Genomic DNA, 72089 nt, shown 5'->3' with positions numbered 1-72089 from the left:
TTTTTTTTTGTTTTCCTTTTGTTTTTAATTTTTTTGATTGTTTAAAGTAGTTTTAACGTTCGTTTTTCTGTTTTCTTTTATGTTTTTTTTTTTTGTTTTTTTTTTTTTAATTTTTTTGATTTTTTTAAAGTAGTTTTAACGTTCGTTTTTCTGTTTTCTTTTTTTTTTTTTTTTTTGTTTTTTATTTTTTTGATTTTTTAAAGTAGTTTTAACGTTCGTTTTTCTGTTTTCTTTTATGTTTTTGTTTTTTTTTGTTTTTTTTTGTTTTTTTTTATTTTTTAAAGTAGTTTTAACGTTCGTTTTTCTGTTTTCTTTTCTTTTTTTATTTTTTTTAATTTTTTTGATTTTTTAAAGTAGTTTTAACGTTCGTTTTTCTGTTTTCTTTTTAGTTTTTGTTTTTCCGATTTTTACATTTAAGATCGTTCGTTTGCCTTACGTTAGTTTTTTTGTGTTTTATTCTTGTTTTGATTACCCTCCCCCCGCTTTATTTTTCAGATAAGTTGTAACGTTCGTTTTTCTGTTTTTTTTTTTTTTTACCTCGCTTATTCTTTGGTTTTTATTAACACTCCCACCCCTTATTTTCTCTGCTCATCCCCCTTACATTTTCATAATTTTCCATCCGATTTTTTAAATTTGAAATTGTCATTTTTATTTTAAAAATTGATCTTTATTTTATTTGACGTTCGGTTTTTAAAATCTGATGCTCAGCTTTTTAAATTTTGAAGGTATCTTTTTATTTTGACGTTGATCTTTTTTTATTTCGCGTTTCACTTTATTAAATTGAAAGTTGCGTTTTTAAATTAAATGTGAACTTCTAGTTTCAAAATTGACCTTTTTATCTTTTAAATTTAGAGTCGAGTTTTAAATTTGCAATTTAACTTTTTATTTTAAAGTTGATTTTTTTTTATTAGTTTGAACTTCAATTTCAAATGAACTTTTTATATTAAAAATAATTTTTATAATACTTCGTTCGGATTTTTAAATTAAAAATTCAGTTTTTAATTAAAAAGTAAACCTTTTCTTTTTTAGTTGATGTTTTGAAGTTCAAGGTTTTTTTTAAATTAATGCTGAGCATTTAATTTTTAAAATGCACTTTTTATATTAAAGTTGATTTTTTTTACGTAAAGTTCCACTTTTAACATTTGAAATAGAACTTTGAAAAAAATACTTTTGATTATTACCGGTTTGCACTGCGATTATGTTGCTAGGTAGGTGCGTTTATTATAAATTGTGATGCAACAATATTAAGACCTAAATGTGTTTTCTTTCTATGCGATGGTAATTATTAATGTCCTTTGACAGTTCATATCTTTGTAGACAAAAGCCATTTCCCGAGAAAGAATCAGAGAAAACTACTTTGGTTCATAAACAATTAATCTTACAATCAAACGACATTCGCTATCGCGCGGATTTTACCAAATTTCGATTCACCCGCAAACTAACCGGCATCAAGCAATGATACCTATATATAGAAAAACAATTTTTTATATTCTTTCAAAAAGTGTATGATTGGATGGGTATAGCAATGTGTTTAACTGGTAGGGCCATATTGGATGCTATTAGAAGAACTCGTTGGGGTAAAAGGTTATAAAAGGCGGATCTTCAACCGGAATAGACTAATGGGCTGACAAGACCTGGGATCAGAACGTAGGCAGTCACAATTCTACTAGCAGACCGCTGGACGTTTTTCGGTCGTAAAATACGCTTAAATATACTTTAATTCATGCAGATTTTGTATTTAATTATTATTATTATTATAGAGTCAATTCTCTATTTCTTATTACCTAAAAACAGACTCTTTTAGTCTTTGACAGACTATGGATACCCATGAAGTGGTGCTTGCGCGTGAACTTTTCGTGGCAGGAGGTGTGCAATCTCCAACCTACTTATCCTGTGTGTCAATGCGATTATGTTGTATATATATATATATATATATATATATATATATATATATATATATATATATAGACAAAAAATTGATAGAGTAATTTGATAGAGACCGTTTCTCACACACAGAGACAAGATCACTCAAGTCGATTGATTGCCTGCTTTAGTTTGGGACCCACTGCGGCGCACCGAGAGGAAGCTTCACATACCTACTCGAAGTGACTGAGTCCACAATACATTGTAGTCCATATTGCACTGTAGAGAATCTACTGTTGATTTTATAAAATTATCTGTAAAAAATGGCTTCACTTAAAGTTTAAAATGTAAAAGTTAAGTACAATGGTTAACTTGTGCTCTAAATAGAAATATTTATTATGAACGCGTCTCGGTCTTATAAAAGAATTTACAGTTGATTTTATAAGCTTGACCTTTCTGCTTGTGCGGTTATAAAACTTTCTGAATCTACTTTTGATATTAGACTGTGCAAAAGTATTACCTTTAATCGGATTTTTTCGATTTTCGATTGTTATCGGACGTATTCCGATAGAAAACCTACGTAAGAACACTCCCAGACACATCAAGTACTTTCGTGTGAAATTTGCAGAGACTAATGCACATGAGTTAAAAACGATAACTGGCCATGTAGAAACTGCAGCAGATGTAAAACAAAACGATAGAGAAACATGAAATATTACATTGACCCAAGAAAATACCAAAATAAACAATACAGGGATCAACAAAACTAGAAACAAAAAAGGCGAAAAGAGGAAATATGAAGAAAAGCAGCTATCTAGCCGGTTTATAAGATTGACCAGAGAAGAGACTCGTGAAAACACCTATAAATGGCTACGAAAAGGAAACCTAAATAAAGAAACTGCCAGATGCCGACAGAGATTGTTTTTTCTTCATTTATTTTGGACATTTGTAAATATTTTCCTACTGTACATTCTGTGAATAAAAGATCTTTAAACCCCGATTGGGGATTATCTAAGTATAATCGAACCATGAAATGAATGCGGTATTTTAATGAGTGTCTAGTGTAGAGTAAGCCTAAAAGTATTTGACAGAACTGTATGAGTATCGACCCCATTTCCCCCAAATGATTTGGGCTTCATATCCAAGGCAAAGAATTGCCCATTTTCTTTAGAGGTAGAATGGGTTAATTACGCATTTTCGTTATACGTTTCCATTATAAAAACACTTACACAGACAAATGCAATTTCTCGTATCGTGTCAGAAAATATGTGAATTCTTTTTTCTTACCTTAGATATTGATACAACAGTAGCTTAGACTAAACTCCAGTCTTAGTAGAGCAACTCACCTAAGAAAAGGAAAACTTCGAAATAACGAAAACCCTTCTCTGTTTATCCCAGCAACCCCTTCTCTCGTCTTTGAATTCTCCTTTCCAAGGATTTAGAAGTCACGCCACCCTTGCTTCGCCAGTGACTATTCTCACTGGGAAGACCCACCTTCAGAGAGTATCCATTGTTTTTTTTTAAGACTGAAGCGGTTCAGCCATTTGTTTGCAGTATATGTTTCCATTATGAAAACACTTATACGAACAAATGCTACTTCTCATATCGTGTCGAACAGATGTAGACGCCAATCGTATGTCCGCATCGACAGGAATGGAACGCGCGCCCCCTTTCACCGACGACGGAAGAAGACAAGCTGCGGTTGGTGACATCTTTAATATCCTCTTTTCCGAATTCATTGCCGCAAACCGAATTCCTAACCCGACACCTGACCACCGTCAACCACCAAACAATCGAGAGAGCGACCATAGCAAACTTTTCATCTCTCTGTCTACATTTCTTATCACATCCATTCCACTTCCTCCCTACCACATTAACCAACATCTACCTCCCCCCTCTCTCTCTCTCTTTCTTGCCCTTCTCTATTCCCGCGCCTGGAATGATTACCGCCCTTTGTCTTCTCCGCCCCTTCTCTCCCCCTCTCACTTTGGCATTTTTCTTTACTAAGGACGACCCGCTCTCCAAGATTCGCAGGAGAAAGAATCGTTGATCGGGTCGTCTGACGGTGTCCACTTCCGGTCAGGAAATCTAGGAAGTCACTGCACTCAGCGATGATTCATGATCTATCTAATAATCTATTCTTCTGAACTAAATTAGAGATTCTATCCGGATTAATATATGATTCCCGTACGAACAAACATCGACCTGTAGACGCCATTGTTCATCGATGCATTCATGGTCAATAGCAAGCATAAGGATCGTGGACTGCATATGGCTCGTTGAAAGCACCGTTGCAGCCTGCATAAATTTGGAGCACAAATCTAGGAACGGAGGCACTGCAAAGAGCCCATTACCTGTAACGATATGGAAATTTGACGAATTCAGAATACATTTTAAAGCTTTATGAAATGATTATAAAAGCATATTTTAAGACAGGGATAGCCAATCTATGGCACGTGAGCCAACAATGGCACATTGAATGTTTGCAATAAAATCAATGAAAATAATTAATATGTTTTTTTTATCTTTTTTATTTTTTTATAATGGGAATATCTCCAGGCAAGGTATGAACCCACTTGATGTAAGAAGATATAAAAAGTTAAAAAAAAAAAAAATAAATAAATAAATAAAATAAGCTAACGATACGTGTTGCTAGATTTCAACCTAGAAAGTAGTAATTCTTCTTTCTTTGTCAGAAACATCGCTCATGGAACGTGAAGAATAAAAGACAAAATAAATCTGCTTAAACCAATGACAAGGAGTATTTGAGGATAAGTGAGTACCGGGATAAAGTGAGTAGTGTTGTTTCGGAGTTTTCCTTGTATGAGATGAGTTACTTTATAACGTGGTCATTGCATTTTAACCACATGGACTCGCACGTTGTCGGATACTTCGTCGCAAGTGAACAAAAAGAAATAAATGTTACAACTTTACAAAGTTTGGGAAATGAAAAAAAGAAGAAAAACATGCAAGAACAAATAAACATATTATAAGAAAATTTGTATGCATAATTATGTTCTACTACCTCTCGATATTATTACCAACCTGGTTGTCTATGGACAATTACAATCCTAAATTAGAATGGCTTGAATATATGGAAACTATCCACAAAATACAATAGTTTGACAATGAAATTCGATTATCTGCCCCTAAATAGACATCGGCAAAGTGTTCCTGTGTTTATTGTTTAATATCTTAGTAATCCATATTTTGCTTTTATTTATATTTTTGTTATTTTCAGGTTTAAGTAAAACCCCTTAGTTACAGTAGATCCCCGGGATACGGTTACCCTTGGGTACGGTTTTTCAGGTTAGGATGGGGAATATGTTTTTCCGGACCCTAGTAACGGCATTAACCCCGATTAAGAGCGGCATTTATAATGTTATTTGATTATGTACATGTGTATTATATAATGTACTACATTTTGCTACCAATTTTTAATGCGTATTATTGTAAAAAAAAAGAATGAAAAAGAAAAATCATTTGGATACATATATTTTTTTATGCTTCTAAAGGAACTCATGTAGTAGACGTCTCCTTCAATATAGTCTGCTATTAATCTTGCGACATTTTAATCACATGATTACGGTGTAAGACGTGAAAAATTAATACATTTAGATAGTTACACATTAAGCAAAGCATTGTTAATTTATGTTTATTATATTTTTAGTTGAAAGTACAGAAGAGTTTAAAAAAAAACACCCTCCCCTCCCCACGTTAAGAAAGGCTTTCTAAATAAAAACATTTCAGCGTGCTAACATAGATGCATAAATACTGTCTTAGAATTAAAAAAATATTTAACAAAAAAAAAAAAAAAGCACAAATTAAATAAAAGGGTAAAAATATCTAATGTATTTTAAAGTTTATATATCTATATATATATATATATATATATATATATATATATATATATATATAAAATGTGTGTGTGTATATGTATGTATATATTATAAGAGAAAAAAGCGAGCATGAAAAGTAATATGGTTAAGCTTAAACATGGAAAAGTAAGGGACTAGTCGTTAAAACTGGAAAAGAAAAGGACAAGATATTCTCGTAAAAAATATAATAAATTTATAACTTAAAATATTGCAGCATTATGAATTGATTATATAATGTTAAATTGAATTAAAAAAATTCTTAATGCAGCAATATATATATATATATATATATATATATAAATATATGTATATAATATAAAGCTGAATGTGTGTGCGTGTGTGTGTGTGGTCACGAATAGGCTCCTATATGGTTGTCTATTTTAAAAAAAACTGATCACATATAATGATAGGAGATGTATCGAGACACAGGAATGGGTATGTCTGATCTGGCAGAACGGTGGTTCATTAAAATTGTGGGTCTGCGTTCGCGCCTGGTCCACAAAGTGTGAAAATAAAAAATTTAAAAATTAAAAAAAAAAAAACGTGTACAAGTGTTTTTGATATAGATGTACATAAGAATACTTTGATGCGTATGTTTTAACTTAAATAGGGATGGTATAATAAAATTGTGTGGTCTGCGTTCGCGCCTGGGCTGCATAGAATGAAAATAGGCACAAACTTTAATAAAGACTTTTCATATCTATCTGCGTAAGTATACTTTGATAATTATGTTTTAGTTTCAAGAAATATGGTATAATAAAATTGTGGGGTGTTCGTTCGTGTCTGACCTCCATAGAATGGAAATATGTCACAAAGTTTAACAAGGTTTTTAAATATAGATCCACAGAATGTTGTGATAAGTGTTTCAGTGTGAACAGGTATGGTATAGTAAATTATGGGGTTTATCTATTTTATTTTTACTTTCATCATATTTTGCTTTGGTTTTGATATGCCCAAATTCGAAGCTCTCTATTTACAACCCTTCCTTTATATAACATTTTTTTGAATTGTCAAGATTCATTTTCTCCAGTAATATCGGTTTACCAAGTTTCCGGAAGTAATAAATGTTAATTTTGGCAAATTTATTCTTTCCCTTTCCGGAAGCCATCATTCGGCCATATAATGATGTCTCCCATAGATTTGTATAGCAAGGGCGTGAAAAAAAATGGCGTCTCCAATTCCGACAATAAAGTGTAGAAGCACCGATTTTTCTTATTTAGAATTATTTAAACAAGGAATTCCGTTTTTACGATATCGCTTTTATTAAAATGTTAGGTGAAAGTACATAATATTTTCACCATACTCCCCATTTTAAATAAGTTTCTAAATAATAATTTATTCAGCACATAACTTAATTTACATGTAAAATTAATTTTTTATATACATACTTTCACTTTATTTTAAAATACGTTCTAAAAAAATAAATAAATAAAAATAAAAAAGGCGCGTTTTATTATTTTTTTTATTTTTATTTTTTTTTAAATATCTCAATCTTTTTAACACTTACTCTGCTATATTTAGATGGAGTAAAATCCTTTCTCTTTATTGCCTTAATCCACTGGTAAATTATTTCCTTTTTTTTTGGGGGGGGGAATGAAAACACAGTAACTTTTGGTCCATTTTCGTAGTTACATTCGGCATTTTGGAACTATACATCTCGACGGCATGTTTAAATTTATTTAACCCTCCAAAACTTTAAACCAACTTCCGGTTTAGTCATGAGACACATGACCAAATTTCAACAGACCGATGTTCATGACGTCACCAGACTAAATTATAGTCATCGCTAGGCCATCATATTACGGTAGCCACGATCTTAGTGCATTCGGATTTCAAGGTATTACTGTATATATATAAACACACACGTATATATATATATATATATATATATATATATATATATATATATATATATATATATATAATAAAGTAATTACATTAAGCTTCCTAAATAAGGAGTTATATATATTATGAGAAAATATATTTCTAAAGTAATATATATATATATATATATATATATATATATATATATATATATATATATATATATATATATATAGTAATTTATAAAATATATATGGCGATTAAGCTACACTGAATATTCTGCGTTTCATCCAACTATAGGATTCGTCAGGCTTATGCGCGAATTCTGTCGTTGCTTCTTGTTTTTATATATGTTGAGGATTTCTAGTCGGCCAATCAGCTTTCTAGTATCCACCGCGCCCCTTCCTACCAGCCAATGGGCATGCATTTTATCAAACAAAGGATCTGTTTTAGAACTAGGTTAGTGGGTTTAGGTGGTCGTTCTCCTTTTTTTTTATACATATAAATATACCTATGGGCACACAACAATGCACATACATATACATATATATATATATATATATATATATATATATATATATATATATACATATATGTATGTGATCGTTTATGTATATTCATGTTTATTTAATTTATTTATTTGTTTTGTTTTCCTGTTGTTATTGTTAGTTTTAAAGCTATTTTGTATCGCTATCCTAGAGTAAGTTTTATTTTGTGAACACAGTTGTTTGCTATTTCCCGCCTACAGTTTAATAGATTTTGAGGTTCTTTAAAGTACAGGATAGAAAATTTTTCATGGAGGCATAATTTACATGGGTCGTCTAAATGTCTGCATGTGGTAGCTTGTCTCATTATTTTCCATTCGACTACCGGCGAATGTCCGCTTTCTTTGAGTTCCCAGTATTTATTCGCTAGTGTTGTTTTTATACGGTGTTTTTTTATTTTGGAATGTGCTTTTGTGGTCATAGTATCGGGTTTTGAAATCTAAGGAAGTCATGCCTATGTAATATTTCTTGTTATTCGGGTTTTCTTTCGAAAATATTGTTGCTTGATAAACTACGCTTTTTGTTAGACATTTATTTTGGACTGGGCAAAGTGTGCGGTGTCTACAATTGCATTTATCTTGTTCGTTATTAGTATTTTTATTTATGGTATGGTTATTCTTGTCCGGGGTTGGTTTGTTATTATTATTATTATTATTATTATTATTATTATTATTGTTATTATTATTATTATTTCTGCTAGTGTTGGTTTTATTTCTGTCATGGTGTCTACTTTTTTTATTGTTTATTTTGTTGTTGTTTATATTGTTTTCATTTAGTATTTTGTTATTATGTGCCTTAATTATCATCTCTAAATTTTCGCAACAACTGTAAGATAACTTCAAGGTATTTTTATTGAAGATTTTGTGTAAGGGGTTGGTTGCGGGAAAGTGTTTTTCAATAAGATCTAGAAATTTCTTGCCAAGTTTTGTTTTTAACATTTGATTGTATGGGGCCGTATACCAAATTATAGTTCTTTTTCTTCTGTTTTTAATTTTATTATAGTTGTTGGTGCTTTGTTGCTTATATTCGATATCGATATTTTTGTATCCACTATTTTTTAGGGCTGTTTCGTAAATATTGGATGACCTGTTAAATGCATTTTCGTCGCTTGAGTTATTACTGAGTCTACTTACGATCGAGTTAGGAATATGTTTTATAATTGATGGTGGGTGGTTGGACTTAGGGTTTACGTAAATTGGAGTAGCGTTATCTTTTAAGTATGGTTCATATGTGTTTTTATCTAAGTTTAACGTGACGTCCAGGAAGTTTGTTATTTTTATGTTAGCTGATATGTCCGCTTTTAGGCCTAATTTTTTCATTTCTTTGTGTATGATTTTCTTAAAGTTTTCTCCCTTGACTTTGTTGGAGTTTTTTATTATAGCTAGTCCGTCATCTCTATATAGGCCGATATCCGTAGTATCGAATATGTTTGTGAGGGTATATAGAATGAATAATCCCACAAGATCTGATGCCTCTGCAGAGTCTCTGGCACCCATCGCCAAATCGAATGAATTTTTCATTTTATTTTTTATCCATTGTTTATTGTTATTTATTAGAACTGATTTTCTACATTTTTTAATTATGTTGATTTCTTCTGAGGATATATCAGTGTATACCTCGGCAAATTCTAGGGCAATGTTAAAAAGTTCTTCGGATATCGAGGGATAAAAGTCTATGATGTCAAACTGTATGAACGTACATTTATCTTTGTTTTCTATATTTTTAAACCAGGTGATTGCTTCGGTAGTATTTGCCCACTGGTTTAGTTCTAGGTCCTGTTTGATTTGTTTGTTTACTCTAGAAAGTATAGTTTTGTTAATTCTACCTATTTCTGGTTTCGTTGGGTTTATCAGGCGGGTGCTGGGATTATTATTAAAGTCCCATTTGTGGTCTTTAAGCAGAATGTATGACTCTCTAGGTTTCAATTTGCCAACTTTATCGCTAATTTTTAGTTTGTCGGTAATTTGTTTACTTTCAGTATTTATTATATCTATGTACTCGCATTTGTTTGTGTCTAGTTTTTTGTAGTTTTTTTGTAATGTTTTCTGTGATTAGTTTGTTATATTCTATTATTTTATAAAAGTTTCTTGTTTTATCTGCTTTTACAAAGATTTTATTAGAGTTGTTTATGTTTCTAACGATTTTGTGTAGTTTCCGTTGGAAATTGTTAGGTTGATTGTGGAATTCTAGGTTTTTAATTACGTTTAAAAGGTCATTTTCAAAGTTTATCAAGAGGTCTACTGTTTTCGCATTTTTAAGGGTTTTAAAACCACAGGATTCTTTTTTGTTTACGTTTTCATTTTTAAGGAAGAAATTTGCTCGCAATCGCATTCGGCGTATTAGTTCATCTGTTTTTTGGATTAATTTAATAATATAGCTATGCTTGCTGGGTGTGGGGATGTTTTTAGCGATGTTTCGAAATTAACTCTTTCCATATCTATTTTTAATGTGGTGAAATAAATTCTTTTGAAAGTGCTCGACTGTTTTAGGAGCTTAGTATAACTACTTCATTTATTCGCATAAATTTAATATATGAAAGTATAGATTTATGCGTAAACTTTAAGTATTTACTTCAAAAGTGCTCAATACGTAGGTAGAGCTAGTTAGTAATTTATAAAATATATATGGCGATTAAGCTACACTGAATATTCTGTGTTTCATCCAACTATAGGATTCGTCAGGCTTATGCGCGAATTCTGTCGTTGCTTCTTGTTTTTATATATGTTGAGGATTTCTAGTCGGCCAATCAGCTTTCTAGTATCCACCGCTCCCCTTCCTACCAGCCAATGGGCATGCATTTTATCAAACAAAGGATCTGTTTTAGAACTAGGTTAGTGGGTTTAGGTGGTCGTTCTCCTTTTTTTTTTATACATAAACGGTCACATACATATATGTATATATATATATATATATATATATATATATATATATATATATATATATGTATATGTATGTGCATTGTTGTGTGCACATAGGTATATTTATATGTATAAAAAAAAGGAGAACGCATATATATTAATTAAACTATGCGGATTTAATTTCATGGCAAATGCTCGTCTGAGCTCCAGTCTATGGTCCCCCATCGTCAAACTTTCACGAGAAACACTCGTCTATCCGAAAACATTATTAATATTTCCCCCTCTCTTTATCTGTGCCTAAACCTAAACGTGGATTCCATGAACAAAGCTTCTTTCTCAGAACTGCACACCCGTGGAACTCTCTTCTCTTTGCTTGCTTTTCAGCTGACTAAAATATAGTCGTCTTCAAGTCCAATGTAAACAGGTTCTTGATGAGATATTCCCTTGAAGTAATCCAATTTACCAAATTTACACTAACAATTATTACTACGATATTGTTCCATTGACTACTGTACACTCTTTAACCTTTATCCTCGAGTGGCCTCTGTCCTTGATAAGTGGTGACTCCTATGTAATAAATAAATCCCAGTTCGTTTACTTCAAATAAACGCGTTGTTCGTTCCTTCCTCAAAGCAATTCATTTTTCCTTTCCCAATTCAAATCATTTTTCATATTTTGTACGACTAGTTGATGTATAATATATCCACCAGACCGCTACAAAGTCATCGCTGTTTGCCACATCTTCATATGAATAGCTACTTTTTTTATCATCGGATGAATTTTATATAGATCAAGGTATTTCTATGTGTGTGTGTGTGTGTATGTGTGTGTGTTTGTATATGTGTGTGTGTGTGTATTTATATATTGTATATATATATAAATACATTCTATTAACAATTATTTAGCTTGAACACTACAAAATACACTACAATTTATATATATATATATATATATATATATATGTGTGTGTGTGTGTGTGTGTGTGTGTGTGTGTGTGTGTGTGTGTGTGCGTGTGTGTGTGTGTGTGTACGCGCGTTTTTTGTGTGTATAAAGTGGTAAATAACTAGAGTTACAGAAATTTGGTAAAAACTTAGCCACGTACGAAAAAAAAAAATAAAACAAACAAAAAAATCGAAAAAATAGGCTATTCCGAATGAAGTATCGATATGTCAGACGTATTGTAATTGGGTTCTGATTTTGAAAATTGAACAAGAGAACGCTATATGTTAAATGAAACGCGTCCAGCTATGTTACCTAGATTAACTGCACTTACAGTTTTCAGATGGAGATGAGAATAACAGCGTAGGATGCGAGGGGGGACTGAGGTGAATTTTGGCGGAAAGCAGTTTCTCCACTTTTCGCTGCGACGGAAGTTCGAAGAGCTATGGGTGAAGAATCACTTTTATCTTTTATTGATGTAAGAATATTATTATTTTTATTTATTTATTATTTTTTTTTATTTGTTTGGAGGTTGTTTAAGTTTTTTATGCTGTTGTCGGCATTGTGTTATAAGGCCAATTGATTTGTTTATATTGTTTTCTTTTATTCCGGAAAGGAGCGGGGTGGATGTAGGCGGAGAGAACTTCCGGTCGAGTGGTTTGCCTGTTTGACTTCCTCGATAAGCGGGTGCAGGCAGGGAACGGCGAATGACGGCGTCCTTGTTGGCTAAAGCTTTGCAAACAGACCAGGTGAGAAAAATAAGCGATTTTCAGTGTTGAATTTGACAGCTCGCCAGACACACCGACGCCAAGGGTAAACACTCACGGAAAAATGGCGGGAATTCAGAAGAGCGCACGCAAAAGTGTGCATGTGTGTATGAATATGCGTGCGTGTGCGCGTATGTGCGCGTATGTGCGCGTATGTGCATATGCCTTCTCCTCCTGTACGTTAATGTGTGCCCCTGATTGTTTTAAAAATGGAAATCGCTTCGGAATAAGCATGAAGCTACTTGGTGTAAGGAGCTAAAATACTATTTCAAGATCAAAAACATGCCAACTATAAATATTAACTGGATAGATTCCGACAAAAAAACAAAACAAAACAAAGAAAACAGCTATTCTCCTCCCTTTGTCAGAAACATCGCTCATGGAATGTAAAGTCTAAAGAACAAAATAAGGGAAGCGAGAGTTATGAAGCTGTCGAAAGTAAACCCAAGGCCCACTTCACCTATTACTATTTTATGTATATATAACATATAAAATTATCTTGTCGAGTTTTCAAAGGCAGACTACACACACACACACACACACACACACACACACACACACACACACACACACACACAAAATAAATAAATAAATAAAATGCCAGAACCCTTCTCACCAACACCGCAATTCTTACCAACTACTATTAACTTAAACTACAAATTACATTACCAACTCCCAACGTCTCTCTCGACTGTCCTAAAATCGACGGCCCGTCCTCCCGAATTCACCCTTCTTATCATCGTTATAATAAATTCCGGGTTTGTATTACTGTGCACAAAGATTCGAAAAAGTTGTCAAAAAACAAATATATAACAAATAAATGTTATCAAAGGCAAGATAAGTTACTTTTCTACCAAACTGGATATAATTTTTGTGTTTTTATTCAATGTAACATGTTTATTCAGCTCGAAAAACATACAGTGTTTACCGATGTATTGGAAAATTCAAGATAGCGTCTCACACCCACTTTAACACCGTAAGTTTGGGAAAAGGTGTTATAAATAAAAAACTATACAAAACACTATTCAAAACCCGCCGAATATATGTCAACCTATGTCACGGTAACATATATTGAGCGAGTTTTTAACAGTATTTTAACCGTTTTTTTTTATTTATTACACCTTTTTCCAAACTTACCGTGTTAAAGAGAGAATCGGCCGCCATCTTGAATTTTCCAATACCCCGGTAAACACTGTATGCTTTTCGAGCGGAATAAACATGTTACATTGAATAAAAACACAAAAAATATATCTAGTTAGGTAGAAAAGTAACTTATCTTGCCTTTGATAACATTTATTTGTTATATATATTTTTTTGACAATTTTTTCGAATCTATGTGTACAGTAATACAAACCCTAAATTCCACATGTATCAAAATAATCCATTTACAAACTTATGTTTTTTTATTTTTTTTTGCTTTTCCCGATCCTGTCACCTGACAGGCTTAGCAGAGGCGCTGCTGCTTCTATGAGTTATATCTTCTATTACAGCATGTCGCCACAGGAATTTTTTTGGAGACTGGCAAGCGAGAGATCCTCCCAGTGCCTTCGTCACAGAGATCCAAATAGAGCTTTAATCTCACTGGCCTATGAGTCGCCTTATTTTTTTATGGGACGTATTTTTATTTCTTTTTTATTAAATATTATTTCGAGCATAAAATGTATACCCATGGACATGCTCGTTTCTAGCTCTCAGCCGTCATCAGCATATTTGATAGCGAGGATAGGGCGTCGGGATGTTTTGAAAAAAATCTCAATAAAGTGCTCGATCACTTGTGTCTGTGCGTGTGTGTGTGTGTGTGTGTGTGTGTGTGTGTGTGTGTGTGTGTGTGTATGAATAAATGTTTGGAGGTACAAAATTTATAGATACATTTAAATAAAAGGGGCAGAAATCTCTCAAAAGCTCTTTCGATTATCATCTCGTCAGGAGAGAATCGATAGTATAAAATTAAATAACACAATGCCGAAATAAAGAGCAAAAGGGGGGAACGAGTAAACGAGTACTAAGAGTGCCAGAAAGACGATTAAAAGTAAATTTAATTGGCGAAGAGAAAAAAAGCGTTTAAAATGGCACCGCGAGGGAAGGACAAAAAAAAAAAAAGAAAAAAAAAAAGGGTTATCAAATTTCCCCGAAGAGATTCAACGCCTTCACTGTATCCTTCTGCCGGCATAAAGATGGTTTACGAAAGGCAATAGAGACAGATTCCAAAATTCTTAAATGATTTTTGGAGTCCACTCTATGCAGTACCTCAAACCACTGTTTACTCGTTCCCCCCTTTTGCTCTTTATTTCGGCATTATGTTATTTAATTTTATACTATCGATTCTCTCCTGACGAGATGATAGTCGAAAGAGCTTTTGAGAGATTTCCGCCCCTTTTATTTAAGTGTGTATATATATATATATATATATATATATATATATATATATATATATATATATATATATATATATATATATATATATGCACACACACACACTTTCTTACTAATATGCTAATTAGGCAGAGTGAATATCCAGTCTCACTGTAGTACAAAACTCATATTCGTCTTCAAAGCTAATGTAAACAAATACCTTTCATAAACCACCTTCATAAATAATCGATCATTTTTTTCATATTATTCATCATTCTCAACCGTCTCATAAAAATATCCATCATCCAACTGGTAACGCCTTCATCTTGTTGACACCTTATCCTCAAATGGCTTTTAGCCTTGATAAGCGGTGGATGTTTTTAATGGACGCCATTTTTTATATTATTATTATTATTATTATTATTATTATTATTATTATTATTATTATTATTATTATTATTATAGCTATGACCCATGTAGATGGATTCTTCTGGTAGCGTACAATGATTATTAGAGATCGTACAGATTGTGAACTTATCTTTATTGATGAAGATGTACCTAGAAACCCTCTTTAATTTTCTGAGCTGATTTTTAATTCTTTCTTCTTGTCGTATTCTTTCGTTGTTTGAGTATAGATTCCGGCTGTAAAAGGTCGATATATTCTCATGGTTCTTTATCATGTCGAACTGGTCCGGAAACACAAAATGAATAAATAAATAGAAATGAATTAAAATAAACAAACCTAATACGAGTAAAAGAAGACGAAAGATTTTCTTTGATTTTTGCTCCTCGCCTCGCACGTTCTTTCCTTTTGTTCAATGTGATGCTTTTGTGGTTAGCCATGATTTGATCTAATAAGACCGGCGTTGATTATAATGAGCTGGTAAATAAAGACAACGATAATTGTGGACACTATCAGACATGATTATCTCCCTTGATTGAGGAACCGTGCTTTACGCAACGATTGTCTTCGTCATCGTCTTTATTTTATTTTTTTTTCTTATTTGATTTGAGGCGCGGAAAAAGGGCCATTAGAGATCAGTAGACAACAATGAAAACTGTAAAGTTGAAAGAAGGAATGGCGTACATTAAAGACATTTTATGTAAATGAATTGTAAGAAAAGAAATATAAATAACAAAAATAGTCATAGCGTACGTCCATTCAATCTACGCGTTTAGAAACGAAAATGTAATTTCAACCTTAAGTTAGACAGACCAACGAAAATGTAATTTCAAACTTAAGCGTGGCAGACCAATGTAAATGGTATTTCAAGCTTAAGCATGGCACAATAATGAAAATGGTATTCAAAACTTAAGCACGACAGATGAAAGAAAATGCAATTTAAAACTTAAGCATGGCAGACCAATGAAAATGTAATTTCAAACTTAAGCGTGGCAGACCAATGTATATGGTATTTCAAACTTAAGCAAGACAAGCAAACAAAAATGTAATTTCAAACATAAACGAGAATGCATTTAATAGCGATACAAAATGGGAAAGCAAAAAAAAAAAAAAAAAAAAAATGTGTGATTTGATACGCTGTCAAAAAGGAAGCGGGAAACAAAGGAACAAGAATAATCTCGAATCAAATATGTTGGATTAGGTTTTGTTTGCGAATTGGACCGACTGAGTGCCGATAAATATACATTTGAAAGACTTAATACGAATGGGTTAGAATTAGGATTAGGGTTAGAGATGGAGAACACAAGAGAAAATAAAAAGGCACTCAAAGGATCCCCATTTTCTCTGCCTTCTATAACGTTGTCCGCGGACCTACACACGTTGTGTGCAGTTTCAGTCGCAAAAGACACCAATACAAATAATAGGAAATAACTCCAACTCGCTTGTTGTTTTCTATAACGACAATTTTTTTCACATTAGTACAGTCGTGACGCCACCCACATGATCGAGAACGTTCTCCACGTCTCTCACGAGATCTCAAACAGTATATCGTCTCTCATGAGATCTCGAACGTTATAGCTTTTCTCACGAAATCTCGAATGTTATATCATCTCTCTCGAATTTTTTGTCTTTCTCTTTTATAGTCCCCTTTCCCCCACAGGCGTCGTCACTTCTCATACATTTGCATACGCAAGTATCCGCGCTATGATATACTTCTTCCTCTCCCGTTCTCTTTTATCTCTTTCTGTTTGTCTGTCTTGCTCCCTGCACGCATAAACACACACCAAAAGGAGTCACCATTTATCAAGGCCCAGAGGCCACTTGAGGATAAGGGTTAATGTGTGTACAGCAGTCAATAGGGACAATATCATAATAATCGCTAGTAGTGGAAATTTGGTAAATTGGATTACTTAAGGGGGTGATTAATGAAGAATTTGTTTACGTTGGACTTGAAGACAACCATATTGTAGTCAGCTGAAAAGCAGGGAAACGGTAGAGAGTTTCACAGGCGTGAAGGTCTAAGAAAGAAACTTTGTTCATGGAATCTACGTTTAGGTTCAAGCACGGAAAAAGAAATGGGGGAAATTATTAATAGTGGTTTCAACTAGATGAATGTTTTCCTGAGCTCTTCAAAAAACAAAAAAACAAAAACAAACAAAAAAAATCTATAAAAGCCCTTTTATAGTTTTCTTTGAAGAGCTCAGTCTTTTCTTTTTTTACTATGGCGTCGAATGGTTCAGGTCGCCTGACGAAGACTCATTGACTGAAACAGATGGGTGTTTGTAGCGACCAAATGTAACTGTTTACCCTCGAATAATATATCTATATAAATATAAATATATATATATATATATATATATATATATATATATATATATATATATATATATCACATTAAACTCTGTGTAATAAAATTTTGCTACCCCCTGAATTTCCGTCCAGAACTAAACATACTCTGAGCAACACCTATAATACAACTGCCAAAGGTTTTTCAAAACTTATCAAGAACCTTGATTTTAGCAAAAGAACAATCCCTGACAACATTCCAATCACAGTGTTAAAAGAACAGCAACCGGAACTAGCTCATGTACTTACAAAGTTGTTTAAACGTAACCTTAAGAATAGATGCTCCCCAACACCTCGGAAAAAAATCAATAGTTTGCACGAAATTAAAAAATACGGAGGATCGGTCTTCTGAATCTCAGTACATACTTTGCGCCATAAGCAAGTTGTTTGCGTCTGTGATAAATAGGAAAGTTATCAATTACTTCAGTACAAACAACGTATTTCGTGACAAGCAATATGGTTTGTGTGTTGAGAGATTAACAGCTGATGTGCTAATGGTAATATCATACAAGATCAATAAATCCATAGACAATGGCCTCATTTCTCGAAAAGTAGCTCTTAACATATCTAAGGCATTTTATAGGTTTATATAAAAAATCTATTTCAAAAAATATACTAGATGGACCAACTCAAGAAACTGATTTTTCATTTTTGATAGATCAATCAATATTGTAATGTATTTAATTTTATTTTTCATCAACAATTTTTCACACACACACACACACACACACACACACACACACACACACACACACACACACATATGACTACTTCATTTAATCACATCAATGAAAGTATAATTTTATGCGTAAACTTTAAGTATTTACTTCAACAGTGCTCAATACAGAATTAGAGCCAGGTAGTAAGTTATAAAAATATATATGGCAATTAAGCTACACAGAATATTCCGCGTTTCATCCACGCTAGGATGAAACGTGGAATGTTCTATGTAGCTTAATTGCTATATATATTTTATTTTATAACTTACTATATATATATATATATAGTAGAAATGGTAATTAATAAAAACTGATAAAGTGCTCAATACTGTTCTAGAAGAAATATGCGTTTTATTTTTTATTACCGTATCTTTCTGTTAAGTTACATTATTGTTTCAGCTACCCGGCCGTTTTTTTGGCCGTCTGTAGCTTCCTCAGACTTTTACAGAAATGTTCGTTGTTATGGGATGAAAGAGTGGAAGAGTGAACAGGGGAGGGGTGCGAGAAGAGCGGGGAAAAAGAGGAAGGGAATAAGGGGGAAAAGTGGGAGGGGGTGTTTGGTATGTCGGTAATGTTTTGGAGTTTAAGGAATTTGTGGGGGAGGGTCTGGGAAGTTAATTTCTGGTGTAGCTGAGGGCATAGGGATACATGGTGGGGAAGGGGAATATGTGGGGTAGGAGGAGGAGGAGGGTTACTTTAAAATTTGAGTCTTAATGTTAAAGTTTTTGGTGTCTCGTTGGTGAGATGATTTTTTGATAAGCATGTCTTGACCTGTTGGGTGTTAGCTTAGGTTCGGAGGCGGGGGGGGCTATGATTCGGTTTATTTAGTTTTTATTGGTTGTTAATTGTTTGGAGAGGGCTAGCTAGCGGCAACGCGCGTGGACACACACATGCGCACGTACACACATATATATTTAAAGAAACGTTCACATGTACACATACATCTCCGCCCTGGCGAGCAAATATATGCACATATGTGCGGATGCATGCATAGGCACCCGCGTCGGTCCCGCTTACGTCAAATTTTCCCAAGCATGGATGCGCTCATACACAGATACATACACACATCGACGCCCTTACCCCCAAGGAGGCGTATACACGGGCCCATGTGCGCATATGGATTCAGACATACCTGCATCCTCACGCATATATGCAAGCGCATGCGCACACACAGATACCAATAGTTGTGAACAGATACATCGACATATATACACAGCTGCACGCTCTCACACACTTATGTGGACAGCAGTCAGCGGGCACATATACTCTCACATCCACACACGTATACATAGGTATGTGTCCATATACAACGGTACCCCATGTACATACGGGCGCACATGTGGACGTACACGTGCATGTATACACACACATACACACTCAGTTATACAGACAGTCATTGGTATAGACATATTCGTCTACATAGATCTAAATCTAAGTTCATTTGTGGGTACGGCCGGGTAGCTGAAACAATAATGTAACTTAACAGAAAGATACGGTAATAACAAATAAAACATATATATATATATATATATATATATATATATATATATATATATATATATATATATATATATATATGTATGTATATATTTCTGTAGAAATATAGTTTTCTTATTATATATCAATCCTTATATAAGAAGCTCAATGTGAATAAATAGCAATATATAGAATAAATGACAAAAAATCATATTCCCAAATTCATGATGTTGACAATTTTATATTTTATTCCTTTACATCAATTTATTTGTACAGTTCTTGACAGTATATGTTTCGTAGCGCAAAATCAATCACTTAATAATTGCATCAATCAGTAAATCTATTATGCCCTTAACTCCTCAGAAAAAATCACAACAATCAATCCACTAAAAGGAATTAAAATGTGATACGACATGGTGAGAATGCGAAAATTGGAAGAGAAGCTGCAGTTACCTTTATATTTTTCAATTACGCCATAATAGATTCACTAATTGATATAATAATTAAGTGATTGATTTTGCGCTACGAAACAGATATTGTCATTATATATATATATATATATATATATATATATATATATATATATATATATATATGTAAATTAAATTCCACTTTCACCCCAAACAAGGCACAGTGCCACTTTGATATAGGAGGCTACAATCAGGGACATAATTGCAGGAATACTATTTAGAGAGAAGCAATGTTACAATATATATATATAATGTTACAATATATATATATATATATATATATATATATATATATATAATGTTGCAATATATATATATGTAATGTTACAATATATATATAATGTTACAATATATATATAATGTTACAATATATATAATGTTACAATATATATATGTATATATATGTATATATATATATATGTGTGTGTGTGTGTGTGTGTGTGTGTGTGTGTGTGTGTGTGTGTGTGTGTGCGCGTAATCAAGAAGTAAAAATTAAGTTTGCAAGCCAAAAGCTTCTGTAAACTCAAAACGAATATAAATATTAATATTTATATAGTAATCCCAAACAGATGAAAAATCTCAATCCAACCAACATAGGTTGTCATAGAAGAACACAATTTAAGACTGTAAATCGAACAATAAATTCATGTAAAATGTAATTAAATAAGTCTTACATGTATTCTTACATATATATATATATATATATATATATATATATATATATATATATATATATATATATATATATATATATATAAGCTTTGAGGGGGGGTTACTAATCAAGGAAAAAGCAAATTCCAAAATCAAAAATAATGATAATAGTTTCGGCTTCCATTCGTTTTAGAGAGGTCAGTTCAGTGTATAAAGAAATGTCTATTCGGTTATTTCGTCTGATGGTGAGGTGCTTTTCAGAATGCTCCAGTACTTTGAACGGTCCTTGGTATGACGCCGTTAATGACTTTTTAATTGCGGCATTCCTAACGAAGATGAATTTGCAGTCCTTTAGTTGTTGCGGGACATGCACGGGTGCTGACGATTGTCTGACCGGTTGGTACTTCAGCTGAGACATCCTTCGGTTCAGTACCAAAAACTAGCGCGGCTGGGTAGCACCCAAGGTCTTTCTTAAGGGTGTTGCGAATTGAAAGTAGGAATAAGGGTAGATCGTCCAACCAACCGTTGGTGTCGTGTTTTGCTGTGAGTGACGTCTTTAAGGTGCGGTGGAATCTTTCTACGAGACCTTGGCGCAGGGGTGGTAGGCTGTGGTTTTGATATGCTTAACACCGAATTGCTGGGTGAACTCTTGGAAGAGTGCGGACTAGAACTGTGCACCGCGATCTGTGGTGATTACGTTGGGCACGCCAAACATGGCTATCCATTCGCGCAGAATTGTCTTTGCAACTGTGTTGGATGAGCTGTCTTTGATGGTTACGGCGATTGGCCACCCGGAAAAACGATCAACGACGGCGAGGAAGTATTGAAAGTCGTGCATATGTGTGGAAGACACATGTTAAGTCGATTTATGTCTGTCAAGTCCCAATTTTTCAATTTTGACAGCATTTGTTCTGTAGCATAGAATAATTCACATCATTATTGTCATTTTTTGAATTAAAAAATAAAAAAATAATTGCAACTTTTTTTCTAATTTTCGGATTTTGTAATCATGCCAATATTCCTTTATTTTCATTTAAAATTGATAAGTTCTTTTTCTCCTCATGAGTAAAAGCGGAATGAATTAAAAAATCGATGCAATCTATAATATTAAGCTCACCTGTCTGTTTAAATGTATGTATGTATGTATGTCTCGCAAAAACTTTCGACAGAGTCGAAGGATTTCACGAGATCAGTATTGTTTTAAACCTCGACCTTTCGGACGACAAATATCGAAAAATTGGCCAAAAATATTAATTCCTTCACCCTCAACAGGGCACTTTTTTTACAGGGAGAGGTCGTTTTTTTCGCCAATATGTTCGAAAGTCATCGCCTCTTTTCGATTGTCTAGACTTAATTTAAACCTACGTAACTTCCGGTTTGTCGATAGGCGTAACAGCGAACACATCATGTTTTTTATCACTTTCTCTTCCTCCTTTGCGATACGGGTTCGAGCCTGCCTACCTTACCACATTTTTTTTGCGCTCGCAATTTTCCTGTTCTTCTTTTTTTTTTTTTGCTCAACCAACACCCTTGCAGACACCTCCATTTTCTTTTCCCCCTTCGCGTCACGGGTTCGAGCCGGTGCCTGCCTACCTACTATAACTTTTTTTTGCTGAATATACACCTATTAACACCGGACAACACTGGGTACCCAGGCTAGTAACCAATAGAAGACAGTTTTTTGCAAAAATTAAAATTTATTTGAAATTGCATGTTCTTTTTTATTTAATTGAAATAAAACTTTCACAAAAAACACTCGTCTAACGGAAACCACTATCAATAATTTCCCACACTCTTTATCTGTGCCTAAACCTAAATGCAGATTCCATAAACAAAGCTTCTATCTTAGACCTACACGCCTGTGGAACTTTCTTCCGATTGCCTGTTTTCCAGCTGACTACAATCTGATTGTCTTCAAGTCCAATGTAAACAAGTTCTTGATGAACCGTCCCTCTAAGTAATCCAATTTACAAAATTCCCACTACTTATGTTTACTGCGCTATAATCACATTGACTAATGTATACCCATTAACCCTTATCGTCGAGTGGCCTCCGGGCCTCGATAAGTCGTGATTCTTGTGTAAAAAAAGGATGCAAAAGTGAACGTAATTTATATTTTTCTCCCCCCTTCTCATACCCTACCTTTTCTTTTTCATGCAGCCCATTCCGATCTCTGTGCACAGACACATCCTTCAACTTAGTGCAAAGGAAATAACATTGTGAAAAGTCACTTTCTTTACCTGATAAAATTAAAAGATGTGTGTACATCTTGATAATATTAAATGATGTAAATGGCAATTTGATATCTAAATGAATGAATCGTTTTTTATTTGAACTATTATACATCCGAGGTTACACTGATTAAAACTACAAGCATTGCGGGTACTTGTTATATATTTACTTCATACATGATTCTGCCCTACGAAACAGATGCTGTTCAAAGTTGTGCATGTAAACATACGTAAAGAAATGAACGGCAAATTAGTTAACATCCTGAAATTTGGAGTATAAACTTTTGTCGTTTATATATTATATGTTTTTTAAAATCATGAAAAAGTTTAATAGCAAACAGCTGATGAATCCTTTTTACTTCATAAATTATTTATTTCATTATTAATAATAAATTATTTATTTCATTATTAATAATAAATTATTTATTTCATTATTATTGATAAATTATTTATTTCATTATTATTAATAAGTTATTTATTTCATTATTATTAATACATTATTTATTTCATTATTATTAATAAATTATTTATTTCATTATTATTAATAAATAATTTATTTCATTATTATTGATAAATTATTTATTTAATAATTAATAATAAATTATTTATTTCATTATTATTGATAAATTATTTATTTCATTATTATTGATAAATTATTTATTTCATTATTAATAATAAATTATTAATTTCATTATTATTGATAAATTATTTATTTCATTATAAATAATAAATTATTTATTTAATTATTAATAATAAATTATTTATTTCATTATTATTGATAAATTATTTATTTCATTATTATTAATAAGTTATTCATTTCATTATTATTAATACATTATTTATTTCATTATTATTAATACATTTTTTATTTCATTATTATTAATAAATTATTTATTTCATTATTATTTATAAATTATTTATTTAATTATTAATAATAAATTATTTATTTCATTATTATTGATAAATTATTTATTTCATTATTAATAATAAATTATTTATGTCATTATTAATAATAAATTATTTATTTCATTATTAATAATAAATTATTTATTTCATTATTAATCATAAATTATTTATTTCATTATTAATAATAAATTATTTATTTCATTATTAATAATAAATTATTTATTTCATTATTAATAATAAATTATTTATTTCATTATTAATAATAAATTATTTATTTCATTATTAATAATAAATTATTTATTTCATTATTATTGATAAATTATTTATTTCATTATTATTAATAAGTTATTTATTTCATTATTATTAATACATTATTTATTTCATTATTATTAATAAATTATTTATTTCATTATTATTAATAAATAATTTATTTCATTATTATTGATAAATTATTTATTTAATAATTAATAATAAATTATTAATTTCATTATTATTGATAAATTATTTATTTCATTATAAATAATAAATTATTTATTTCATTATTAATAATAAATTATTTATTTCATTATTATTGATAAATTATTTATTTCATTATTATTAATAAGTTATTCATTTCATTATCATTAATACATTATTTATTTCATTATTATTAATACATTTTTTATTTCATTATTATTAATAAATTATTTATTTCATTATTATTTATAAATTATTTATTTAATTATTAATAATAAATTATTTATTTCATTATTATTGATAAATTATTTATTTCATTATTAATAATAAATTATTTATTTCATTATTAATAATAAATTATTTATTTCATTATTATTGATAAATTATTTATTACATTATTATTAATAAGTTATTTATTTCATTATTATTAATAAGTATTTATTTCATTGTTATTAATACATTATTTATTTCATTATTATTAATACATTTTTTATTTTATTATTATTAATAAATTATTTATTTTATTATTAATAATAAATTATTTATTTCATTATTATTGATGAATTATTTATTTCATTATTATTAATAAATTATTAATTTCATTATTATTAATACATTATTTATTTCATTATTATTGATAAATTATTTATTTCATTATTATTAATAAGTTATTTATTTCATTATTATTAATACATTATTTATTTCATTATTATTAATAAATTATTTATTTAATTATTATTAATAAATTATTTATTTCATTATTATTTATAAATTATTTATTTAATTATTAATAATAAATTATTTATTTCATTATTATTAATAAATTATTTATTTCATTATTATTAATAAATTATTTATTTAATTATTAATAATAAATTATTTGTTTCATGATGATAAATAAGTTATTTATTTCATTATTAATAATAAACTATTTATTTCATTATTATTAATACATTATTTATTTAACTATTATTAATAAATTATTTATTTCATTATTAATAATAAATTATTTATTTCATTATTAATAATAAATTATCTATTTCATTATTAATAATAAATTATCTATTTCATTATTAATAATAAATTATTTATTCCATTATTAATAATAAATTATTTATTTCATTATTAATAATAAATTATTTATTTCATTATTAATAATAAATTATTTATTTCATTATTATTGATAAATTATTTATTTCATTATTATTAATAAGTTATTCATTTCATTATTATTAATACATTATTTATTTCATTATTATTAATAAATTATTTATTTCATTATTATTAATAAATTATTTATTTCATTATTATTTATAAATTATTTATTTAATTATTAATAATAAATTATTTATTTCATTATTATTGATAAATTATTTATTTCATTATTAATAATAAATTATTTATTTCATTATTAATAATAAATTATTTATTTCATTAGTATTGATAAATTATTTATTACATTATTATTAATAAGTTATTTATTTCATTACTATTAATACATTATTTATTTCATTATTATTAATACATTTTTTATTTCATTATTATTAATAAATTATTTATTTCATTATTATTAATAAATTATTTATTACATTATTAATAATAAATTATTTATTTCATTATTATTGATAAATTATTTATTTCATTATTAATAATAAATTATTTATTTCCTTATTATTAATAAATTATTTATTTTATTATTAATAATAAATTATTTATTTCATTATTATTGATGAATTATTTATTTCATTATTATTAATAAATTATTTATTTCATTATTATTGATAAATTATTTATTTCATTATTATTAATAAGTTATTTATTTCATTATTATTAATACATTATTTATTTCATTATTATTAATAAATTATTTATTTAATTATTATTAATAAATTATTTATTTCATTATTATTTATAAATTATTTATTTAATTATTAATAATAAATTATTTATTTCATTATTATTAATACATTATTTATTTCATTATTATTAATAAATTATTTCTTTAATTATTAATAATAAATTATTTGTTTCATGATGATAAATAAATTATTTATTTCATTATTAATAATAAACTATTTATTTCATTATTATTAATACATTATTTATTTCACTATTATTAATAAATTATTTAGTTAATTATTAATAATAAATTATTTATTTCATTATTAATAATAAATTATCTATTTCATTATTAAAAATAAATTATCTATTTCATTATTAATAATAAATTATTTATTTCATTATTAATAATAAACTATTTATTTCATTATTATTAATACATTATTTAGTTAATTATTAATAATAAATTATTTATTACTTTAGTATTAATAAATTATTTATTTCATTATTATTCATAAGTTATTTATTTCATTATTATTTATAAATTATTTATTTAATTATTATTAATAAATTATTTATTTCATTATTATTAATACATTATTTATTTCATTATTATTAATAAATTATTTGTTTCATGATGATTAATAAATTATTTATTTCATTATTAATAATAAACTATTTATTTCATTATTATTAATATATTATTTATTTCATTATTATTAATAAATTATTTCTTTCATTATTAGTAATACATTATTTATTTCACTAATATTAATAAATTAATTATTTCATTATTATTAATAAATAATTTATTATTAATAATGAAATAAATACTTTATTAATAATAGTGAAATAAATAATTTATTTCATTATTAATAATAAATTATTTATTTCATTATTAATAATAAATTATTTATTTCATTATTAATCGTAAATTATTTATTTCATTATTATTAATAAATTATTTATTTCATTATTAATAATAAATTATTTATTTCATTATTATTAATAAATTATTTATTTCTATTATTATTAATAAATTATTTATCTCATTATCATTAATAAATATTTATTTCACTATTATTAATAAATTATTTATTTCATTATTATTAATAAATTATTTATTTCATTATTATTAATAAATTATTTATTTCATTATTATTAATAAATATTTATTTCACTATTATTAATAAATTATTTATTTCATTATTATTAATAAATTATTTATTTCATTATTATTTATAAAGTTAAACAGTATTTTAAATTACAATGACCAAATCTTCAGTTTTATTGTTATTTTTTATATTCTAGAAAAATTATGTAATTCTTGACAATTGTTTCGTGCAAAAACAAACGACCAGAACTAAACAAACTTACCAGAAGCTTTCGCATATACATCTGATGAGAATATTGCCAAATCACGTCCGGGTACATAATCCTTCAAACAAACAAAGAAAAAACCCTCAAAGATACTTTAATGCATTTCCCGCAGAAAAAAAAAAGCCATAAGATCCATTGATAAACAATCAGCCATTTTGTATCCCCAATATATGTCCCGTTGTTAAATGTTTTTATTCCTCGAGCAATTCTGGTAAATTTTCTTAACACACACACACACACACACACACACACACACACACACACACACACACACACACACACACACACACACACACACACATATATATATATATACATATATATATTTGCTATATATAGCAAACAGTTAATAAAACATGTTAAAAACACCTTGAAATGAGTTAAAACATATTTATTTTATTTATTTATTGTTTATTTATTATTCTTTTTCTACTTATTTATTAATTAATTAATTTATTTTCTATTTAGTGTCTTCTACATACTCTTGCTGACCTTTTTTTTTAAGTGATGACCTGTACATTTCAGTTGACCTATATTATTTTGCACTATATATTTTTTTCGCGCTATAACATTTCCTGTCTGGGTCATTTTGATATTTGTTTCTCTATTTTATATTTAACTCTATCATCATTTAATTTTTTTGTCCTCTTTTTCTTCCCTGATCTTTCTTATTTATATTTATGGCTCGGTAGTAGAGTTAAAAGCATATCTTATTTTTCTTTTATTAATATTATTGGAATTTTTTCCTTTTTTTTCTCTTGTACACATTTTTGTGAATTATTCCATGGATTTCTGTCTTTGGATTATTTTGGACCATCTTCCAATTATGGGATTTCCTTGGATTTTACTTGTGGAAATGTAAATTCAATTAACTTTCTTGAAGTTATATATTTGGATTTTACCGTCACTGGATTATTTATCTTCCACCAGACTATCCATTCACGTATACTCACCTTTTTCTTCATCATATTCCCTCTGCTTGACTTTTTTTGATATCAAGTAAGATCTTTGACTAACTTGTTGTTTCATCAAATACTTTTGCATGCAAAATCCGATCCCGCATTTTGCTAATTCCTACCCTCTGATAAGAAGGAAAGTATTTCTTCGAAACTCCGCGGATTAAGGACTATCCACTTATCTAGTGTTTCCTTTTCAGATTAAATATGTTTTTAACTCATTTCAAAGTGTTTTTTAACATGTTTTATTAACTGTTTGCTCGTATTATAAGCTCTATCTCCTATTTGGTTTTATCGAGCTTTTATATCTGGCTGAGATAACTTTACAAATATTAATTCTTTAATATTTATGATATACTTTAATTTTACCATCTTGGATCATTTTGGTAAATTTGATTGTAATTTTTATTATATATATATATATATATATATATATATATATACACATATATATATATATATTTATAATATATATATTATGTATAATATATATAACATATATATGATATATATATTATATACATAATATACATATAATATATATAATATATATAAAATATATATATATAATATATATAATATAAAATATATATTATATATATAATATATATTATATATATATAATATGTAATATATATAATATGTATATATATATATATAATATATACATATTATATAAATAATATAATATGATATATATATATATATATATATATATATATATATATATATATATATATATATATATACTAGCATTTCAGCCCGGCGTTGCCCTGGTGTTTGGAGGTGTATGTTGGGCAAAAAAAAAAAAAAAAAGCGATCAATTTTAAAAAATTTTGACCTCTATTATGACCCCTTAACATTTATTGTTTGGGTCTCGAATCAAATTATTAAGTTAGATCCATGTCCAAGGAATCTATATCTAAATTTTCAAGTGTTTAGACCCAAAATTGGCGGAGGAGTTTGGGAGATTTCTCAAAGGTCAAATTGTTGAACTTTCACACCCTTAAAAGCTACATTCCTGGCCGAAAAATCTCAGTACCCTGTATATCAAATTTCGAGTCTGTAGACTAAAAATTGACAGAGTTATTGCACAGGGAAATGTACACTGACACACAGATACAAAGACACACAGACACGTTCACTTTTATATATATATATATATATATATATATATATATATATATATATATATATATACCCAAAACCTGTGGGCTTTATGGGGGAGGGGAACTAAAACTTAAATGATCTAAAAAAAACAGCAAGGGAAGACTTGATTCCAAACATTTCTCATTTTTTATATATCCATCCTTTTTGAAATAGAATACAATTATAAATATCTCCAGTATCAAATAATCCTTATACACTGTGAAATTTACTTTATATATGAAAGAGGGGAAATATAACATATGGGAAATGTTTGGAATCAAGTCTTCCTTTGCTGTTATTTCAGATCATTTGAAACCATTGCAGAAAGTTTTAGTCTCCTCTCCATCAACCCCAGGTTTTTGGGGGAAATATCAGATATTTTGTAATTCATATGCAAAACTAGGAAAACAAATGACCGATTAAAACATTTTATGGCTGTAAAAAAGTGCCAAAAATAAAATTTAAGGGCAAATGTCACATAGCCCACTACACAAGTCCAGTCATTGCCTTTACAAGAAGCCTTAGTGTGTTAAATACTGATAACTAGTCACTGTCATTAATGCCAAAGGAAAAGCAAATCATAAGCTAAATAAATGGAATTTTAGAAGTCAAGTAAATATCTGACGAAGAGATCTTTCTCGAAATATTATATTACACGGACATACCACCAGACCGACTTTCCCAGGTAACCACTGTGCAAACATAAATATACTGCGTATATACAATATAAATATGTACACATGTATTTATAAGTTGTATTAATAAATTTCTCACCTGCTTCAGCCTGTGTCTTTCCGTTACTTCTGCATTGTACCGCCTTCTAAAATTCCATTTAACTACATATTATACAATGCTTCAAGCAAACTACACCCACCTCGTAAGCTAAATGTTTTTGTTTCGATTCTCAATGGTGGCGCACAAGTAATTTTTTAAAACTTTTTAAATCATTAATATATATTGGGTCGAATATAATCTATATATCTATAAAAGTTAAAGTGTCTGTTTGACTGCGTATCTGTGTGTCTGTGTGTGTACATTTCCCTACGCAATAACCCTGTCAATTTTTATTCTATAGACTCGAAATTTGATTTACAGGGTACTGAGATTTGGGATGTGATCGGGTTTCAGCCAGAAATTTGACTATTAAGGGGTCAAAGTTCAACGATTTGTCCTTTGAGAACTCTACCAAACTCCTCCGACAATTTTGGGTCTAAACACTTGAAAATTTAGATATAGATTCATTGGACATGGATCTAACTTAATAAATTGATTTGAGCCTAAAACAATAAATTTTAAGGGGTCATAATAGGGGTCAAAGTTAAAAGAATTGATCGTTTTTTTTTTTTGCTTAACATACATCTCCAAATACCCGGGCAACGTCGGGCACCCATGCTAGTATAATATAATAATGAATACGACATCTGCATTAATCAACATATCATATTCAAGCGTATTTTACGACAGGGCAATGCTGGGCCGCCTGCTAGTATATATATATATATATATATATATATATATATATATATATATATATATATATATATATATATATATATATATATATATATTTGAAATTGGTATATTTGGGCAGCTTTTTTTTCATTGAAGCAAATATTATTAAATGCAACGGAGACACTTTGCTTTATGATAAAATAACATAACTGTCCCCTCTCCAATCTTAAAAAGGTCCTCGTTGACCATATAAAAATGATACAACAGGAAAATAATATTAAAAAATTAAAAATTCTTGAAGCGGCATATATTAGATCAATATATATTCAATCCACTATAAATGATATTGCATTCAAGAAAAGCAGTAACGTTCTAAAATGTCTTGCGTGGTTCGTATTGGACGAACTTTGTTAACGATGTCCACGAACTTGCTGATTTAAAATACTCGAATTTTTAATCGGCCTATATTTTTAAACGACTTTTCATCGACTCTATATATGTAAACTTATCGTCGTTTACTGTATATTTTAGTTTTCTCTTAATTCTCATTTTGGCCCTTCGCCATTTTTACTCCAACATCTGATGATGATTCGTGGACGAATCGAAAGCGCTCGTGATAGCAACAATTATGGAACTTTTATTAATATTTTTGATTTTGATACAAAAAGATTATACGGAAAATCGAAAAATTTAAAAAAAAGGAACCATAAAGCAAAGTGTCTCTGTTGCATTTAATAATATTTGCTTGAATCTCTCACTCTCTCTCTCTCTCTCTCTCTCTCTCTATATATATATATATATATATATATATATATATATATATATATAAAGCTGCATGTGTGTGTGTGTGTATGTGTGTGTGTCTGGTCACGATTAGGCTCCTATATGGTTGACTATTTTAAAAAACTGATTACATATAATGATAGAAGATGTATCGAGACACAGGAATGGGTATGTTTGATCTGGCAGAACGGTGGTTCATTAAAATTGTGGGGTCTGCGTTCGCGCCTGTTCCACAACGTATTGAAATATAAAATTTAAAAATAAAAAAAAACGTTTACAAGTGTTTTTAATATAGATGTACATGAGAATACTTTGATAAGTATGTTTTAGCTTTGGTTTTGATACCCCCCCCAATTCGAAGCTATCTCTTTACAACCCTTCCTTTTCATAACCTATCATACTTTCATAAATCTTTATCTGTGCCTAAATCAAATCGTGGATTCCATGAACAAAGCTTCTTTCTTAGAACTGCACGCCTGTGGAACTCTGTTCCGTCTACCTGCTTCCCACCTGACTACCACTTGGATGTATTCAAGTCCAACGTTAACAAATTCCTAATGAACCGCCCCCTTAAGTAAACACTTCATCAAATCTCCACACTAACGTAATGTACTTGTAATAACCCTTATCCCTGAGTGCCTTCCGGGCCTTGATAAATGGTGACCACTGTGTAAAAAAAAAAAAAAAGAAGAGTCCATTTTCTGTAGGCTGTTTTTGAACCCAGTCAACGACGGGTACTTTTGCTAGTATATATATATATATATATATATATATATATATATATATATATATATATATATATATACACACACACGTGTCTAAATTCGTATATCGTCTAGTCGTATGAAATGTTCTTCTAATGAATGTGTGTATACCAGAAAGAATCAGAACCAGAATATGTGGACATACAGTGATGATCATATTTATTGGCACGGTAAAATAAAAGTTAAATTTTGTCTAATAAATTCTAAAAAAGGGATTAAATTAAAGAAAATAACAAAGTATATTATGTATTTTTAACTGGCCTTTCCGATGCAGCAATCGGATTTTAGAAAAAATAAATAACAAAGGAACAACAAACATAATTGCAAAAAACCCTTGTTCAAAATTATTGGCACGATTTATTTAATAATCAATTGTATAGCCTTTGGCCTTGATTACCTTCCTCAGTCGCTTTTCATAGTTTACAACCAAGTTGTTGCACTCTTCAGTAGTAATTTTAGCCCACTCTTCCTGACAATAATCCTCCAATTGAATAAGATTATTAGGCTTCCTTTGCATTACCCTCAATTTTAATGTTCTCCATAAATTTTCAATTGGATTAAGGTCTGGACTTTGTGATGGCCACTCCAAAACATTAATATGATTGTCCTCAAGCCATTTCTTAGTCAGTTTAGCCAAATGCTTTGGGTCATTATCTTGCATGAACCACCAACGACGACCAAGTGAGAGCTCTTTAGCAGAGTCTTTCAGGTTTTCATCCAATATTTTAACATAATCTTCCTTTTTTATGCTACCTGTGACCTTAACAAGTCGCCCTGGTCCAGAGGCAGCAAAGGATCCCCAAAACATCAAACTGCCTCCACCGTGCTTCACTGTGGGTATGGTGTTCTTAGGCAGGAAAGCTTCGCCAGATTTTCTGTAAATATAAGACACTTTATTATGGCCAAATAACTCTATTTTCGTTTCGTCAGTCCATAGAATACGTTTCCAGAATGCAACATCTTTATCAATATGACGTTTTGCAAAGGCTAGCCTTGCTTTCAGGTGCATAGGCTTCAATAAGGGAGTCTTTCTCGGACGACATGCTTTTAAACCAGCTCTCTTCAAAACTCTACCAACTGTATGTCGAGATACATTCACTCCAAAGATGCTCTGTTCATCAACAATCTCCCCAACAGAGATCCTTGGGTTTTGTTTTACTTGTCGAACAATTTTATATTAGAAATAACACTTTTGGGCATACTTAAAGACGCTATAAATACAGTGCGACAGTGCTCACGTGCACACATGCACACGTGCACAAACACGTAGATAGGTCTATAATCACAATTATTATCATATATAATCATATATTCTAATCTCAATATAGAAAGCTTAACAAACTCATGAACGATGGCTTTCATATAGAATTCAGTTCCATATTCGATCTACTTACTGAAAAGCGTTGATATATATACATATATATATATATGTATATATATATATATATATATATATATATATATATATATATATATATATATATAATCTTTTCAAATATTTGAACGTGAGAAAGTGGAGGAAATCTGTAAAAGGATAAAGCGATTAATATATAAAAAAAAAAGACACACATCATTGGGGAGGAGAAGATAAAACCGGGGAGGGACGAAAGTGGACATAGCAGGTGAGGCGGGAAGGTAGGAAAATCGATGATTATTCGATTAGCAACATCTGATCAAACCGAACGCAAATCGGATAAATCCTCATCTCTTTAATTCTATCAAAACAAACCATTTTGTGTGTGCTTTCTTTTATTTCATATTTTATTTATTTTTCCGACATTTTAAGATCTCTTTTTTGTTTTCTTGTCATATAAGGGAAAAACAACTTTGTCTAGTTTATTTTCTTTTTTCTTTCTTTTTCTTTCATTTCTTTTATTTTTTTATGTTTCATGTTTTTTTTTATTTTAGGCTTTTGTACATTCATTTTTATACATTCGTTGTTTTCTGAATTATCTCCCCTTTCTTTTATTATTTCCCCATATTTCTTTCAGTATTTATTTCGTTTTTTTTCTTTCTATCAATTCTCTCATTCTTTTTCTTTTTCCTTCCATTTTCTTTATCACCTTTTTTTTTTCTTTTTTCGTTCTTTTCTTTTTGTTTTTTTCTTTCAATATTTTTTCGTTCGTTCTCTTCTCTCTTCTGTCTTTTTCGCATCTTCTTTTTTCTTCCGTTTTCTTTTTTATTTTTCCTTTTTCCTTTCTTTTCTTCTTTTTTTTTATATTTCTTTTCCCTTTGTTCCTGTTTCTTTCTTTTTTTCCCATTGTTTTTGCGTTCATTTCTTCATTTATTACAATTTTTATTTTTCTTTTTCTTTTTTCTTTCGGATTCACTTCTTTTCTTTCTTTATTCTTTTTCAATTTTTTCAATATTTTTTTTCAAAGATTAGTGATGTCTTCCCAATCGCCACTCTTTGCTTCTCTTGCGGGTGAGCTATCTATCGAATGACCTTCTTAAACAGGACCAGAACAGACAATCCCTTCGAACCATCCATTTGGCATGCACAACTTCCGCCTGACACAACCCGTTCACTGTACACTCCCTCCTTCAAAAAAAAAAAAAAAAAAAAAAAAAAAAAAAAAGAAAAAAAAAACAGCTGTTTGGGAACCACAACCGACGATTCCATTTTCTCAAATAGGGAAAACACATTAAAAAGAATAGCATGAATCAAGTTGCAAAGGGAAACAGAAAGAACATCTAGATATTGTACGGTAAAGACTAAAAACAATACACCGCCACTTTCCTTTTCTCACCTCCCCCTTCGGGGTAGATTTCTTTTCTGTGCCTCTGTGTCTTATCTGGTCAGCCAATATTATCACGATTCTGTTGATCGATGATATTAATTCGTTTGAACGTGACCACAGGACACGGATGAATATCGAAAGACATTTTGGAAAAAAAGAAAAGAAAAAACCGTTCGATAAATAATTAGTACGAACTAAAGATGAGATGAAGATTGATGTGGATGAAAGGATGGGGCAGGGAAGAGAGCGTCTACTGGTTAACAGTTGCATAAAAAGAGGACGAATGTTAAAAAATCGTTGATAAATATACAAATTGAAAAAAGAAGGAAAGATAAGAAAGGGAGATAATTTAATTGAAATATTCAATGAGAAAAATAATATATAAATATATTAATGGAAAAAAGATAGAAAAATTGACAGGTAAAATAATTTAACTGAAATGTTCTACGAGAAAAATAATTTGTAAAATATATATCGCAAAAAAGGTGCAAAAAATATGAAATGAAAATAATGTAATTGAAATAATCAATAAGAAAAATAATTGATAAAAACATATCACGGAAAAAAGGTGAAAAATATTAAATGAAAATAATTTAATTGGAATATTCAATGAAAGCATACTTTAAAATTTACCAAAAAAAAAAAAAAGAGAGAGAGAGAGAAGAAAATAGAAGGTGAGAAAAGTAAACTGAAATATTAAACGAGAAAAATGATTGATAAATATGCAAAGGGGAAAATGAAAAGTAGGGAAGATAATTTAATTTAAATATTCAACGGGTAAAATAATTACAAAAATACAAAAATAGGAATGATAGGATAGGGAAGATAATTTATATAAAATATTCAGAGAGAAAAATAATGGAAAATTATATCAAGGAAAACAAAGGGAAAATAGGAAGAGGAGAAAGTTAATTGAACCATTCTATGAAAACAATTGAGTAAAAAAAAGGAAAAAAGACGGAGAGATAAAAAATAGAGATAATTTAATTAAAATATTAAACGAGAAAAATAATTGAAAAATATACTAAGGAAAAATAATTGAAAAATATACTAAGGAAAAATAAATGAAAATATACTAAGAAAAAATAATTGAAAAATATACCAAGGAAAAATAATTGAAAAATATACTAAGGAAAAATAATTGAAAAATATACTAAGGAAAAATAATTGAAAATATACTAAGGACAAAGATAGAATGATTGGAAGAGGAGATAATAAAATTGAAATATTCAACGAGAATATATTTATTAATAAATATATGAATGGAAAAAAAAAAGAAGGAAAGATAGAAAGGAGAAATAATTAAATTTAAATATTAAAAAGTCATTGATAAATATATAAAGGAAAAACGAAAGAAACAGGAAGGGGAGATAATTAATTAAAATAAATATCGAGAAAAATAATGGAAAAATATACCACATGACAACGGATGGAATAATAATAAAGGAAAATAATTTAATTTAAATATTAAAAAGTCATTGATAAATATATAAAGGAAAAAAAGAAAGAAAAACAGGAAGGGGAGATAATTAATTAAAATAAATATCGAGAAAAATAATGGAAAAATATACCACATGACAACGGATGGAATAATAATAAAGGAAAATAATTTAATTTAAATATGCCACGAGAAAAAAATTAATTGTACGCATATAAATGGAAAAATATAGGAATGTGACATTATGAAATTAAAATATTCAACGATAAAAATAATTGATAAATATGCCAAGGAAAAAAGAAGGAATTATAGGAAACGGAGATTATTTTATTGAAATATTCAATGAAAAATATAATTGATAAATATACCAAAGAAAAAAAAAGAATGAAAAAGTTTAAAGGGAAGATATTTTAACTGAAATATTCAACAAAGTAAAATAATTGAATAATATAGCAAAGAAAATAGATTGAATGATAATAAAAGTTAATAATTTAATTGAAATGTTCAACGATAAAACTAATTGATAAATATGTCAAATTAATAAATCTACCAAAGAAAAAAAAGAATGATAGACAGAGGAGATAATTTAATTGAAATGTTCAACGAGAATATTAATTGATAAATCTACCAAAGAAAAAAAAAGAAGGATAGAAAGAGGAGATAATTACATTGAAATATTCAACGATAATATTAATTAATAAATCTTCCAAAGAAAAAAAAAAAAGAAGGATAGAAAGAGGAGATAATTACATTGAAATATTCAACGATAATATTAATTTACTAACGGGATCTGTAGAAATTCCACTGCGAACTCATTCATATAAATATATTAATGCTGGTATTCTGTAGATGTTCAGTGTAAATGGAGACGCTATGATATATGTATCTTTTTTTTAACTGCTAAAGTATTTGTCTAAGCTAGAAGGGATGTCCGGCGTATCTCGGTGGTCAAGTACGCTTAAATATGATATTTTAATTCTTGCCAGTTTCGTATACATCATTATAGAGTTAATATTCTATCGATTTTTATATACTATAAAGATGCGATTTCAAAAATAAAAAACCCAAAACGTATGAAAAATTCTTAATGAAATTATTTATAAAAAAATATAAATTATTGGAGTGCCATTAGTTATAATCGAAACTGAAACCAAAACTTATGAAAAATTCTTTATAAAATTATTTATAAGAAATAGATGACTTAAGTGCCATCAACTATAATCGAAACCGAAACCAAACCAAACCTTATAGAGAATTCTTGGAAAAATTATTTCTTACAAGAAATGGAAATCCATAACGACAGTCACTCGGATGTAAGCGTGACACAAAATAAATAACACACACGCTATCCTATTAATATATAGATAAATATACCAAGGAAAAAAGATTGAATGATAGAAAGGGGAGATAATTTTATTGAAATATTCAACGAGAAAAGTAAATGAAAAATATACTAATGAAAAAGAATGAATAATAAGAATGGGAGATAATTTAATTGAAATATCCAACAAGAATAATAATTGATAAATGTACCAAAAGAAAAAGAAAGAATGATAGGAAGAGGAGATAATTAGATTAAAATATTTAAGAAAGAAACTAATTGATAAATGTACCAAGGAAAAAAAAAAGATTGATAGGAAACGGCGATAATTTAATTGCAATATTAAACAAGGAAAATAATTGATCAATATACCTAGGAACAAAAAAATGAAAGGTCTGAAGGGGAGATAATTTAATTGAAATATTGAGAAAAATAATTGATACTTATGCAAAAAAAAAATAAATAAATAAATAAAAATTGCTAAATATACCAAAGAAAAAAAAAAGGAATAATAAGAAGAGGAGATAAGTTAATTGAAATATTGAAAAAAATAATTGATAATTATGCAAAAAAAAAAAAAAAAAAAAAAACAGAAACGAAAGGTAGAAAGGAGGCGTAAAAGTCAATGAGACAAATAATTGCTAAATATACCAAAGAAAAAAAATAATAAGAAGGGGGAGATAATTTAATTGAAATATTGAGAAAAATAATTGATAATTATGCAAAAAAAAAAAAAAAAAAAAAAACAGAAACGAAAGGTAGAAAGGAGGCGTAAAAGTCAATGAGACAAATAATTGCTAAATATACCAAAGAAAAAAAAATAATAAGAAGGGGGAGATAATTTAATTGAAATATGGAGAAAAATAATTGATAATTATGCAAAAAAAAAAAAAAAAAAAAAAAAAACAGAAACGAAAGGTAGAAAGGAGGCGTAAATGTCAATGAGACAAATAATTGCTAAATATACCAAAGAAAAAAAAATAATAAGAAGGGGGAGATAATTTAATTGAAATATTGAGAAAAATAATTGATAATTATGCAAAAAAAAAAAAAAAAAAAAAAAAAACAGAAACGAAAGGTAGAAAGGAGGCGTAAAAGTCAATGAGACAAATAATTGCTAAATATACCAAAGAAAAAAAAAAAGGAATAATAAGAAGGGGAGATAATTTAACTTGAATATTCAACAAGAAAAATAATTAAAATATACCAAGGAAAAAAGAACGAATGATAGCAAAGACAGATAATTTAATTGTAATATTCAACGATTAAATAACTGATAAATGTATGAAGGGGGGAAAAAGAAGGAAAGGTCTGAAGGAGAGATAATTTGATTGAAATATTTAACAAGAAAAATAATTAAATAATATACCTGAGAAAATAGATGGAATGATAATAAAGGTTAATAATTTAATTGAAATGTTCAACGATAAAACTAATTGATAAAAAATGAAGGAAAGATAGGAAGGAGAGATAATTTAATTAAAATACTCAACAGAGAAAAATAATTGAAAATGTGCCAAGGAAAAAAAGAAAGGAATATATTCTAATTGAAATAATCGCTTAGAAAAATAATCAATAAATATGCCGAGGAAAAAAAAAGGTAAGATATGAAGGGAAGATAATTTAATTGAAATATTCAACGAGAAAAATGATCGATAAATATGCCAGGAAAATAAACGAAATGTATGAAGGGGGATAATTCATGTGAAATATTTAACGGGAAAATAATTATAAATATGCCAAAGATAAAAGACGAAAACCTAAGGAAGGGGAGATAATTTTATTGAAAAACAATTTTTTTACAAGGGGGTCACTACTTAACATTGCTTGTAAGTTACTCGAGGATACAGCTTAATGAATGTAAGGTGGGTTAGGATTAGGGTTAGGTTACGGATTAATGAATGTAAGGTGGTCGTGTAATGAGCCTTAATAGTGTAGATTTGGTACCATTTGTACAATTTAAGAGAACGTCTCAAAAAGAATCTGTTAAAGCTTAACTAGTAACAAATACAAATTTATTATGGCGGAAGTGAACTAGAGTTACACAGTATTACAGAGAAAAATTCTAATTGTGTTAATTTCGAAGATATCGTTTTCTTTGCTCGTGTACCATTGCGTGAGTGTGTGTTGCTTTCTTCCTCAAAGTACCGAGGATATTCCGTTTATTATAAAAAAAAACATTGCCTACTTATAGTATTATTTATTTAATTAAATGACGCAAGATAGGATGGTTTATTCATTAATGTAGTGCTAGTCTATGTTAACTCCAAGCAAAAAAAAAAAAAAGTTTCATAGAGGAGAATATATATATATATATATATATATATATATATATATATATATATATATATATATATATATATAGTCGTCCACATACAGTACTGTTTCGCTGTTTCACATCTCATCAGACAAAACACGCTAGAAAATCAGGTGTCGAACGATATGACATAGCAATGGCGTTCGAGGTACAGTTTCTAGTCAGTCCATTGGTTGGATATAGCGACATGACGATCTACATTTGAAAGCAGATGTGTGCACACAATCACATTCTAAGTGGAGTTGACCTACATTTTGGGTCCCATAAAAATGACCGGAATTGTAATTAAAACGAAAACAAAGAATTGTTTACATTCCAAGGTTAGAAATGATGACTTGCGCAATGCAAAAAAGAAAAGAAGAATTTAATGTTTTGATGTTTACAATTCCAGTAATGTCAATTTGCGACTATACAAGAGAAAAAGAAATAACAGAAAAGGGACAGAGCAAACACAGCGGCGAGCGTGATTTCACATCTTGACACCTCTTCGTCGACGAGCCAAGCACCGACCAACTTCTTATAATTAACGTCTTTCTCTCTCTTTGTCAATGAAGTAAAAGCTTAATTGTAAATAAAACTTATACTTTGAAATTCTTCTCTCTGTTGATTTTGAGAATAGCGACAACAAAATTTTCTGTGTGTATATATGATATAAATTATATATACATTCAACAACGCAACCCAACATTGGGAGCGGTACAGACGAGGTGCCTCCGACAATGTAGAAATCTAAGGAAATGTTGCCTCGAGACTCTACTCGCGCGCCGCCATCATTAAGCCTAAGAAAATTAAATAATCAGTTACGTGGTCTCTCCTCTCTTGGTAAAGTTTCTTTCTCTAATAAAACCTTTAAAACCTTAACAAGTCTCCATTGTGCTTCCATGTATAAGCAGATTCGTCTAAAGTTAAGCAGAAGGCCAACAACTGAGAGAGGATCACGACCCAAACATGGGAAAGCGACGATCAAAAGAATGAATATCAGCGACTGCGCACGTATGTATAAACGAATCTTTATTTGATTGTTCACTGGATAAAATGCAGACGTGCAAAATTGTGTGCTTAAAGAAAAAAAAACACCATGTGTGCACGTTTGTTTGACGTTTAAACAATATGTGAAAATTTAAGAAGGTTAACATGGAAGATGTTTAGATGTAATAATATTGTAAGTGAAAGGTGACACAGAAACGCAATTTTCGATCTCTAAATTAGACTAGCAGGCCGCCAGGCGTTGCTCTGTCTTAAGATACACTTAAATATTAATTTATGCGGATCACGTATTTATTATTCTAGAGACCATTCTTTATCGATGATTATATTTAACCTGATATCAAAACTAAAAAAAATATACATATAACTTGGGTGATATCAGCTAAAATCGAAACCAAAGCATACAACTCTCCACCCTAATTCCCCAGCCTCGGAGCCACGCCGATACGCGCATATATATATATATATATATATATATATATATATATATATATATATATATATATATATATATATATATATATATATGTGTGTGTGCAAGTATGAGATATAGGTAAAATATTTTCCCTTGTTTTCTTTCCCTATGAGGGAAATGGTTTCCATAATGTTTTATTGTTAAAGTGTTTTTTATTCAATAAGCCTGACGAAAGGCTGTTCTTATGAAAATTTTCAAACGATATAATGTTTGAATTTGTCCGAATAGTCTTGAAACAATTGTTACTAACGATGAAATACACTATTTGTTGCTATCAATCCATTCCTTGATGACTTGGCTTTTGTTAAACAATATATATATATATATATATATATATATATATATATATATATATATATATATATATATATATATATAATTAGATTTTCTACGGACCGTTCTTTTATCGACCTTAATCGGTTAAAATTGCTTTTAAGGGGACAAAAATAGGCCAAAATTGAAAAAATCGTTAGCCATTTTGAACATTCATCTTAGTTCATTTTTAATTTTTATTTTTAATCAGTTCATATGCGTGTCACGTTGGTACAGTGGTAACGTCATCAGCTTTGACTGGTACAGTTTTGTTTTCGGTTTCGATTCTAGCTGATGGCACCTAAATATTTTTTATTTTACTTTTGAAATCACGACTCTATAATAATATATACGAAATCTGAACAAATTAAAATATCATATTTAAGCGTATTTTACGACCGGGCAAAGCCGGACGCCCTCACCCACTAGTATTGTATAAAAATATAAATGATGCTTTAATAATCTTGAAGAAAAAGTGATAAGTTAACCATGATGATATCTTTAAGTAATAACAATATGCAGCCAATAATTTATAAAGGCTTAAAATACACAGAGAAAACTTTTACACCGACGTAATGCATATTTCAAGTATAAGTTGGTGTTGAAATGTATTTGTAGCGATAACGCAGGGATTTTAAACAATGGTACTCTAGAGAACTAACCCTACTTTTCATTTTGAACAGATAACAAGCCATGCCATAAATATAAAATCATATGAGCACTGTTAAAATGAGTTTGAATACTAAGGAGGGTTGTGGTGTATTGAGGCGCTATTGTACTTGCCTTTATTCACAAGTCTTGTTTCCTGAATGTGAAGTGCGCGTAGCACCTGTGCTGCGGCGACTTGATGTCCAAACGAGACTGACCTCTAGTTAGCCGTTGATTGGCGTCTTTGCAGCTGATCACAGCGTGCTTGGATTTGATTAACGTTTAATGAGCGAATAGAGGCAGGAAGAGTTAGTCATTAATAATAATATTAATAATAATAATAATAATAATAATAATAATAATAATAATAATAATAATAATAATAATAATAATAATAATAATATAATATAAATAATAATAATAATAATAATAATAATAATATATTATAATATAATAATATAAAATATAATAATAAATAATAATACTATACTATAATAATAATAATAATACAATAAATAATAATATACTATAATATGATAATAATGTAACAATAAATAAATAAATAATCATAATATACTATAATATAATAATAATATAATGATAATAAATAATAATAATAATAATAATAATAATAATAAGAAGAAGAAGAAGAAGAAGAAGAAGAAGAAGAAGAAGAAGAAGAAATAATGTACTAATTAATAAGCCGCACACACGCATGGAGATCTGAAGAAGAAGAAGAAGAAGAAGAAGAAAAGAGCGATATGATGAAGAAAACAACTATGGAAGAAGAAGAAAGAGGAAAAGAAGGAGACACATAAAAATCATAACTAAAAGAGACTGAAAATAGTTGTATTAGTATTTGTAGTAAAAGGTCATAGTAGTAGCAGTAGGAAAAAGAAGGAAAAACGACAAAAAGCAAGAAGAAGAATACGGAGAAGAAAGAGCAGGGGGGGGGGAAATTGAAGAGGAAAAAAAGAAGAAAAGGAAGATAGATGATCTGGAAGAAGAAGAATATGAGGAAGGAGAATAATAAAAGCAAACGAAAAAAGAAGAGAAAGAGAAAATGTAGAAAATGAATAAAAAGGAGAAACAATAGAAACTAATAATAATAATAATGATAATAATAATAATAATAATAATAATAAAAATAATAAAAATAATAATAAAAACAATAATAATAATAACAATAATAATAATAAAAATAATAATAATAATAAAAATAATAATAATAATAATAATAAAAATAATAATAATAATAATAAAAATAATAATAATAATAATAAAAATAATAATAATAATAATAAAAATAATAATAATAATAAAAATAATAATAATAATAATAATAATAAAAATAATAATAAAAATAATAAAAATAATAATAATAATAATAATAAAAATAATAATAAAAATAAAAATAATAATAATAATAATAATAATAATAATAAAAACAACAATAATAATAATAATAATAAAAATAATAATAATAATAATGATAATAATAATAAAAATAATAATAAAAATAATAAAATAATAATAAAAATAATAATAATAATAATAATAAAAATAATAATAATAATAATAATAAAAATAATAAAAATAATAATAAAAATAGTAATAATTATAATAATAAAAATAATAATAATAATAATAATAATAAAAATAATAATAATAATAATAATAATAATAATAAAAATAATAATAATAATAATAATAATAATAATAATAATGTTTTAACTTTAAAACAGTTCTATCTGTATTTTCTCTTCCATCCCCCCAGCCGCATTATTGTTACATTTGTTCTTCGCAAAAAATCTTTTATAAAAATATTGGTTTTGTCCAACCTTTTCAGCTTTAATCTGCCTAGAAAAGTAGGAGAATGGAAAGGTAAAAAGAAAAAAGAAAAAAGAAGGGTTATCTGCCCCTTATTTCTAAATTACCAATCTGTTAAAGTCTTGCGTTTCAATCGTGTGTTCGGGCCTGGTGTTATCTAAATCTACCCAGAACTTTGTCTCGGTCCGACAGCTAAAAGACGGCCCAGTTTCTGTCGGACTTATTATTACTTACTGTGTCCCTCCATTCCCCTCCATTTAAATGGAATTCAAACTACAATTCCCCCTACAACACGTACTAAAATTCTTGCTTGATAAGAGCTCCTTTAAAATCTGCATTTTTTACTACTTCGGTAAATTGTGCGGGTGAAATTATCTTCAATTCTATCACAAAACTATACAGGAAAACTTATACTAACTATAATACTTAGTGGTGCTTTTTTTTCGGTATTTCATTGTATTATCTATTATAATTGTCCATTAATGTTTGCATGTGGTAGTGCACTGTGTCATGAAACTAAACCCAGGCCTGGTGCAGCCATATACACCAAAAATTGATTATGCTAAATGATAATGATACAATCGATGGGACTCAGAAGAAAGATCTGAGTGCTATGATCGGTAGGTTCATTCTTATTTGCCAACATGAGAGACTCGGTTTCCCATTCCTGCTAATGTTGGTTTCTCTTCTAATTTTATAAACAAAATCATATATAAGTAACTCTGCTAATTCCAGGTACGGGAACAACACAGACTGACACAAGATAGCAGTACCAACAGAAGTAACAAACCACGAAGAAGTCATAGAATAAAATGGATCACAAGTTATGGAATGCCATTACAGGAGCAAGCCAGAAAAAAAATGGTTTCCGGAAACGAATGGAAAATCTATGTGACATATTAACTGAACAAAGCATTGCCAGCCAGACTGATCCCCAAGAGAAGCTGATTCTCAAAACTCGACCGAATAGAAATTCAACAAAAGATAAACGTCTCTTAGTAAAAAATTACCGGTAGGAGACTGTCAAAACAGAGCACCTATCAACGTGTGTGAAAATATCAGCAACAGTCAAAGAATGGATGGCTAGCGAAGGTATTAGCAGCGGCAGCGGCAGAAGCGTTTGAGCACGTATGCAAATTAACATGTGTGCGTAGGCTTAAAAATTTTTTTTTATTACATTTTCACCCCAAACCAGGCACATTGCCACTTTGATGTAGGGGGCTACTATCAGGGACATAAGCTACAGGGGTACTATATGGGGAGTTGGGCAGCAAGATGTCGGTTCACGTTTAACTTGAACTTCTGCATGTCAGTACAGTTGGGGAAGCAGGGACCCGGAAGGGAATTCCAAAGTCTAGCGATTCTGGGGAAGAAACTACTAGAGTAAAAGGCTGTTTTACATCTAGGGATCTCAACTGTGAAGGGGTGGGATTTTGTTGCTTGTCGGGTTTGTCGGTGGTATTTACGTCGAGGGGGTACAAGTGCTTGCAGTTCGTCGGAGCATTCATCGTTAAAGTATTTGTAGAACAGGCAGAGGGATGTTACATTTCGTCGATGGGACAGAGGCTGAAGCTTAGATGACAGTTCAGGACCTATTAGGTTGGCGACTCTCTTGGGTCACAATAAAAAAAAAGGACAGCATGTGGCTAGAAAGAAGCAAATTGCGCGCCGGGAAAGATGGATGTGGAAAGTCGAAAGTGAGAAATGGCTGACTATGGCCAGCGTGAAGTCAGGGGAAGCAAAGTGCTCTTCGGGGAAAATGGACGTGTAGCCCTGTGGTGTTGGCGAGAAACTTTTAAGCCGGTGTCGAGAAGGTAGGGTTTTATTAATCTCATAGCAGACAAAATGAACAGTAAAAAACAAGAAGCAAACATTGTTGAAAAGTAATGATAATAAATAGATTTTGTTAGTCGGATTTATTTATTTTTGTTTGTTTGTTCCTTTGCGACGGTACCGGACAAGGCGGGGGTCCGAGAGAGTTTTGAAGTGTAACGAACACGTTACAAAACGAGTAGACTGAAGAAAGTGAAAACACAGAATTCACTGAGTTATTCCTTTTGTATTAAATATCCAGGCATGGTGTATCAAAAAAGTAATTTGAGAGAAGTAGTTGCATTTGGCATGGACACGCACTTGGCCGGAAGAAAACAACATAACATAATTGATTATCTAAAAGGCAAATAATTCGTGGATGAAGTCGGGCACCTGGCCGAGAAAAAACAAATATGATGGATTGTTAAAAATAAAATAATTGTTGATTGGAACCACCCAAAAAAATAACGACAAAAAATACTTCGTCGTCGAATAAAAAGCTATGGGAGAGTAGCTACGTTGAGAGTGAAGCCCCACAGTAAAAAAGGAGGGAATAAAACCTGTTATATAATAACAACACGAAATTGTTATCAGTTGGTTGGTGATTTGGGACCAAGAAAAAACACTCGTTGACTTCTTGTACGTGGGCTTCCCTTCCTCACAAACACACACTCCTTCATCGCCACCAACAATAAAGATATATCATTATATTTTCGTTTATCGATGTATCGTCATCTTTTTATGCCCAACAGAAATACAGTAACTTTGAATTGATGTTAAGTGTCTAGTTACGGCTATGATATATTAGAAAATGAGTTGATTGCACACAACCCAGCAATGTACTTGTAAATCATTTATGATTGATATTTTTTTTTCCAAAAATGAATATGAAAATGTAAGATTTTATTTAAAATTCAACACCATTCGCCTTCCGAGTCGTTCGAGAATCACATCAATTATTATTTCTAAAACTTCTAGTGTTTATTCAGCCATTCATATGGGAAATGGTTAGATCGATGTAGTTCACATAAATGACAAACCAGACCCCCAGTTTAAAACCATATCACCTTTTGGTTTCGAATTGGTTAAAAAAAAAACAAGTTTACTCTAAGAACGCAGCGACTTTAGAAGAACTTGAGGGAAAACTACCAGTAGTGATTTCTATCATGCCAAGAAGTTTCAATTTTCTGTCAGGCTGCAAGAACTAAAAAATGCCGCGAGAATATTTTCTGATGGACTTGGTAGTAATTGCAAAATTTAAGTTTAAACCAAATATACAAAAAAAAAAAAAAAAAAAAAAAAAAAGAAGCGAAATGTTCTGTTCGGATCAGAAGAAAACATTAACATGGACGTGAATAGACTAAAAAAAAAATGAAGATAGAATATTACGAATGGGCTTAGCAAAAAGAAAAGATTAAGAAATTCGTGTATGCGCAGTCTTTTCCACAGGTTTGAACCACCTATTGAGATATTATCGTTATCCATTGTCCAGTCTCGAGAAAATATTAGTGAAACTAGATAGAGAAAAGATTTTGAAAGTGGATTTAATGGACATGTTTTTTTCAAATCCCGAAGTTATTGTGTATAAATACACATGATTGGTCAAAAATTAAAAAAACAAAAACCTAATGTTTGAGGTAAAGATGACGACAACTATATTTCAGCAGATAATGGACAAATTATTAAGCGGTCTAAAGTCTGCGACATCCCATTTGGATAATATTCTAATAATTAGTTAAACTGCAGAGCAACATAAGAAGTTTTCCAGAGAATTCAAGATTACAGTTTCAAACTAAAAGAAGAGAAATGTGATTTTTTTCATGAAGCAATTCGAATATGTGGGACAAATAATTGACAAGAATGGTGGAATACCGGAGAGAAAGATATAGATAGATAGGTAGATAGAGAGAGAGACATACAGAGAGAGAGAGAGAGAGAGAGAGAGAGAGAGAGAGAGATAGAGACAGAGAACGAGAGAGGGGGAGGTAAAGAGAGAAGATGCAAGAAAGAATATGCCAGCGCCAGGAAATATATCGTCTTTGCAGTTTCCTTGTTAGTGAATTACTATAATTTATTTAGCCTAAGTATACCAATCTACGAGTACCTCTCAACAACAAATTATTAAAAAAGGAGAATGACTGGATTTGGACAACAGATTCCGAGAAGAATGTTCTCGTATTTGATTTATTTTTAACAAATTATGATCTAAAAGGCGAATTGTTGTAGCTTTCGATGTGAGTTCATATACAGAATAGACGACGGTTCGCTGAAGTCGATAGCGCATGCGTCGCATACATTTTTACCAGCAGAAAAAAGCTAGTCACAGATAAAAAAAAAAAAAAGAGCTGGGCATAATTTTTTATGGCAACAAAGTTTCACAGTTTCCTGCACAAAAGATTTACATTTGTTAAGGAAACCTACCTTTGTGAATTCACCTACACCTAATAAATACGTCTATCAGTTCGAGGGGAATGGAGGGACACAGTAAGTAATAATAAGGCCGACAGAAACTGGGCCGTCTTTTAGCTGTCGGACCGAGACAAAGTTCTGGGTAGATTTAGATAACACCAGAGGCCCGAACACACCATCAAATGGATCCCCAGTAGAAACTATGTTCATCAGAAAAGTGAGATCCGTGTTTGATAAATTAATTCTCAAACGTTCAAGAAAAAGTCAGGTCGTAAAATGTTACTAAAACGATTTCTTTAGAAAATCTCTTTTAAAATTTAAAAAATTTCTGTACTAGAAGGGGGGTATGATAATTAGGAGGGTCGACTAGATGTTGTACATAATCCAAGAGTAAAGATATACCCGAAAGAGACATAGTAATAAATAAAAAAACAGCATGAAATAGATCCCATCAACACACAGGAAGAGCCGATTGAGATCATCTATGAGACGTTTGACCTCAACCATTCTCAACATATGCCCGAACAACGAAACAGGAAAAAGAGGAAATTTACTGAGTCCTTAACAATTAATCCCCAAAAGAGAAGACACGTGTTAAATAATAATAATAAAAAAGAAACCCTTTTAGAAAGTTAAAAGTTTGTGATGGAGTATTAGGGAAAACTTATTATGATGTAACTTGTCTACACCTATAAATACAGCTATCAGTTCGGCGCGAAGGGAGGATTACAGAGTAACTGACATCTGCTGGGTCCTTTCTCACCTCGAGCCGGAACTTTCTTTAAGAATAGACTTTTCTCTCCTATCACCGTTTTCTCTGCTTGCGCAGTCGCCTATCCATCCGAGTTCTGTCTTTTATTCCCCTCAAATCCCGGGAATTCTCACGGTTAGTCTCACCCTCTTTCTCATAAAACCACGTCTACGGCTTCTTCTTCTTCTTCTTCTTCTTCTTCTTCTTCTTCTTCTTCTTCTTCTTCTTCTTCTTCTTCTTCTTCCAGCCTCTGTGTGTTGACAACAAACAGAGCAGACTTTCTATCTTTTGGAGGTGAGTGTATTAGAAGAATTACTACTACAGTAACTAAGTGAGTTAGAAAGTACTCTCATCATCCGGGTTAGGGTTAGGGTTTTACCAAGAATATAATAGTCGACTTGATATCAGCATCTGTGTTATTCCTACATTAACCATTGACCATAATAACATTGCACATCGATCATAATTAACGATTTATAGATCAAAGAAGCCTTTGTCCACACATATCTCAGATAGATTACACAGACAGAAAATTAGCCTCCTTAATTATAACTACAAGACGAATGAACTTCCACTTTCAAGTATCAATCATACGAATGGAATATCTAGATTAATATTGAAATATATTGAACGATTTGGGGATGCTATAATTATCTTTCCGTAACATAGTACAGACAGCTATATTCAAATACCGAGCCGCGAGCGAAATGACGTCACGGTAAATAAAACGAAGACTGTAAAAAGGAAAGAGCACGTTAGAGAAGACGATCGGGTCAGAGACGTGGGTGACATCACAGCAATAACCAGAAGTCACGCGTGGCGGGAGAATGTGGAAATAAATGTCATTGTTAAAGTTAAAGTTCCCTCTTATTCTGTCTTCATTTGTGACGGAGACTACAGCGTGCTGGGTAACGTTACATTGTGTTCTATCGCAAGGGAAATTTTTTTGACACTTGAAGAAATAAAGACAAAGGCGATGACGAGTGTTTTACTACAAGCAATATTTTAAAAAAAGGATTAAAGAATAGAATAAAAAAATAAAAAAAATCCTGAGTGATATTCTATCTTCGACAATATACTAGCGTACAGTATTCAGATGGTGATCCCGGCGACATTGAAATAACGTAATATACGAGGGTTTAATGTTGGGCATTCAAATATATCACTGATGTAAGATCTTACGCGAAATTACGTCTGCTGAACGCACACGGACCATCATATCTAAAACACACTTAATTCCTGTGAAGGGTATGCATTAGCAGCAAAATTGCTCCCATAAAATTCAAACCTTGGCCTAAAACGGATTGAGAATCCATATTAACAAATAGCTTCACTTGTGGCACTATTTCTTTGTGCCACTGTTTCTAATACACTCTGCAGCATGGACCAGTAGTAATTTGTCCATGAGCGTAGAGATACAAAGAAACCCCTTCCCATAATTAACTTGCTATCTTTCTGTCTCTTTCCTGCACCACCACCATGAAGTAAAGACGCATAGTCTGTCTCTCCGTAAATGAGGGAGGCCACCCCCTCCCTCAACACTAGTTAGGGTAGGTTAGTTAGCTTTGAAAACCCTATTGTCCAGTTTTAATTGTAAAAATTAATCGTAATATGTATTGTAATATATATTTTGTAAAATAAAATAGTTAGTTATACTTTATGTATATTACAATTGTGTCGCGTGTCGTTTTTTCTTGTGTCTGCCATGAATGCCTTCATAAATGTCTTAAGTCGAAAGGCGGCCCTGAGGACAAAGAAATGAAGATTCCCACCAGAATGCCACCAGGGTGAAGAGATCATCTTGAGAGAAGAAAGGAGCCACACCCAGATCCAACATCTCCGGTATGATTTTCTTCTTGCTACACAGACCCTAATGACTGGCCCATCTTCATATCTTCCCGAGACCGCTTTAAGACATTTACTATAACACGTCTGTCGGTCACACCTCAGTGACCGGCTGATAGTGGTATACACTAAATGGCCAAAGATACTTAAGTAAAGAAAATACACGACAGGAAAAAAATTTGGGTTTTAGTATAAATTGTTCGCGCCTTGAAGTTCATTTGTAATCTAGTTGGATTGCAGAATGGATTGCGAATTGGATTATCTTTGATGGGGATGGTATGCTTAAGTATTTGGTGGAATAGAATTAAGATCTGATTCCAGCATCAGTAGGTTACTGTATTTTTATGTAAACCTCTCCAGTCAAGGCATGAAGCCACCTAATCAAAGGAACTAAAAACCAACCAACAATAAGTATTATAATAGATTGATAGGTTTTTGACCCAGAAAACAGCAATTCTTTCTCCTTTGTCAGAAACATCGCTCATGGAATGTAAGGGCTAACAGACAAAGTGAAACGAGAGTTTCGAGGCTGTCGAAAGTAAAGCTGAGGTCCACTTGTTCTTTTTTTTTTTTTTTTTTTTTTACATGGGGATCACCACTTCTGAAGGCCCGAAAGTCACTCGGGGATAAGGGTTATTGCGTGTACAGTAATCAATGGGATAATATCGTAGTAATCGTTAGTATTGGATATTTGATAAAGTGTCTTACTTAAGGGTACGATTCAACAGGAATTTTTTACCCTTTGTTGTGACATACAGACACCAAAGCTTCATTATGGAAAGATCCACTGGAAATCAAGTAGAGATTCGTTATGTATTTAGATGAGCGTTTAGGTCGACTCAACAAGTTCTTCTGTGGATAAATTCTATCTACGCAAGACGAAAGACAATGGCGTGACCGTTTATTGTTTATCTTGTGTTGTTGATGCAAACCTCGTCTTTCAAACGTGAAGATATTTATACGACGAGAAAAAGTCTAGGTTATTAACGATGAATGGATAATAACGTGCTTGTATATTGTTGGTTGAATGCCGGCGGGCTCGAATTCCGTAAGTGTGTTGCATCGTTATCTTCTCTACAATATGCATTGGTCACGTTCAGAAGGGAAATATCATTAAACGGCTAGCATCACTTGAGTAGATTTCCCAATTTCGACGAATGAAAGGGGCGCCATTTTGTCCGAGAGGGAGGAGAGCAGAGAGGTGGACAAGGATTGAAATCTCACGAGAAAGTGATGACGAAATGCACAGAGAGAGAGAGAGAGAGAGAGAGAGAGAGAGAGAGAGGGGGGGGGGAAGAATGGAGGGGAATAAAAGAGATGTATGGCAGCTGAACGAGGTGATCAGAGGGAGGAGGAGGTGGAGGGTGAACATGAGTTAAAAAAAGAAGGGTGTATTTATTTGTATCTATCATGTCTATGTATCTATTTATTTGTATATCTATTTTCTTGCCTCCCCACGAGGGCAGAGTTAGACACAAGGTCGGGTTTTAATGTGGAGGAAAAATCCAGCTCCTCAAAAAGGGGCACTCTGGATAGGAAGAAAAATAAAAATTGTTTAAGTCATGAAGGATTTCTCCTCCACTGACCAAGGACAGAAAAGGTGAAGTGTAGCATCAGAACTGATACTACACTATGATCTTGACCCGAAGGTGTATTTATTTGTTTGTCTTCTTTCCGGGAGTATTTAAGGATAATATATTATATATTACAACAAATGCCTAAATGAATCTTGCTTTCATGCCTGCTGGAAAACTGCTTCTGTGGTACCAGTTTTCAAGAATTCTAACAAAAGAACTGGCCAAGTAAATTATCTCCCCATTAGCATCCTCCCGCTTTTCGCCAAAATATTTGAGTCCATAATTAACCATGCTCTAGTCCATCACCTTGCAGATGCTAAACTTCTGACCGACCAACAATATGGATTTAGGCAAGCCCGTTCCACAGCAGACATCCTAACTGTAATCTCAGAACGTATATACCATTCACTGGACAAAGCAGGGAAGAGTAAAGCAGTAATTCTAGATATATCTAAGGCTTTTGACGGGGTATGACATGATGGTCTTCTTAGGGAAATCAGATCATACGGTATCACTTGAAGAATACTTAACTTAATTAAATCCTTCTCAGATAAGAGAAAAGTCAAGGTTGTCCTCGACGGTCGTACATCTAAACAATATGATATAAATGCGGGAGTGCCCCAAGGATCTATCCTTGGACCTCTATTATTCCTAATATTCATAAATGACCTCCCTGACAAAATTGTCTGTGAGATGGGTATATATGCTGATGACACCCCGCTCTATAACAGACACGACAGGAAAATAAATGAACACATATCTAAAGAAATGGCAGAAACACTAGAGGATGACCTCCGATCTGTGGTGGAATGGGGACAAAAATGGATGGTCACATTCAATGTTGCTAAGACTAAACTTGTTTCCTTCAATAATTACAAGAAACCTTCTCTACCACCAATGGCAATGTCCAAATATTCTTTATCTGAAAGTACGTCTTTTAAACTCCCTGGCCTAACGTTCACAGGAAACATGAGTTGGAACAATTACATTGAGAGCATTGCCAGGACCACTGCAAGAAGATAGATTCTCTCTACCGTGCTAGAAAGTTACTACCGCCCGAAAGTATCTTGTATCTCTATAAGGCCACCATTCGCCCATGTATGGAGTATTATTGTCATATTTGGGCTGGTGCATCTGCTACTAGTCTCTCGCTCCTAGACAAGGTTTAAAAGAGCCGCCAATCTGATAGGTTCTGAACTGGCATCTAAGCTTCAGCCTCTGTCCTATCGACGAAATGTTGCATCCCTCTGTCTGTTCTACATGTACTTTAACGGTGACTGCTCCGGCAAACTGCAAGCACTCCCTCGACGTAAATACCCTCGACAAACCCGATAAGCAGCTAAATCCCACACGTACACAGTAGAGATCCATAGATGTAAGAGAAGCTTCCGGGTCTCTGCTTCCCCAACTGTACTGACATGCAGAAGTTTAAGTGTAACATGAACAGACATCTTGCTGCCCAACCCCCTACATGGTACTCCTGTAGCTTATGTCCCTGATAGTAGCCCCCTACATCAAAGTGGCAAAGTGCCTTGTTTGGGGTGCACATGTAATAAAAAAATATATATCTGTTATGTAATGTTACTTTTAGAAGGTACTAAACATGGATATGTTTTATACTGGTGGTATTAAGATGACGTATAATCTGTATTGTTGTTGTTCATGTTAGGATTAGAAAGTCTTAGTGTTTTATCATTATTATTTATTATTGTTGTAATTCTTATTTTAAGATGACTAATGTTATTTGCTGTTGTTCATATTTGTGAGAGTCTTAGAGAGTCTTAGTGTTTTATCTAGAGGTTGTCTTAGGCGTGTTCATGTGTTGAGTGTTCATATTTGTGAGAGTCTTAAGATGTTCATGTTGTAAGAGATGGAGACATTGGTGAGATATAGAGACAGAGTACATATAAAGAGAGAGAGAGAGAGAGAGAGAGAGAGAGAGTATGTATATATATAATAGACAGGTACATGTTACTACAAGAGAACCACTTCAATGAGAGGAGATTTATGAATATCTTGATAGATAGACTGAGATAGTGCGTTTGACATTTACGTTTTGACAGTTGTGCATATAATATAAACACGTTACCTTTCTCGTTATAATGATGAACACAGAAGACGCAGATACACAAAGATGATGACGTCCTTTATTTCATGACTGGTCCATGGTTTCGCTTGAGGAATTCAAAGTTTCTTTACATGGTTATTTTTAAAACCCTCTCACTTCTAGAGGGTGTCTTGATTCTAACGGAGAATCGGTCTGAACCTCTCTGCTTCTCTCTGACTCTTCTCCCAGACTCACAGACTGCATCTAAAAACTCTATCTATATTGAGAACTCGTCACGTTATCGCATGATTAAACATGTGCTCATAAAGCACGTTGGATGACATGCGTCACGTTGCCAAACTTGACATGACCCCGAGTTCAGTAACCTATTTTTCAAATAACATTTTTACAAAATATGTTTACAATTTCAATTGACGATTAAATTTCTTAACAGAAACAAATTTCATTATTACATTCCTTTTCCATATACAGATATGTAAGCTAAGCAATTGCAATTCCTTATTTCAATAACATTCTGTATTTATTTTAACTTATTATTGGCATTTTCAATTCCAAATCTAGCTTTGCAAGTTCGAATCCTTGACTATCCTATTTCATATTTACATTTAACTAATTCCCTATTTTTTTTTTTACTTACATGGAAAGGGGACATCCCTTATCATATAACATATCTTCAAACCACAACACAAACTGTAAACAATAATAAGGTTTATTATTATTATTATTATTATTATTATTATTATTATTATTATTATTATTATTATTATTATTATTATTATTACGGCATATCAACCCTTTTTAAACCGAATATATATATATATATATATATATATATATATATATATATATATATATATATATATATATATATATATTGTGAACGAGTGATTCATTCTTTCGTATTGTTTGCTTTTCAACCTGTTTGGAATGATTTAATTCAGAAACAAGATTAAATGATCGGTTAATCATTTTTCAGTCTAGTCATTACTAAAATAGGTGGCCATTTCGGAATACCAGGTTCTGTATGTGCTCTCCGTCTATCTCAGTATTATTTAGTCATCTGGGACTTCTAGCCACTGGAATCCAACAGTGTCGTCTCAGGAGAGAAGTAGTTATAGATTGCGCAACCACTGCTTTACGATTCAACGTGTGTCATCCAGCACCCCTCCAGGTGTATAAAATAGTCCTCGTCGTTCCGACGGACGAACATCCACTTTATCTTTGGCTACGGCATATCAACCTTTTTGTGGTTATTTAATGCTGAAATTGCTGATTGATTCTTTAAAAAAATATTTTTACACCATCTTACCTCTTTTGGTATTAATTAATACCTATAGTAAATAAGCAATTAATTGGTTATTATTATCAACAGTTTTGGGATTATTTGATGCTTAACCGTAGTAACTAGTATAAATATAAATGATTAATCGCATACAGTTAAGTTAACACAAGTTGATATTCAAATTTAAACTATTAGAAGTACTGGTCCATACATTCCTCAATACTGTTAGTGCGTTTATGCATTCACAAGCAACATAGAATTGGCTCCAATCTATAGCTCCTCCTCGCCAAAAATTCACGAAAAACACTCGTCTAGCTGAGAATTGGCCCAAGTTCGTCGAGGGCACATAAGAGAACAAAAAAAGAAACGGGGAAAAAGTTACCAGAAACAAGAAAATTTCCCCTCCACAACTCCACAATTTGAAGAATGAGAAAGAAATAATTTAACTCGGTAATTATTACAAGATTACAGTGAGAGAATGGAAGGAAAAAGAAGAAAAGAGAAAAAAAGGAAATAACTGACTTACTTGATATAGAAGAAAACGAGAAGAGAGAGAATAAGCCCCCTCTCTACTTACCTTGTAGAATTACTGCTATTTATTTATATTTTTTATAAGCTGTCATTTATAAAACCTTGTTAAAATGATTTCATTAATCAGAATCATACATACATATGAGAATATCACAGTCTTGTTGATTTTTTTAGAGTACTTGTTTGATGCGGTTATTTTCTCTAGCGGAATAAAACTCTACAGATTGACAACACAACAGGAGTGGTCAGCAGCCGGTCATTGCAGGTATGAGTTGTCCTGGATCGAACAACACAACACGGACAGGCCAGCAGGTCAAGACTAAGGGGTTAGGACAAGAAACCGTGGAACTTCCTGAACAGACGATTAATAACGGCTGGCACAAATGTCACAACCGGTCTGATCCGCCCTATTGGTTAGCATGACAAAGTTCATCGTCACATTTGGTGTCCGTAACTCAAGATACAATAGACTTTGTGATTGCTTGGGACACTCCTTGTGGGAGTGATGCCAGGAAACGTTATAACTGGTGGCCATGACCAAAGATTCGTTCATACTTAATCCTGTGATACGGCATCATGCGACATCTTAACCTTCTCGGCGTCACATTTGGTGGTCGTGGCCCAGGATTAGAACCTAGGAATTTTCTACGTGCGGAGGAATTGGGTAAGTGACCTTTTCTTGGTTAACCTTTTTGTATTGGCACTATTTTTGCCACTATTCTCCCATGCTATTCTTACGATATATGGGCTGATAATCGAAAAACTAATCTCTCTATTAGACAGGGTGCAAAAATGCATTACCTAACCTAATGTCCTGAATTGTTTGCCAAGCTCTAGGCTCTTTTCCATGCCATATTACACCTAATATGGCATCTCTGTGCTTAATTTACAAGTACTTCAACTGTAGAGGTCCTCAGATACCGGAAATCTTTCTACTCTAATAGCTTTCTTCTCTCGAACCGCTTGACTTTACGAATCCCTAACTTCCACCTGTTTTCATCTCAACTGAAAGAAATGCGCCTTATTTGGAAGAGGAAAAAGCAAAAACGAAAAAATATGAAAAGAAAATGACGTAAGATAGAATTTGAATACCATGAAAATGTTATCTCAAAATGTAGCATGGCATATCGGCAGACGCATTATGTTGTAGATTCGTGGGGAAAATATTAGGATCTTTTGTAGAAAAAAATGCACCCGCCATTTTTATAAGCAGACAAAATGCGGCTTGTTGTCAAAATTAAAAATAACAAAATAAGAAAAAAAACTCCAAAACTGCCCAGGAACTGATTTTCATCCCAGGCCTACTGCCAAGATCGCTGGGAAAATGGTTGCATCATTCTAACGCTCCAGAAGGTATCTCAGTCCTGATACAATCTTCTGTCTGTATAAGAGCCATTCTCGTCCTAGAGTGGAGAACTGTTGTTACATCCAGGAAGGAGCTGTTCCAAGCATCATGTCCTGCATTGGCAAAATTCAAAATCGGTTTCGAAATCTAGCAAGTGATGCCCCTTTCTCTTCCCTGCAACCTCTTTTCTACAAAAAATACACACGCCATTCCCATAAAGAGACAAAATGCGGCTGGTTGTAAAAAAACAAAAAATAAATAAACAAGCAAACAAACAAAAAATAAACAAGCATAAAACAAACAAACAAACAAACATAGAAACAAATTAGCAAAAAAACAAATAAAAACAAACAAACAAACAAAAAACAAACAAGCAAAAAACAAGCAAGCAAAAACAAACAAACAAACAAAAGACAAACAAACAAACAAAAAATAAACAAGCATAAAACAAACAAACAAACATAGAAAGAAATTAACAAAAAACAAATAAAAAACAAACAAAAGACAATCAAACAAACAAAAGAAACAAAAAGCAAATAAATAAGCAAACAAAACAAACAAACAAACAAACAAACAAAAACAAACAAACAAAAACACACAAAATTGCTAAAGAATTCAAAACCGGTTTCGAAATCTAGCAAGTGATGCCCTTTTCACTTCCCTGCAACCTCATTTCTACAAAAAATACACACGCCATTCCCATAAAGAGACAAAATGCGGCTGGTTATAAAAAACAAAAAACAAAAAAATAAATAAACAAGCAAACAAACAAAAAACAAACAAGCATAAAACAAACAAACAAACAAACAAACAAACATAGAAACAAATTAGCAAAAACAAATAAAAACAAACAAACAAGCAAAAAACAAACAAATCAAAAACAAAAAAACAAAAGACAAACAAAAAGCAAAAAACAAACAAACCAAAAAAAAACAAACAAAAGAAACAAAAAGCAAATAAATAAGCAAACAAAACAAACAAAATTATTTCACCCGCATGTTTAGAACGGCTTTCAGAATAGACACTCCCAACCTCCCCATGTTAAGAATGGCCTTCGGAATACACAATCCCAACCGCCTCATTTTAAGAACGGCTTTCGAAATATACGTTCCCCAACCATCGAAACGTACTTGTCTCTGTCAACTTTTAATGAGATTTTCATAATCAGCATAGTCAAAAAAGTCGTCATTTTGAAAAAAAAAATTGTGGGCGTGAAGCTAATATTAAAATTTACCCACAAAAATAGTTATTGTCTTCTGTGAAGAGCGACGCTAATCGGTTAATATGTTTAATTTTGTTTTTTTAGCACCATTGTAATCTGTAGAAAGCGACGACTATCGGTTAATGTGTTTAATTTCGTTATTTTTTAGTGACGCCAATCGGTTAATATGTTTAATTTTGTTTGTTTTTTAATTTTAATTCAGCACGATTGTAATCCGTAGAGTGCGACGACAAGCGGTTAATATATTTAATTTTGTTGTTTTTTAGCGACGCCAATTGGTTAATATGTTTAATTTTGTTATTTTTAGTGACGTTAATCGGTTCATATGTTTAATTTTGTTTGTTTTTTTTTCAGCAAGATTGTAATCTGTAGAATGTGATGAGAATCGGTTAATATGTTTAATTTTGTTGTTTTTTAGCGATGCCAATCGGTTAATATGTTTAATTTTTTTAGCACGATTGTAATCTCTAAATAACCTTCTTATAGCAGAAATAACCTTCTTAGTGACACGCAATATGGTTTCCGTTCTGCAAGATCTACAGCAGATGTGCTAACGGTTATATCTCACAGGATTAGTGAATCTCTTGACAAAGGCTTCCTTTCTAAGGCAATTGCTCTTGACATATCAAAGGCCTTCGACAAGGTATGGCATAAGGGCCTACTTCACAAGATTTCCAGCTACGGTATAACTGGAAATGTTTTCTCAATCATTAAATCATTTCTCTCCGATAGGCTCATAAGAGTAGTGGTCGATGGACAAAAATCAGAGGCCTGCAGTATTAATGCTGGAGTCCCTCAAGGGTCAATCCTGGGCCCAACTCTCTTCCTGATCTACATCAATGATCTCCCTAAACACATACTTAAATCATTCGTTAACATCTATGCTGATGACACGACCATCTACGGCAACACATCATAGGCTGTAAATGACAAAGTTCTCTCTGATTCTCTCTCCTCTGATCTCGAGCGCGTGGTTCAGTGGGGGAAGACGTGGCTTGTTACCTTTAATGCATCTAAAACCAACATCATTAACGCTCTGATCCCAATCTGGCATCAATTGAAATGGATGGCTCTCGTGTAGAAGCCCCATGTTTTGACAAGCTCCTGGGTTTGTCCTTTACTCCTGATATGAAATGGAACACGTACATCAAGTCTGCTGCCAAGGTCGCTGGAAAGATGGTGGGATCCTTCTACCGCTCCAGAAGATATCTCACTACTGATGCAATTCTCTATCTATATAAAAGCCAAGTACGTCCAAGGATGGAATACTGCTGCCATATCTGGGCAGGAGCTGCTAAAAACAGCCTATCATGCCTTGACAGAGTACAAAATAGACTTCGTGGCTTAGTGGGGGATGCCCTTTTTTCTACCCTGCAACCTCTCTCCCACAGAAGAGACGTTGCGAGCCTATCCTGGTTTTATCTTTATTTCCATGGCAGGTGCTCGTCTGAACTCCAATTTCTGGTCCCCCCCTCGCAAATCCTTTACGAAAAACACCCGTCTAGCTGAATCCACTGTGAAAAATTTCCCCCACTCTTTATCTGTGCCTAAATCAAAACGTAGATTCCATGAACAAAGCTTCTTTCTTAGAACTGCACGCCTGTGGAACTCTGTTCCGTCTTCCTGCTTCCCACCGGACTACAACTTGGATGTCTTCAAGTCCAACGTTAACAAATTCCTAATGAACCGCCCTCTTAAGTAAACACTTCATTAAATCTCCACACTAACGTACTGTACTTGCAATTACCCTTATCCCTGAGTGGCTTCCGGGCCTTGATAAGTGGTGACCACCATGTAAAAAAAAAATTGCGATGGCAATCGATTAATATGTTTATTTCATTTAGTTTTTTAGAACGATTTTCTTCTGTAGAGAGCGACGCCATATTGCACAATTTCTGAAGCGTTGCTTTATTTATTGTAGAAGTGGGTTCCAGAATATGCGAATAGTCAGATATCAGCCAATCAAAATGGACTGAATTTGAGAAGGGAGAATTTATTGTTTTCGAATCGGAAAATGGAAAGATTATGATATTAGTGTGTAGCTAATAACCAGTTACGATGGGTGCAATGTAAGTATCGTAGGAAAATGTAAAATTGGTCCCGGTGTCAACTGATAGTAGTACGAGGTCTAAATATTTATAGATAAAAATAGGGACTCCTTCCTCTATAGATTTTTCGATTGTGATGGTTGTTTTCCTCGGATGCAATGTAGCATTTTATTATAACGACTTAATGTGTCTAAAATTGTGTTCGAAAATTACATAAGAAAGTGGCTGATAATTAATGAATTAGTATGTGGCATCTGTTATTGCAAACCTATGATACTTTGGTCCAGAGGAGAATTTCTGCAGTCAAAATATTATATAAGAGATAAATATATACAGAAAGTAGTGGAGAATAAATTAAAAAAAACAAACAAACAGAATTTGGTTAGTAGGGCTCCCCAAACCTTTTCTAGATAAAGATCGTCCACAGTTTTTCAGTTTACTACACTTTCCCCCTCGCCAAAAGGTCAAAGAATAAAAATGTTTTGACCTGTTTCAATGGAATAGCGCTCAGCTACCTAAAAGCTGCCTGGCGACAATTACAGCGATATTTCTTAAAAATCAATAAATAAAGAAATATTTAAATAAAAATGTTTGATGGAAAACGGGATATTTATACAGAATTTTAACCATACGTAACTAACCATCTACTTAGCTTTACTCGGAACCTGACGTCATGTGCTTGGATTTAACAGTAATATGACATAAGACGCCGATCAGCCAATCAATATGCGGTAAAAGAGCAGACGATTTTTTGGAAAATATTAGAAAGAAAAAAAGTCAATAAATTAAATCAACAATATATCCTCAAATAGCCGTTCCTAACAACTTTATACAAGATGAACCTTTCTACCTTGGATCAGCAGTTGCAGACGACAGACGATGTCGGTTCATATTGCAATATATATATATATATATATATATATATATATATATATATATATATATATATATATATATATATATATGAGCAAACAGTTAATGAAATATGTTAAAAAACACTTTGAAATGAGTTAAAAACATATTTAATCTGAAAAGGAAACACTAGATAAATGGATAGTCCTTAATCCGCGGAGTTTCGAAGAAATACTCTCCTTCTCATCAGAGGGTAGGAATTAGCAAAATGCAGGATCGGATTTTGCATGCAGAAGTATTTGATGAAACAACAAATAAGTCAAAGATCTTACTTGAAAACAAAATAAGTTAAGCAGAGGGAATATGGTAAATAAAAAGGTGATTATACATTAATGGATAGTCTGGTGGAAGATAAAAAATCCAGTGACGGTAAAATCCAAATGTAAAACTTCAAGAAAGTTAAAAGAGTTTCCATTTGTACAAGTAAAATCCAAAGAAATCCCGTAATTGGAAGAAGATGGTCTATAATAATCCAAACGCAGAAATCCGTAGAATAATTCACAAAAAAGTGTGTACAAGGAATATATATATATATATATATATATATATATATATATATATATATATATATATATATATATATATATATACGATTAATCGTTGCAAAGAAAAATTGCGCGTCTTGCGGTGAGAGGTGCATCCTCACCAAAAGAGGATCCGTTAAGGATGGATGTGACTGGAGGTGTAAAAGGACGAAATGCCGACGATTGACGTCGATAAAGATTGGCACGTTTTTCTAGCATGGAAAACACACAAAAACTGTTTAAAAAATACACATTTTTGTTTAAAGCATATGAAAAACATAAAAATTTGTTATGTCATCAATTTGTTCAATTTTCTTTGACAAAAAAAAATGATTGAAAAGAAAATACAACTTAAAGATTTATTTTTTCACTTAAAAAATTTGTTACAAAAACAAAACAAAAATTATTACGGTAGGTTGTTTTTTATTTTCGTTTTATTTTTTCTGTTGATTTTATTATATTTAAATGTTTTCCTTAATATTTTCCTTGAGTAGTGTTGTTACGCTTTGATAATCGGCGACGTTCGGCGAAAGCCGGCAGTTGACGTCATGTTCCGAGCAAAGCCAAGTAGCCAGTTTGTTATGTCTGGTTATAATTCTGCACAAGTACCTGAAATTTATCTAAAAAAAAAAAAAAAAAAAAAAAAAACATCCTCGAATGTTGAAGTTACTAAGAAAGAAAAACAAGCGTCATTGCTTTTTCAATGTTTCTTGTCAGACGATGTTTTACAATAATTACGAAACGATTGATGTCAGTTATAAAATCTAGTTTTCAGTGTCAGTAACCACCAATAATCACTGATACTTCATTTCTCTGCGTGGACATGTTCGATCTTAGAACGAAAGTAACTTGTTGCCAAGTTCGAGATTTATGATTGAAACAAAATAAATGTTCATCAGAAATTATCAGGCCAACATCATCAGAACTAACGCTGAATCTAAATGTAGATTTCGTGATAAATATCTCGAAACCATCGACCAGCAAGGTCACCCCGTAGAATATCATCTCTTCATGAATAAAAACATGTGAGTTTAGTGATTTCGAACTCCTCCTCCTTCTCATCTACCACCAACATCACCGTAATAATAATAATAATAATAATAATAATAATAATAATAATAATAATAATGATAATAATAATAATGATAATAATAATAATAATAATGATAATAATAATAATAATGATAAAAATAATAATAATGATAATAATAATAATGATAATGATAATAATAATAATAATAATAACAACAACAATAATAATAATAATAACAACAACAATAATAATAATAATAATAATAATAATGATAATAATAATAATAATGATGATAATAATAATAATAATGATAATAATAATAATAATGATAATAATAATGATAATAATAATGATGGTAATAATAATAATGATAATAATAATAATGATAATAATAATAAATATGGTAATAATAATAATAATAATGATAATAATAATGATGATAATAATATTAATAATAATAATAATGATAATAATAATGATAATGATAATAATAATAATAATAATAATAATGATAATGATAATAATAATAATAATAATAATAATGATAATAATAATAATAATGATAATAATAATAATAATGATAATAATAATGATGATAATAATATTAATAATAATAATAATGATAATAATAATGATAATGATAATAATAATAATAATAGTGATAACAATAATAATAATTATAATAATAATAATAATAATAATAATAATAATGATAATAATAATAATAATAATGATGATAATAATAATAATAATGATAATAATAATAATAATGATAATAATAATGATAATAATAATGATGGTAATAATAATAATGATGATAATAATAATAATAATAATGATAATAATAATAATAATGATAATAATAATAATAATAATGATAATAATAATGATGATAATAATATTAATAATAATAATAATGATAATAATAATGATAATGATAATAATAATAATAATAATAATGATAATGATAATAATAATAATAATAATAATAATGATAATAATAATAATAATGATAATAATAATAATAATGATAATAATAATGATGATAATAATATTAATAATAATAATAATGATAATAATAATGATAATGATAATAATAATAATAATAATAATGATAATGATAATAATAATAATAATAATAACAACAACAATAATAATGATAATAATAATAATAATAATAATAATAATGATAATAATAATAATAATAATGATAATAATAATAACAATAATAATAATAACAACAACAATAATAATAATAATAACAACAACAATAATAATAATAATAATAATAATAATAATAATAATGATAATAATAACAATAATAATAATAATAATAATAATAATAATAATAATAATAATAAAAAGAAGACGAAGAAGAAGAAATTGAATTGTAGCATCTGAATACAGATACTACACTTTGATCTTGGTCCGAAAGCCAAGGAGAACAAACCATTTTTATTAGCTTTGCCTTAAAAGCGACACCAATTTTTTGTTGTTTTCATTTTTTTAAGGGGTGACATGGTTTATTTGGATGGAATATTCCACTTTCCTTTCTTAGGGGCGCACAGTATGATAACGACCGAATAATAATAATAATAATAATAATAATAATAATAATAATAATAATAATAATAATAATGATAATAATAATATGGATGAGGATGAGGATGAGAATGAGGATGATGATGATGATGATGATGATGATGATGACAACAGCAAAAGCAATAACATTAATAATAATTAAATAAAAAAAAACGTCCAAGCAAAAAGACCAGATGTCATAAAAAAGAAGAATAGAAACTGCCAATTTGTAGATTTTGCCGTCTCACCAGACCACAACGAAACGTACAAACATTAAAATAAAGTCAAAATAGCATTCATCTTAACAGAAAAAAATTTTCTTCTTTCTTTTCCAAAATAGCGACCAGCATGCCTGACGAAGGCCGAAGGCTACACCGACCGAAACATAGTACAAATAACACTCAAGATGAGAACAATAGTCCAATCAAAACAAGTAATACAGAAAAAATGCTCTTTTAAGGAGAGTGCAACCAAAGTAGAAAATGTATATGTAACGGCTTCAATAGAAACAAACAGCACGACGCAAACTGCAGTTAAAACGATATTTCCTGAACTGAAAAAAAAAAAAATATTTCAAGGAAAAAAGCTAGAAACATTAAAATTGATTTTAGCAAATCGATTACAGTTTTAATGGTCATCATATGAAAATCGTTTTTTTAATAAGATCGGTTTCAACCTCAACTTTGATACTTAACTTTAATTTCCATTAAGCGCCATTCCATCAAGCCAGCGAAACTATGGATTAATTTGAAAAGATGCCACTAAACAGTAGTTCATTAGCTCACAGCTCGCCATTAATATTGTTTTAAGAATCCATTAAAACGGGTCGATATTAGGCCACGCCGAGTTTTCATAATTACGGAACTTTCCATTTACATGCATATCTCGGAGTAGCTCGGAGACCGATTGAAACTGGGAAACAACAACAGTACACCTCAGCCATGACAGTCGGTTGGCTGAAGGCGGGAACAGGATATATATTTGCAAGTGTATCAAACGATGAGGTTCACACGGCTGAGTAAACGATGTAAGCCCAGCTGTGATTGGTTCGCCCGAGGACGGTCAACAAAAATAATTGACCAATCCATACCAACAGCCGAGCCGTGTTAAAGATAACGTTTCAAATGTTTAGGTTGTTTTTATTCTAGCAAATAGAGATTAAAAACAACATATAAAACCCACAAAATAATTTGACGTTGGTTAAAAGATGTTCTCGAATGAATTCTACCTAGAGGTTGTGAGTTCGATCCTTAATGAAGAAACTAAGCAAAACAACCAACTGATATTAAATATCTTCAAATAAATGGCGCACAAAATGAGAGCAATAATCAAGATAAAGCTAGCATTTAAAATGTTTAGGTCATTTTATTTTAGCAAAGAGAGGATGAAATAACCATAACTTCTTCCCCAAATAATATGACGAAAAAGGAATTTGGCACGAAATGGAAGTAATATACTCTCTGCCAGAGGAGTAAATAAAAATTAAATTTTAAATTACTTTAGGGGAATATTAATGCAAAGGCTGGAGATTACAACGATGATAAAATTGCGAAAATAGAATATAATACCTTAGAAAGACCACACACACACACACACACACGCGCGCGCGCGCGCACACACACGCACACACATATATATATATATAGTAAATTATAAAAATATATATGGCAATTAAGCTTCACAGTATATTCCGCGTTTCATTCTCGCGAGAATTCGTCAGGCTTACGAGAATGAAACGCGGAATATTCTGTGTAGCTTAATTGCCATATGTATTTTCATAACTGACTACCTAGCTCTACCTATGTATTGAGCACTGTTGAAGTAAATACTAAAGATGTACGCATAAAATTATATTTTTATATATTCATTTATATGATAAAATTAAGTAATCATATATATACTCTGTTCCGTCTGCCTGCTTCCCACCTGACTACAACTTGGATGTCTTCAAGTCCAACGTTAACAAATTCCTAATGAACCGCCCTCTTAAGTAAACACTTCATTGAATCTCCACACTAACGTACTGTACTTGCAATAACCCTTATCCCTGAGTGGCTTCCGGGCTTTGATAAGTGGTGACCACCGTGTAATATATATATATATATATATATATATATATATATATATATATATATATATATATATATTATTTTTTTATTACATTTTCACCCCAAACAAGGCAAATTGCCACATTGGTGTAGGGGGCTACTATCAGGGGCAACAACTACTGGGGTACTATGTAGGGATTTGGGCAGCAAGATGTCGGTTCACGTTACACTTGAACTTCTGAATGTCAGTACTGTTTGGGAAGCAGGGACCTGGAATGGAATTCCAGAGTCTAGCGGTTCTGTAGAAGAAACTATTGGAGTAAAAAGATCTTTTACATCTAGGGATCTCTACAGTGTGGGGGTGGGATTTAGCAGCCTGTCGGGTTTGTCGAGGGTGCTCACGTCGTGGGGGCACAAGTGATTGCAGTTCGTCAGAGCATTCACCACTAAAATACTTGTAGAAAAGGCAGAGGGATGCAACATTTCGTCGATGGAACAGAGGCTGAAGCTTAGATGCCAGTTCAGGGCCTATCAGGTTTGCGACTCTCTTTTGAACCTTGTCAAGGAGCGAGAGGCTAGTAGCAGATGCACCAGCCCAGATGTGGCAGCAATACTCCATACATGGGCGAATGGTGGCCTTATAGAGGTACAGGATACTTTCGGGTGTTAGTAGTTTTCTGGCACGGTAGAGAGAGCCCACCTTTCTTGCAGCGGCCCTGGCAATGCCTTCAATGTAATTGTTCCAACTCATGTTTCCTGTGAACATGTGAATGATCTTCTGTAATATATATATATATATATATATATATATATATATATATATATATATATATATATATTACAGAAGATCATTAGAACATTGGTACTGTCAGTTTCGAATCCAAATAAAGGGGACCTCTATTGTTCTGTAACACGTATATAAATAAATATCATTTTTGAATTTACGTAATAATCGAGCACTCTGCGTAGCTTATCTTTCACTAACCTTACATACACGCATATGTACAGGTTGGGAGGATAACAGTGTCGTCCTAAAGAAAACAACACTACAGTTTTATCTTAAAACTTTTATTGAAAAAATCAATTCAGGTAACTTGACTATGTAATAGAACTGAAATCTATACAATGTAGCCGCCTTCAGCATCAATCACCGCTTCAATACAGGTCCGAAAGCATGCCTTTTCTACAATCGCCGGCAGGAGCTCGGCGAATACTCGGCGGATGGCGGCGATCAGGCTGGCTTTGGTGTTTGTGGGAGGTCATGTTGGTGATGTTCTTGACATATGATCAAACTAGGTAGTCCAGTGGGTTTATGTCGGGGTAGAAAGGTACAAAGTTGGAAAAACAAGTCTGAAAACAAGTCTGGGTCTCTTTGGACTTGTGAGCCGGCGTCGAAATTTGCTCTCACCCCCAGGGTCTGCCAACGGCCACCAGGGAATCAGAACACTCTTCAGCACATTCAGGTACACTTTAATGTTGACTTTCAAGCCGACTTCGAATATGTGAGGTGGCATGATGTGGGCTTCACTTATTGCGATAACGCAAACTAACTTGCAAAGATTATCAAAAGAGGTGGTGAGTATTTGAAATCTGGGGAGACTTGTTATCACTCAGACTCTAGGGAACACCACATGTTGTTCTGAAATAAAATTCGTTGAGAATGACCTGTGTGAAAACTCATAGACAACAATAATAATAATAATAATAATAATAATAATAATAATAATAATAATAATAATAATAATAATTGCCACCCAAATTCCAGTTAAGACCAATGGTCGCCGTCAACGAGAAATCAATGGCAAGCGGCTGTTGCAATAACGCAAATTAATTTGCAAATGCTATCAAAAGAGGTGGAGAGTACTAGAAATCGGGAGAGACTTGTTGTCACTCAGACTCAAGGGAACACCACTAGTTGTACTCAAAGAACAATCTTTGACGATGCTTGTGTGAATACTCCTAGTGATTAAATAAACAAATAATAATAAGATTAATAATAATAATAACATGATAATAATAATAATGATAATGATAATAATTATAATAATAATGATAATAATAATAATTATAATAATAATGATAATAATGATAATAATAATAATAATAATAATAATAATAATAATAATGATGATTATAATAATAAAGATAATAATAATAATGATAATAATGATGATACTACTACTACTACTACTACTACTACTACTACTACTAATAATAATAATAATAATAATAATAATAATAATAACTAGTAGAACCCGTGGAAATTCCACGGTATTTCAAAACATCATCACATAAACAAACAATAAAATGTGCTTCAATAGAATAGTCAGTGTAATATTAATTCCGATCAGACCGTGAATTAAAAACTAAATATTTTTCTAGACAAATACGGAGAACTGCTTGAGATATATTATTATAAGAAATAGAATTTATAGTAAAGCATCACTTTTTTTTTCTAGAGATTTTAATTTAATGAAAGTGACTTGTAAATCAGTCAGTAATAATTATGTCAGAATCTTTTCTTGATAATCTTATAATTTAACATGTAAGTAATAAGATTTGATAGAAACATGTTACATGTCAACTTTTGCAATTTTTTCATGGTGGTAAGAAAATGGAACGAATCAATAAGGAATATATATATATAGTAATTAATAAAATATATATGGCGATTAAGCTACACTGAATATTCTGCGTTTCATCCAACTATAGGATTCGTCAGGCTTATGCGCGAATTCTGTCGTTGCTTCTTGTTTTTATATATGTTGAGGATTTCTAGTTGGCCAATCAGATTTCTAGTATCCACCGCGCCCCTTCCTATCAGCCAATGGGCATGCATTTTATCAAACAAAGGATCTGTTTTAGAACTAGGTTAGTGGTTTTAGGTGGCCGTTCTCCTTTTTTTTTCTATACATATAAATATACCTATGTCTACACAATAATGCACATATATATACATATATATATATATACATATATGTGTGTGATCGTTTATATATATTCATGTTTATTTAATTTATTTATTTGTTTGTTTTCTATTGTTATTGTTAGTTTTAAAGCTATTTTGTATCGCTATCCTAGAGTAAGTTTTATTTTGTGAACACAGTTGTTTGCTATTTCCCGCCTACAGTTTAATAGATTTTGAGGTTCTTTAAAGTACAGGATAGAAAATTTTTCATGGAGGCATAATTTACATGGGTCGTCTAAATGTCTGCATGTGGTAGCTTGTCTCATTATTTTCCATTCGACTACCGGCGAATGTCCGCTTTCTTTGAGTTCCCAGTATTTATTCGCTAGTGTTGTTTTTATACGGTGTTTTTTATTTTTGAATGTGCTTTTGTGGTCATAGTATCGGGTTTTGAAATCTAAGGAAGTCATGCCTATGTAATATTTCTTGTTATTCGGGTTTTCTTTCGCAAATATTGTTGCTTGATAAACTACGCTTTTTGTTAGACATTTATTTTGGACTGGGCAAAGTGTGCGGTGTCTACAATTGCATTTATCGCGGTGGATACTAGAAAGCTGATTGGCCAATTAGAAATCCTCAACATATATAAAAACAAGAAGCAACGACAGAATTCGCGCATAAGCCTGACGAATCCTATAGTTGGATGAAACGCAGAATATTCAGTGTAGCTTAATCACCATATATATTTTATAAATTACTAACTAGCTCTACCTACGTATTGAGCACTTTTGAAGTAAATACTTAAAGTTTACGCATAAATCTATACTTTCGTATATTAAATTTATGTGAATAAATGAAGTAGTTATATATATATATATATATATATATATATATATATATATATATATATATATATATATATATATATATATATATATATATATGGGTGTGGTGGTGGCTGTGACGGTGATGGTGCTGTGATGGTGGTGGTGGCAGTGGTTGTGGTAGATTGCGGCGGCAGTGGAGGCGGTAGATAGCGACGGTAGCGGCGGCGGTGGCGGCGGTGGCGGCGGTGGTGGTGGCAACGGTTGTGGCGGTTTGTGTTGATGGTGATCTG

The sequence above is a fragment of the Euprymna scolopes genome, chromosome 17, assembly GCF_053919585.1.
Source record: "Euprymna scolopes isolate OS-2025 chromosome 17, ASM5391958v1, whole genome shotgun sequence".
In the NCBI taxonomy this organism is placed as follows: Eukaryota; Metazoa; Mollusca; class Cephalopoda; order Sepiida; family Sepiolidae; genus Euprymna; species Euprymna scolopes.
The sequence above is the reverse complement of the archived record's forward strand: the minus strand, read 5'-3'. Positions refer to the sequence as shown.